Below are 72,089 nucleotides of genomic sequence, written 5' to 3' on the forward strand. Positions count from 1 at the left end.
CAGCGTGTCCAGTAGTAAGAGTGTAGCTGTTGGCAGGAGACGGGGCAAGTGTCCCGTCAAGCTCTGTTGCAAACCCCCCTTGGGAAAGAGACCCACCGGCCTTGCTCCGTCTCTGGAGCCTGCAGAGCGGCCGTGGGTGCCCGGGATCCGGCCGCCGGGCTGAGGCCTCAAAGGGCACCCATTTAAAGGGCGCGGCGTTCCCCAAATGCCGGAGTTGGGCGCGGTGGCCCAGCGAGGCGGAGGGCTGCACTGGGGACTCGGGAGCGGCGGGCCTGGTCCCGCCTGGCCCGGCGGCGGAGGAGCCGCGTCCCGCGGGCCCTCGCAGCACCCACCCCTCTCTCTGATCGAGGCATCGCGCTGGCGGACCGGGCGGCTGCTTCACCACGACGGGACGAGGGGGCCAAGGCGCTTCCTCCGCCCGCGGCGCCCCCAGTGGACGCGAGAGGGGCGGAGACCAGCCCGGCGGCGCGCGCACCCCACCCACTCCCGCGACCACGCGGAGGGGGCGGGGAAGCGTGTGCACGCTCTCACGCGGCCGGCCCGCGCCTGCGCGGCTCCGCCCCACCACGCCCCTTTCGCTCCGCCCCGCCCCCTTACCTCTTGTTCCACCGCTAGGGGTAGCGGCGGGGGTTGCGGCCTGAGTGCGCGGCTTCGCGGAGGGCGCCGAGTGCCACGGAGAGGGGCCGCCGAGCCGGCAGAGGGTGGGGAAGCCGCGGCGGCGGCGGAGGGCGGCGCCGAAGGAGGGCGGCGCGTGGCTGACTCATCCCTCTGGAAGAGCAGCCTGACGGACACATCCTCCCGCCGAGCCCGCCCGCCCGCTTCTCCTCAGCCGGGAGGCGCCCGCCCGCCCCGGGAGCTGCGGAGCCCCGCCACCTCAGAGAAAGTTTTCTCCTTGGAGGGGCCGGAACCGCCGCGGGTCTTTGGGAAGGCAAGGGGCGGCCGGAAGAGGAGGCGACCGCCGCGGGGCCCGGAGAGTGTGCATGGTGCCCGGCGCCTCGGCCGCCCGTCTGCAGGAGCTCGGGGCGGGGTCGGGCTGAGCCCAGCTCCTTCTCCCCGCGGGCCCGCCCCAGCGCCCTCCCGGCCCGCCGCGGGGGTCCCGGCTCCTCAGCCCGCCATGTCCCGGCTGCTGCCGCTGCTGAGGGGCCGGCCCCCGAGCAGCCTGCGGCGCGGCCCGGCCGCCGCGCCGCGCCCGCCGTCCTGGTGCTGCTGCGGGCGGGGGCTGCTGCCGCTGGCGGCCCCGGGCTCCCGGGGGCTGGGCACCCACCCCAAGAAGGAGCCCATGGAGGCGCTGAACACGGCGCAGGGCGCGCGCGACTTCATCTACAGCCTGCACTCCACCGAGCGGAGCTGCCTGCTCAAGGAGCTGCACCGCTTCGAGTCCATCGCCATCGCCCAAGGTGAGGGGCGCCCGGGGGGCGGCGGGGGGAGGGGAGGGGGCCGGCCCCGCCCGAGTGGTCCCCGGGGCAGATCGGAGCACCCAGGGCCGCGGCCCGAACGACAGCCCCCGGGAGGCCAGCCGACCTTGTTTTGACTGGGCTCAGCCTTGCCCCGCGCCCCCCTCCCCGAACCCCACGGCTTCCCTGCGCGGCAGGTGGCACAGCCGCCTGGCCCCGAAAGCGTCCCCACCCCGAGAGGCCGGAGGAAACTTTCCTGCCCGGTGATCGCTGGCGGGTGCCGTGGTGTCCCTAAGAAGGGGTGCTGCTGCCTCCGACAGGGGGGCCGCGGACGCTCCCCGGGCCCGTCTGGTGGGGTTCGGGGTTCGGGGTCCATGCCTGCATCCAGGGCCACGTTTGGGAATGGGGAAGAAGGGGCCGACCTCGCCGGGGGGGACGTCCCAGCGCCCCTCGTTGACCCAACGAATGAAGTCAAGAAGAAGGCGTCTTTTCCTGTGGCTTTAACCATCAATGCAGAGAGACCTCTGCTCAGAAGTTACTGGGAAGGACGGGCCAAGCTCTTCTGAAGTGTTAAACTAAGGGGTGTTTTTAAAACGTGCGCCGCAGGTCTGAAGTGAGGTGAACCGGCCAAGAACTTGAGAAATTCCACCACAGTCCGGCGACTTAAAGGATTCGGCCTTGAGTTGTATGTCTTTGTCATCTGAATAGTGTGATCCAGATGAAACTGGTTGATGACATTGGGAGACATCTGAAAGTTTTACAAGTTACTCGACCTTCTGTGGCGAGTGACACTTGATCTGTGAGAGGCACTTGAAGGTGCACCTGAACTTTCCTTTAGATTCTAAAGGAAACCCCAGTTTTATAGCTTGACTTAGTGCCACTTCTTCAGAAACTTATTAGCTGTGCCTTGTAACCACTACCCACCCCCCCCAGTTCAGGGAATTTGACTGATGATTGATAGTAATAGATGGGTCCAGCCCTTATCTGCCCACAATATTTTTACAGAAAAAAATACAGCATCTCAGTAAATTCACTTATTGACTCCATTAGAACATAACAATGCTATATGAAGTCATCCTGGAATACTTAACATATTTGCAAGCTATATATAGTGTGCAGTTTTAAAATATTCAATTCCAAATACGTGCTCCTTGGAAAACAATGTAGCCAGTCATATTCTGGGGACATAAACTTTTGGAATCTTTCTCCATGTGTGAGATTGTAAAACAGACATTTGACCTTCTCTAAGTAATTTCTTGGAAATTCTGCATTGCCAACAATGTTAGATGATTCTTTGGATACCATTTTCCAGCAATTTTTAGAAAAGCATTGGCTATAATACAACTGGATACATTTTAACTCATTCATTACTGTTTTGATGAAGTGGTTAAGAGTTGGGCTGCGATCCTCATGGTTGGCAGTTTGAAACCACCAGATAGTGTTGATGGACAATGACTTCCACTCTGGAATTAACACTAATTTTGCATAATGACCTAGTCTTTGAGACCTAGCTCTGTGGGAGAAAGACTGTGCTTTCTACTCTTGTAACTGAATACAGTCTAGGAAACCCACGGGGGTGGGGGGTGGGGCGCCCTATGAGCCAGCATTGATTTGATGGCAGTGAGTTTGGTTTTTGGGATATTATTCTTTTAAATATTTTGGAGAGGACCTAAAAATAATCAGTGACTGAATTTTACGAGTTTAGTTAGCAGCAAGTAAATTGGATAGTTGTGTGAGTTATAGGAAGGAAGTTAGCAATTTAGCAACTTAAATTGCTTTCTTTGTTCAAGAGAAACAGACAAGGATACAGGAAACGTTCATAGCCGTTGCATACTCCGATTTATAAGCTGAAAAACTTCAAAGCTGCATTGGTTACTAAATGATTTCCTTTGCTTTGGGATCCAATGGCACTTTGAGATGCACCTGCTTTAATTTTTAGAGCAGCCTTAGTGTTCGCTTACCTCTGTACACAATCAACATATACTATTCACTGACTCTTATTGTTGTCTGACACTTCACATGTATGGCAGTTTGGAAAATAATTCCCAGGCAGTCTGGAATCCATGCTGGCCCAGTTTCCTCCAAGGAAGGGACTGGGTTGCATGAGGGAGGATACCTTTTCTTGTTCTTCTCCCAAAACATCTTGGCCGTGGAGGGACAAGGTGGCTGGGATGATTCATAGTCGCAGGCATGCAGGGCAGTTCACATGAGGCTGCTGGTGGGAAGGGGAACGAGGAAAGGTGCTGGTGGGAAGGGGAACGAGGAAAGGAGGCCCTGCAGAGCTGTGGGGTCAGGACAGATAGGAAGAGCTAGCACTACCATCACCTCCAGCCCCCGAGAGCTCCGAGGTGGTGGGGAATGAGGGCCTACTGTGCCACATCGATCCTGAGTGTATCTCGGGTAGATGATGACTGGTGAGAGGTTGGTGGGGGTATCATTAGTGTTGATGGATGGTGACTCCAACTCTGGGGTTAACACTAATTTTGCATAATGACCTAGTCTTTGAGACCTAACCATGTTGATAAGTGAGGAGTAAGTGTACCGTTACTAAGATGATACATGGATACCTCTTAATCATTGCTTAGGGATGACTTTACTGTGTTGAGTATGCATCACAAGTCATATTCAGTCACACAAATAAAACATTTCCTTGTTTTTTTTATTGATGCTTTTTAGAAGGATGTCTTAAAATACTTGACTCATGTACTATGAGTGTGTGTGCTAACTGCACCTTTTAATTAAATAAGTTCTTATTTAAACAAGCTCTTTCTAATTATAGGAAGCTTTATATATATATTCCTGAAAAGGATAATTTTATGACCCAGCAAAATGTTTCAGTTTAGCTGTGTAATCTACGGGTCAAATGTGGTGTAGTGGCCTTATCTTTTTCACGTGTTTATCAAGCGCGTATGTGATACAGTCTGTGACAAGATAAAGCTTTCGAATCAGTGTGTAATAGATAAGGGAGACTTTGTGGAGTGTCTTATCATAGTTAAATAATAAATTGTGATTCAAAAATTATAAACTGATCTTCCCAATATTAAAAATGTTTTTGTTGCATTCTCGACTTACCTGTTCAACCTGATCTATCTACTTCCAGAGACAAGCTATATTCTGCTGACAGTGGGTTGTTGGTTAATTGTTACTACACACAGGACTGGCAGGCTGACATTATTATAGTTGCCTATTTGCTTCCCTATTTTTGCAGTTTCTCTTTTCTACTTAGGAAGATCCCAGGTAGCACTGTCAGGTAAGTGTTGAACTGCTAATCACAACCACAAGGTTGGCAGTTCAAACCCACTAGCTGTTTCTCAGGAAAAATATGAGACTAACTGGTTCCTTAAAGATTCACAGCATTGAAACCCTATACAGTGTCAAAAGGAGTTGAAATCAACTCAATGACAGTGGATTTTTGTCTTGTTTTATTTCTACCTATAATTCTTTTTTTAAACTTTCATAATACGGCGATTTGTATTTGGAAGGATTGGCAGTGCTCATTGTATTAGTTATTTGTTTCTGCATAACAAATTACCCCAAAACGTTGTAGCTTAAAGATGCATTATCTCACATTTCTAAAGATGAGGAATCTGGGACATCTTTATGGGAGATTTCTGGCTTAGAGCCTCTCAGGAAGTGGCAATCAAGTGTTTAGCTGGAGCCGCATCTTCTGAACCTTCAACTGGAGGATCCACTTCTAAGACTCACTCTAAAGTCCTAGCTCCTTGTCATGTGTATCTCTGCAGGACCACCTGAGTGTTCCCAAGACATGGTAACTTGCTTCATTCAGAATGAGTCATGAAGGAGAGAAGGGGGAACAAGGCAGAGGAAAACCAACATTAGAAAAGGTGAACCCATAGTCTTGTCATGTAGTCTCAGAAGTGACAAGACATTCCATTTCTTCTGCTTGGGTTCAGTATGGAAGGTGGGTGTGCAAGGGTACTGTTAGTGTAGTGGTTACTCATTGGGCTGCAAAATCTGCATGGTTGGCAGTTCGAAACCACCAGCAGGAAGGCTGGGCTTTCTACTCCTGCAAACAGTTCCACTCTCAGACACTAAGTCAGCATTGACTTGATGGCAGGGTGTTTTGATGTTGTTGTATGCAAGGATGTTAGGAGCCTTTGCAAAGGTATGGAGCAAGTGTTAAACTGCTAACCTCAAGGTCAGGAGTTCAAATCCTCCAGCTGTACCTCTGGAGAAAGATGTTTCTCCTGTTGAAATGAGTAGGAATTGACTTACTGGCACTGGGTTTATTATTTTTTTTCATGCAAGGATGTGAACACCAGGAGGTGGGAATTATTGAAGATCATCTTGGAGGCCAGTTAACATAACTTTTTAAAGGTGTTATCATTAATATTCATTGGAAAGTTTAGGGAGAGAAGGGCTGACAAAGGAACCTTAGTGGTGCATTGGTTAAGCCTTGGCTACTAACCACAGTGTGTGTGGTTCACACCTGTCCAGTGGCTCTACCCGAGACCTGGTGATGTGCTATTTCAATGTGGAGTGGCCTTTAGGACAGAGTAGAACATGCTTGAAAACCTTCATGAAAGCAAACTGCCACATCTTTCTCCTGCCCATAAAGCTTATAGTTCAGATCATAGTTATTGGACTGTTCTCCTTGTCACTTAGGTTGTTATAAGTTGGAATCAGTGAGGTGAGGTGGTGAGGCTGGAGTGATACCCCCCAAAACCTCACTGCCATCAAGTTGATTCAGATACACAGCGACCCTGTATCGGGTTTCTGAGACTGTAAATCTTTATGGGAACAGAGAGCTTCATCTCTATCTATATTCATATATATATTAGCCATTTAATTAAACATTCTAAAGTTGTAATATCCCTCCTTTTCTTTTTTTGAGGATTTGTCATTTAACATAAGCCTTTGGTAAAATGAAAGGCCAGAATATAGGAAGCTGTTACTAAAATAGGTATTTAGTTACTTAAAATACTTAATTGTAAGTAGGATTTGGCATAAGTCTTGGTCCACTAGAGATCTAGATCTTTGATAAGAGAATTTAGATTTTTCTCAGCCTACTGATTATATGAAACAACAGCAATTCTGGTATAGGTTGGGTATAATCTCAGCTTTTCCTTGAAGGGAATAAGAAAGTGGGTGAGAAAAGTATGCCACACTCCAAATTAAGATATATGAGTAGAGATATTTCAGTGCCTTGGTTAAAATAGTAAAAGAGGATTGGGTCCAGCCAAAGTAAAAAGACAATGTTTTAGTCCGGGTTGACTAGAGAAACAAATCCAGAGACTCTCATTTGTGTATAAGAGAGAACCTTAAAGAGCAATTTTACAATAAGAAAACATCCCAGCCCAGTCCAGATCAAGTCCATAAGTCTGATATTACCCCATATATCAATACCAGTCCATAAATTCCTCTTTAGACTTACTCAACACATGCAATGATGCCACATGCAGGAAGATCACAGGCCAGTGGTTGGAAAGTCTTGTGGATCTAGTGGTGGTGGAAGCATCTCAGGGCTGGCATGGGTCTCCATGTGGCTCCTCCAGTTCCAGGCTCAGGCTACATCAGTGTAGCTCCATGTGGCTTGTCAGCAGAAAGTTGAAGCGGAGAGTATCTCCCGCCTCCATGGAGGATTATAGGAGTTCCCAGAATCCTCAGGAGAAGGCCATGCCCACAGGGAGGCCTCATTGGCTATGACCTAATTGACAGGCTAGACTCCACCCCTTCGCAAGTTGACAGGAGATTAACTGCCACAGACTCATGTGAGGACATGAAGTGTGAATTGAAAGCAGACAAAGTTAGAGATTTGTAATAAGCTGAGGACTTATATACATTGTGCGCAGAAGAGTTAATGAAGTTTTCCTATAGTCCATACTTTTACCCGTATAGAAAGATTCCAATTACAGGTTTACGTTCCAACAAGTTTTCTTCTGAAGACTTCAGAATTACTGGGTGAAACAGATAACATAGTTTTTCTTCCAGCATTAAATGAGTATGTGCTATTTAAATATGGCTTATTCATCACTTACATATAGACGTGTCCAGAATTATGTATGATCTAGACAACATTATTTTATGTTAGATTAAGAATTTAGTCAGGACTCAGCTGGGGTGATTCATGTATTTCACAAGTCTCTTTGGAGATCACTTGGTAAACTTCAGCTGGGCTGGTCAGAGAGTACAAGATGGCCAACCTCACATATCTGGCACATTAATAGGATGACTAAAAGACTGAGCTCAGGACTGCTGACCAAGAAGATGCAGGTAGCCTAACCTGCATGACAGTCCAAGGGTGATTGTGGGTTAGGGCTCCCAGAAAAAAAAATATTCTAAAGAGAGGGATAAAAGGCTTTGTATTAGTTTCCTATTGCTGCTATAAAAAATTATCACAAACTTAATGACTTAAACAGTACAGATCTCATTCTCTTACAGTTCTCAAGGTCAGAAGTCCAAAATGAGTTTTATGCAGTTGAAAATCAAAGTGTCAGCAGAAGGGTCCTTCTGGAAGCCCTAGAGCCTCTTTCAGCTTGAAGAGACAGCTAGCATTCCTTGGCTCCTGGCCTTATCCCTCTAATCTCTGCTTCTTTCATCATAGCACCTTCGCCCTTATGAGGCTATCTTCCTTTTCTTTTAAGTACTTTTATGACTAGATTTCCACCACTTGTTTGTCAGAGTTTGTCATCCTGTGGTGGCTTGTGTGATGCTGGAAGATCTGTCACTAGTATTTCAAGTGCCAGCAGGGCCATGCAAAGTGTGAACGGGTTTCAGGAGAGCTTCCAGACTAAGAACAACTAAAAGGAATACTGTCCACTTTGGAGAATTGGCCACTGAAACCCTTACATATCACAACATTGACAAGTACTGAAAGCTTAATGATTAGAAGCAGAACATTGTCAGAGATAGTATCAGAAGATGAGCCTCTCATGTGAGAACACAAAAAATCTGACCAAAGAAGAACTGCTTTCTCAAAGGCGAGTCAATCATAGTGGTGTAGCTGGAGTAAAGCCTTCTGGCCCTTCATTCTCTGCTGGGGCACAACCTAAAATGAGAAGACAGCTGGAAAAATAATACTAATAATCAAACTTTGGAATTAAGAAGTGTGAAGCTAGGGCAATTGGAAGCTATCAAAAATGAAATGGAATATATAAAGATCGATATCCTAGGTGTTGGTGGTGAGCTGAAATGAACTGGTATTGACCGTTTTGAATCAGAAAATAGCTAACAAAAGATTTACAAGAAAAAATTTCCAACTTGTAAATATTTCATTGACAAATATTTGCTGTTTTATCTGTCTTATTGCAGATAGTATGTTAGATAGTGCCTTAGAGAGCTAGTTGTACAAGATAGCCTTGTGAAGTGCCTTTTTTTGGTGAGAGGAAAGATATGAGAAGAAAACAAGCAAGTAAATAAAATATGTATCTCATAAGAGGAGTAAACACACTACTATGGTGGTTACTTAGGGCAAGGTTATCTGGGAAGCTATTTATATTGAGAATTCACGATTGAGAAAAAGCTCGTCATGTAGAGAAGAACATTTTGAGAAGATAGGAAAAAGCAAATGCAAAGATTCTGACAAGGCAAATTTAAGTGGAAGTTAAGAATTGTATGAACACCTAATAAAATGATTTTTTTTATGGGTGGGAAAAAATGACCTGGGCAGGTAGACAAAAGCCAAATTAGTCAGGGCTCTTTTAGATAAACCTTAAGAAGACCATTTGTGAGTTTTAAGCATTTTAGTTGCCATTGGAGAATAGATTGCTGGCTTCAGTGAGCCTGCTGGGAGACCATTTAGGAACTTGTTGGTAGTGTAGGGTGATGGTGGCTTAGACTATATACATATGGAAAATGAGAGATATAGATGATTTGAGATGTTTTTTTTTTGAGAGTGAACTGTTGACTTGTGGCTTAATTCATTGCCATGAGTCCCTTCTGACTGTTAGAAACTCTGTAAGATAAGGTAGAAGGTAGATAGAGTGAGTTTCCCACACTCACTCTTTATGGGATGCTTTCTAAACCTCATTTCTCCTGTAGAGTGGTTGGTGGTTTCACACTGCTGACCTTACAGTTAGCAGCCCAGCTCCTAACCACTAAGCCACCAGGGCTTGCTCAATGATGGCTTAGTAAGGGGCATTCTCTAGGGGGGAAAGTAATTGGTGACTGCTAGGTTTTGAACTCTCGTGACTGAATGAATAACTGAGAGGGAGGGAACTTAACTGCCATTGAGTTGATACTGATTCATATCGTCTCTATAGGACAGGATAGAACTGCCCCTGTGAGTTTCTAAGACTGTTTATGGGAGTAGAAAGCCCAGTCTTCTTCCCTTGGAGGAATTGGTAGTTCGAACTGTTGATACTGCAGCCCACCGAGTACCAGAGCTACTCCAAGAGGGAGAAGACTGGGGAAATAATTGTTTTTTGAGGGATGGGAATGAACAAGTTCCATTTTTAGACATGCGATGTTTAAGATACCTTTGAGAATATAATGGAGATGTTAGACAATAGGTTCTTAAACATCTGGAGTTTATGTTTTTAAGTAAGAAGAGATAGTGTAGCTTACAGTGATAACACAGGGTGATGGTACTGTGGGGGGTTTAGAATATATTGAAGTGCTTGTGAGGGATACTTAATCTGGAGGGGGAAGAGTGGAGGGAAGGGCAATGTTCACTGCAGAAAGTTGAGGTCTAGAGCTCAGTAAGAAGTAGCCAGATCAGGGATAGGGGTGTGAATTGAGGCAAAATATGATGAATGGTGTTACCATCCCATTTACATTTTAGAAAGATCATTTTACATACTGTGTAAAGGTTGAACAGTACAAGAATGAGATTAGAAAGTTACAAAAACTGCAGAAATCAAATCAAAAGATCATAGAGGGCTGAGCTGCTGAACTGTGCTAGTGGACATACAAATGGAGCTAGTGACTCAAGAGATTGTTTAGGAGTTAAATAAAAGAGCTTACATGAATAATAAGATATTTGGCTGATTGAATATAGAGACATGCAGTACAAAAAAACCAAGGGTGATGCCAGATTTCTGGTTTGGTAATTGACTCCAAAACCCCTTACAGCCATCAAGTTGATTCCAACATGTAGCTCTGTAAAGTAGCAGACAACCTCAACTCTTCCTTACAGTGGATGGTGGGTTTGAACCACCAATCTTAGGGTTAATAGTCTAATGCTTACCACCAACAGCTTTTGGAATGGGGAAGAGTTCATTATTAACTTCTTGAGTACATGTGAGAGAATCATATAAATATATCCAATAATTAATTGGGTATATGGCCGTAAAGTTCTAGAGTAAGATACAAGACTGATTGTGCAAGGGCTAAGTGTACGGCTGTGTACTGGAAAGGTTGGCAGTTTGAACCCGTGATCTGCCTCTTGAAAAAGCCTTGGTAATTTGCTCCCATACAGATTACAGTCTAGGAAACCCCATGAGACAGTTGTATTGTCTTACAGGGTCACTATGAGTAAGAATTGACTTAATGACACACTACAACATCCTATATAGTTAGTAACTAAGGCTAGGAAGAGTTAAGTTTTAGGATCTTGAACTGAGAAACACCAATGTTTATTCAAAAGCAAAAGAAAAAATGTCAGAGACAGCAAAAATTAGTGGGAATAATGTGTCTTAGAAGCTAAGAAGAGTGCATTTCAAGACAAATGAGTAATCTGCTTCAGATAAGAGAGACTTGGGGGTGGGCCAGGGCTTAGGGGTGGGTCCATTGGATTCACTAACAAGGAGAGGATTAGATTTTGTTAGAAGTAGTTTTATAAACTGGGGAGAAAAGCCAGATTTTAGTCAGCCAGAGAGGGAGCATATTTGGATCCTGAAGGGAAGTATTAAGCATTGATTTTTTTAAAATCTGAGATCATCTTTACTTAATAGCACTTAATTCTACACTTATTTTAAATACATGTTACTAGTATTTTCAATTTTTGGTATATGCATTTTTTTAAAGAGACAATTCTGTATAGAATTTCTCTTCCTCAGAAGCAATATTTTCATGCTATAGATTGAATTTCCAAGTGACCATTACAGATGACATAAAAAATTAACTCACATATGTCAAAATAAAATTAATCAATGACTAGAAAAATGTGTCTTATATTAAAACTTCACCCAAACGTTTACAAACTGTATTATGGTGGCCCCATGGTTAAGTGCTTGACTGTTAACCAAAATGCCGGCAGTTTGAATTCACCAGCCCCTCTGCAGGAGCAAGATAAAGCAGTCTGCCTCCACACAGATTTTTAGACGTGGAAACCCTACTGGCAATTCTAGTCTGCCCTGTAGGATTTTTGTGAGTCAGAATCAACTTGACAACTGTGGATTTTCTTTTCATTTTATTGTGGTAATAAGTATATCCATTTTAAATGTACAATTCAGGGACATTTAATTACAATTATGTAGTAAATTAATTTGATTCGGTGTGTAGTAAAGCTATGACCACCATTTCCAAATAGTTTTCATCACATCAAACAGAAACTAAGTACCCTTAGGCATTAACTCCCATCCTCTCCCTTACCCTGAGCCACTAATCCACTTTTACCACTTACCACTAATCACTTTGTCTTCACGTATTTACCCTTCTAGACATTTTGCTTAACTCAGATCATACAGTGTGACCTATTTCACTTAGCATAGTTTTTAATGGTTCATGTCATAGCATGTATCAGAGTGTCATTTCTCTTTGTGGGTAAATGATATTTGATTGTACATACAATAGAGATAAGAGATGAAGTCTTAGCATCCTCACTTCTAAGGAACTGTTTCTCTTTCAAGACAGATTTATTTGTTCTTCTGGAAGTCCATCACACTTTCAGTATTCTTCACCAGCTCCATAATTAAAATGCATCAATTCTTCTCTGGTCTTGCTTCATTGCTTTCACAGACGATTGACGGTACCATGGTGTGAGTCATTGCTATTCCCAGGACCTTACAGTAATTAAATAGTGATTATAGGAATATACGTGTTTATTTGTATAGTGTATACCACTTATATCTATTATTTGTATTTTATAAGTTTACACCAATTTCTTCAGTTCTAATTGAGTACATAGCATACCTTCTACTTTTTTTCATATCTATATTTCTTAGTAGGCACCAAGCTCCCACGGGGAATCTTTCTATTCTTGACCCAAAAAAAAGTACTGCTCTCTAGTTGATAGCAACTTATTTCAGCCCTATATTTCCTTTCCACTTCCCTTATATGTCAGATTTGTACCATCACCAGTACCTTTGATCCTCTTCTGTAGATGCCCTTCTCAACCCAACCTGGCTCTAGCAGCTTGAGCCCCAACCACCTGCCCGGTGGAAGTCTTTTTCACTCTTCTTGAGCTCCCAACACTCTGTGCCTCAGCCCAGGTCTAACCCTGCTTGAGCACATAATCCCCTTTCTGTGCTACTTTCTTCTGGACTATTTTCTGTCTAGATGCTGCCTACCTTGCTTGACCTCATCTTATGAGTTTTGGACTCAATTATATGGAAAGAGAAAAGGAATCATTCTCCCTCCATTTATTTAAATCCTTTTATTGCTTTAAGGCCAAACTCACATCCTATATTTTCTTAGAGGCCTTTTCCCATTTTTTTTAAGATCATAGGTCTCCTAGAAACTTATATTGCTTCCCCCGCCTTTAGTAATTTCATGCATATTTGTACATCCCACTGAGCTCAGGTGTTATTTTTTTGCAAGGTTTTTCTTACGGTTTGCTTTAAAAAATAATCAAGGACTTTTATTTATTTACCCCCAGTGCTGAGTACAAAAACAGTTTTTAAATACTTACTAGTGGTTATATGTTAAAATTCCTGGATTTTTAGTCATAAAGTTTAGTCAGTGAACCCTTCTTCATAAGAAATTCTTTGGCTGGTAATTGAGTGGTAGTAAATTTGAGTAATTTAAGTGAAGTACATGTTACTTCTCAGGGAAAATATCTTTGTTTTTCTTCAGTTTACATGTGTAGGAAAAATAATGTATGTACACTTGAATATGCTAGTCTTTGTTTTCTGGATTAATTCCAAGTTAATTAAATAATTCAATTTTTTGTTATTATATACAGTCTATTGTGTAAGGTTCCAAAATGTTGAATTTTAGCCACCACATTTTAGTTAACATCAGCCTCCCAAAACACAGTTCAAATTTCATTTACTGTACAGTATATTAACTATGAATAATTGTAAAAAGCACAAACTTCATTAGTCTGAAATCATAGGTATGCATCATGATCAGTGAAGAATCATACCATGTCTTTAAAAATCCCTCACTGAGTTTGTGCTACACATCTATTACTCAGTTTGTGTAGACAGCAAAACTTGTGTTGCCTCCTTGCCTCCCACAGACAAATCTATATAACATCTTCTATAAGTGGGAAATTGAAGGAGGGTATTGACCAAAAATATGAAAGTATATAATGAAAAAAGTTACAATGATATGTTAGACAGGGTTCTCTAGAGAAACAAAACCAGATGCTAATAATTATATATCTATATTTATATAGATATATAACATAAGAAATAAACAATCTATAAAGCAGTACAAATGGCTCAGTGCAGCTCACTCCCATGAGACTGCTGTGAGACACTGGCAGTCCTTCAAGTCTTGAGGGCCGGGTAGTCCGCTGTAGAGCAATTCAGGCTCTCTGGGCACAGGCAGCAAACAGCAAGGCAGGTAGGTCACCAACAGTCAGCTAGATGACAGGGTCTGACAGCCCCCAGCTCAAGAGATGTATATTCCAGTAGTGTGGCGAAGCAGGTCTTGAAGGAACCTCAAATTACAGCAACACAGTCCATGGGTTAGGTGTCCCACAGGTAGTGTAGCTTGCAAATTGAGGCACAGAACAAGAAGGCAACCGCACACTGGTCGGATAATGAAAGAGCAAGAGACAAGAAAAGCACGGCTCGCAGAGCCATTTATCTCTCTGCCCTTCAATTAATCCCACATGTGTTCATTGGCCATGTTGGGACAATAAATGTTAACTATCTCAAATGATAATGTGAAATTTTAATTAACCCTAAGTGAAGTTATAGAGGAAGTAGCTGAGTATGAGGACACTGCTGTTAAACTGCTGCCTTTGAGAGACTATACAGGCTAGTGAAATAAACTTCTTGACACAGGTGAGTTAAATGAGGAAGTGGTAATGAAAACAATGAAGATGTTTCAGAAGTGATTCTGACAAAAACAACATTAAAGGAACGCTAAGAAATACTGCATATCATTGAAAGTGCAGAGGATAAAAATGTAAGCTTTCCCAACTATAGAAAGGAGTGTGATAGTTCACCAAATTGAAAAAAATTATTGCTCCATATTGCAACAACTCTTGATATGTTTATAGACAAAATCAAAACTCTTCAATTCTCAGTGTTTTAAATATTAAATTACATTTATTGTACTTCTCCCAACTGGATCAATAAACAGCATGATAAATGGAGAAAAAAGACTGAGGTTGTCAGGGATTTTATTCCAGTTGGATCAACAACCAGTATCATTGGATATAGCAATCAGGAAGTCAAATGACTGCATTGGGAAAATTTGCTGACAAAGACCTTTTCAAAGACCTTAAGCAAAGATACTACTTTGATGACTGAGGCTTAGCAGACCCAAGCCATGATCTCTTAATTTACCTCAGATTCATAGGAAACCTGGACAAAAGAAGAGTTGACATATTTGTTATTAGCGAAGAATATTGAACATACCACAAGCTGCCAGAAGACCGAGGAGCCCTGTGGCACAGTGCATTTGCCTGCTAACCAGAAAGAGAGCAGTTTGGAATCGCCAGCTATTGCACAGGAGATATATGAGACCTTCTGTTCCATAAAATTTTGCAGCCTTGGAAACCCAAAGGGACTGTTTCACTCTGCCCTGTAGGGTCTCTATTAGTCATGAGTTAGAGTGAACTACATGGCATTGTTTCTTTTTATGTTTTTCCTGGAGTGTAACGAATCAGTCTTAAAAGAAACACAGTTGGAATGCTACTTAAAAGAAAGGTGTGTGTGTGGTAGTTACATAGTCTGGTGCCAGTTTGTTACTTGAGAGGATTAAGAGTGAAGGGGTGGAGTCTAGTCTGTCAATCAGGTTATAGCCAATGAGGCCTCTGTGTGGGCCTGGTCTTCCCTTGCGGATTCTGGGAGTTCCTGGATTTCCTCCTTGGAGGTGGGAGACACACTCTTTCTCTGCTCACTCCTTGAGAGATCTATTGACAAAACACATGGTACTACATGGATAGAGCTTGTGCCCTGGGTATTGCAGGAGCCATGTGGAGACCCCTGACAGTGCTGAGATACTTCTACCACCACTGGATTCACAAGACTTTGCACCCACTGGCCTGTGATCTTTCTGCATTTGGTGTCATTGCATGTGTTTCATGAGTTTGAAGAGGACTTTGTAGATTGGTATCAGACATATAAGCTAATATCGGATTTAGGAACTTGAGCTGGACTGGACTGGGATGTTTTCTCTATTCAACTGCTCTTGTATATAAAACTCTTCCCTATACATAAGAGTGTCCATGAATTTGTTTCTCTAGTTTACCCAGACTAATAGAAGTCGTGAGATTTTGTCTTACTTATATTGGACATGTCCTCAAGGAAGACCAATCGCCAGAGAAGGACATTGTTTCTGGTAAATTGGAGGTTCAGCAAAAATAGGGAGACTCTCAATGAAATGGATTGACACAACACAATAGAATCAAATAAGAGCTCAATCGTATTAAGGTCATGGATGGCATAAGACTGGGTAATGTGTCTTTCTGTCATAGGTTGCCCTGAGTCAGAACCTATCAACAGTTAGAACTAATAATAATAATAAAGGGTCTGTTATTTATATACTATGCATTGTAACTGGCAGTAATAGAATTTGTCATGCTTTGTCAAACATTTTAACAACCACAGAACAGTTGTGTTTTGTTTTGCCGATTATAAGGTCCCTCTGCATGGTTCCAGCTCGTACAATCCTTGTGGCTCCACACTATAGTGCAAAATTAGGATGCTTGTATAATAACATAGGCCTTCAAATTTCATCGACCGTACGTTTATTTATACACATTTTATTTACTTCATTGCTTGAATACATTTTGACTTTTAAAAATGTTTAGCATGCAGATATCCCAAACCTGAGATTGCCATTGTGAAGCATGCGAAGGAGGTATCCCCAGCCCAGAGCGCTGATGGTTCTGGTACAGTACAGTCTTCCAGTAGTGATGGTTTGTTGGATGTTTCATGCAAGTAGTAAAGCATCTGTGTGACCAAGATGGCCTGCTTATTTGAAATCGAATGCTTTGGTTATGCTGATAGTCTTTTTGTGCATCAGAATTTTAGATTGTCTATAGGATACTGATCTTTATTGTCTAATCGTTGGCTGTGCAGATATGTTGGAGTAATAATTACATGTTTGACTAACTGAACAATTAAATTTCTGATATTAACAAAAAATAAAGCCCCACCATAAATTTGTTTGTTTAAATATTTAAATAGTATGTTTTAAAAATTGTTGCAGTACCTCAGCAAGTGAGGAATAAGAAACATCACTGAATTTTTCTAGATGAACAGGAAAGGAATAAAATGGAAATAAATTATATTTAAACAGTATAACAGTATAATACTAACTAGCATCTGTAAACATTCCATTTTTGAATAGTTTGAAAGCCTTATATTGGCCATCTTAATGCAATTCATAAATACTTTTTTTAAAGATTCACTCTCCATACATTTTGATGGGATAGTTTGATATCTATTTTACCTGGTGTACTGTTAGAGAGAGAGAGAGAGAGAGAGAGAGAGACCGCACCCACGAGCTTACTCACATATATGAGTAAGTGAACAACTTTGATATGGGGAGAAGGAGAGAGAGAGGTGTGAAAATTACAGCTAGAATATCTGTGCCCATATTTCATTCATTTTTGATTACTGTTTAACTTAGATACATTTCTTAAGAGACATACCATAATATAAGGGATCAATAATGTTTTATGGACCACTGGAAATTTGTAGAAAATGAGGGTTTAAATACAACCAGTTTCCTTTGGCTGGATATCTATATGTAAAGGGGAAAAGCACAACAAACAAAGGACTTCAGAGAAATATAGAGGCATAATGTATGTGTGTCTGGCTCTATATTTTGTTATTTGAGTCAAAGTAAGAATATTTTTCAATAAACAATGAACAAGTTAGTACATTAATGTGTTTATAAGGGTGTGGTGATTAATTTGGTACAATATAATAAACTCACAAGCCAACAAAATCAAATCCATTGTCATTGAATTGATTCTGACTTCTTGTCCATATGACCCAATAGGATAGACTGGGACTTTCCTCGAAGGGTCTGCAAAGCTGTAAGCATAGAAGCAAGCAGACTGCCATCGTATCTTTCTCCTTAGGAGCTTCTGGTGGGTTCAACCTATTGTCCTTTCAGTTAGTAGCCTAGCACTTGCCCACTAACACCAGGGTTCTTTCAGTTTCATCATACTACTGGCCAATTCCTGTTCCCAGCTGTTACACCATTAGGAACTGAAGCTTCTCTGTAAGTAAACCAGAAGCCAGGCTAGCTTTCAGTGAAGCTACAGTTCCCATATTAAATGCCGTACTAGGACAGCTTAGTTCTTATAAGATGGAAGAGGACATTTCTTTTCTACATAATTTTCTGTATTGCAGTCACCACTTTTATGCTAAATAAAATGAGAAAATCGCACCCAGACTCTTATTGGTTTTATTGAAAGCATATATTGTATTAAAAAATATAAAAATCCTTTTATAATTATATAATTTTAAATGACCTGTGAATTGACTTTTATTAATTTTAAAAGCTCATTTTCATTGCTATTGCTATTTATAATTAACAAGTTTTCATCTTACAGTTTTGAATGTTAGGTTTTAAAAAGTATATTGCTTAACCCTTTAGTTTCTTTTCTAGCCATGTTCTTGTGTAGCTTTATCTTCCTTTTTAATGCCTGCTTGACTAGATGGTATTTCACAAGACTTGCTTAAATTATCTTGCATGCAGCATGGTTTGCATTTAGTTTATATATTTTAATGTGTTATATATTTATTATAAATTTCTCCCTTGAACTTTTATTCTATTAAAAATCTAAGCAGTTATTCATAATAGTCAGAATTATGGGCACTTGAGACCGTTAGACCCTAAATTGACCTTGCAGTTTGGGCAGTCAGATGTACCAGCTACTCTGAGGAAGAGAAATCAGGCAGCCCACTTCTGTAAAGATTTAAAGCCTGGGAAACCCTAAGGAGCAGCTCTACTCTCTACTATGTGGTCTCTATGAGTCAGAATTAACTTGATGGCAGTGAGTTTGATTTTTAGTTTAGTTTTAGTTTTGTTTTTACTTAAATCCCTTAATCTTATATTGTTAAAAAAAGAAAAATTTAGAAAATTAGTATCTTTTTAATAAATATCCTTGGACCATCTAGTTGGACTACACCTTTAGATCAAATTGATCCACAGTATGAATTCTTGTCTATAAATTATCAGTTAATTCTGCTGCACTGGTTGAGGAAGAAAGTAGAATTCCCTACCATTTTACCATTGTTTACGCTACCATTTATGCAGATGGGGAAGTAGTTATTGCTATGCGATTTAAATTTATATTAAAAATATATACATAATGATGACACTTAAACTGATTTGGATTTTATGTGAATACATTTTGTGTAATTTTGACATCTGTAATAAATAGCTTATTTTTAAAAATCATTTTATTCTTATCACAGTCCATACATACATCCATTGTGTCGAGAACATATGTACATTTGTTGCCCTCATCATTCAATAAATAATAAATTTTATGTTGCTCTTTGTGACTTTAAATTCTACCTTTTTATATATGTATATGTCTGTGTATGCGTATATATATATTTTTATATGTGTATCTCAAAAGATGTGTTACACCTATCCCTAAAGATAACATTTAAAGGAATGACATATAGGTGAAATAAACCATATTTTTCAATAAAATTCAATCTTATATATACTTGTGAAAGTTGAACCCTGAATAGGTAAGATGGAAAATAATTGAGACCTTTGAATTATGGAGTTGGCAAAGAATATTGAATATACTGTGGACTTCCAGAAGAATGAACAAATCTGTTTTGGAAGAAGTACAATCAAAATGCTCCTTGGAAGTGAGGATGGTGAAACCATCGCACTTATTTTGGATCAGGAAAGACCAGTCTCTGGGGAAGGACTCCGTGTTTGGTAAACTACAGGGCAAAGGATGAAGAAGATGCACAACCAGACGAACTGACAGTGGCTGCAACAATGTGTCCAAACAGGGCAAGGCTTCTGAGTGTTCATTTTATTGTGCCTAGGGTCCCTGTGCTGTGAATCGGAGCCCACAGGGGAGCACCTAATGAGCACAGCATTCAATAGTATAGGTTTCAAAAGTAGGAAATACTCAATGGGGAATAATCTTAGGGGAGATTATTTAAGGATCAGCAAACAATTCAGAGAAGTCATTACAATAAGTTGCTTTAAAAGTATTTTTCCTATTTTTAAGCTATCTAGGTATATTTGAATTTCCATTTCCCCCTTCTAGCTATGTATTATTTAGATGTATTTTGAAGTCCTGTAGGGTTGCCATTTTTTTAAGGAATGGTAGCTATCTGATGAAGTCATTTCTAGTGTTTCGTTTCCATAATTGATTAATATAGTTTCATTTAAATAGATGGAGGCACTTTAAAAAATGACTTAGCCAGGGCCAATGGGTTCAAGATGGGGTTGCAAATAGAGCTCAGTTTTGTTTCTAGCCTGGTAATCTATGTTGTATCAATTGATAGTATCTGTATGGATGGCTGCCGTCCATTGAGGTAATTTCTGAATAAACTCTGGTATTCTCTCACTGTATAGATCTGCTGGTGCTTTCTTCATTGTGTTACATGGGGGTGAAATCATGCCATATTACCTAATTCTTGTCCCACACCCTTCTTTTTCTTTTTAGAAAAATTGGAAGCTCCACCACCTACCCCAGGACAGCTGAGATATGGTAATGGTTTATAATTGTTGAATATTTGTGCATTCACTCTTGGACTGGAAATAACTTGTATTCATCAGTAGAACACAGGAGTCAGTAAATTAGAGCTCTCCAGATAAGTGGATTGTCCTATTCTTTATGCTGAAGTACAAAGGTTATAAACATGTTTCAAGATGTTATCACAGTATTATGAAATATCTCACATCTTCAAAACTATATATTGTTAAAATGTCATCTAGAAATAGAATTAGGAGCCCTGGTACCATAGTGGTTAAGGGCTGGGCTGCTAACCACAAGGTCTGCAACTAGAAACCATCAGATGAGGCTTTGTACTCCTGCAGAGTTGCAGTCTGGGAAACTCACAGGCAGGTCCTCCCTGTCCTATGGGGTTGCAATGAGTCGGCATCGACTAGATTGCAGTGAATTTGGTTTGAGATAGAAACAGAATTATGAAGCAGTTTTCTTAATTCTCCTTATACAGGGTACATTTAGTTTAGGCTGAAGTTGAGTCTCTACAGAACTAGAATTTCTACTCGAAAAGCTAGCTAGAACAGTTCTGGTAGAGAAAATAGTGCCAGCTAATTATTTGCAATAATGAAGCCTATGAAGTTCATTTCACAGCAGCAGGAAGGAGAACCCGCTGCTGACTTGTTCTTTTTACTCACTCTAGAACGAAAGGGAAACTTATTTAAGGTGAACACTGAACTAACAAAACATGTTGGGATTTTATTATAAAGAGAAAGGAAGGAAAGACCTAGTTAACAGTGAATTTGAGTAGGTTGTAAATTAACATTAAATAGTAGATGTGATTTGCTAATGACAGCTGACTTATAGAGGAATATTTCCCAAAGGAAATTGGGAGAAATCATAAAAAATTAAGATTAAATTACATACGAGAGAGCAAGCATATCATGGAAACAACAACAAAAAGTTACAATAGCCATGTTTTTCCTTTCATGTAGTAGAAGAAAATATACATTAAAAAATTAATACCTTTTCTCAAATGCTGAAACAATTTAAGAATCCTTTAAATTTTCTTTTCCTCAGGCAATCTCTGACTTTCCTAGCCTAGATTAATGTAATCTCTCTGTAGCACTATATATACACTGTTAGCATTGTTTTTTTTAAATTTAAAAAGCTGTTTTTATTGAAATAATAGCATTGTATTTTTTAACTTGTAGTGAAATTTACTATTTTTGTGGCTATGTTTATATGACTAAACTCCTTGAGGGCTATTGTGTTAGGTAGGGTTCTCTAGAGGAACAAAACCAGGACACTTTTGAATATATGTATAAAGAGGATAGGTTTATACAGCGAAGGAATATAACAGCTAATTAGCTAATCAGTCCACACAGGCAGTACAGAGGGTTCCGTTCAACTTACTTCTGTGGAACAGTTAATATACTGGAAGTCCTTCAACTCAGTGGGCTGCTGGGTCCATGGTCAAGGAAGCAGACAGCAATGTCCTCCCTTGGGCAAGGCAAGCAGAGTCTGCCCTCAGGCAGCACGCAGCAGGGTGAGTCACCAATAGTCAGTAACTGGGGAGCTTAGCGAAGCAGATCCAGATGGGATATAGAACTCAAGCAATGCAAGGCTACAGGATCCACCAGCTTCTAGCTCAAGCAGTCTGTGGTACCAGCATCATGGTGAAGCAGATCTGGAAGGAGACTCAAGCTCTAGCAACATGATCCATGGGTTAGCTTGGCCCAAGTTCATGACCTAGCCCAAGGGGACTAGAGTTGTTGAGAATTTGTGACAGTGCCCATGACCCAAAGGTGAGGTAACCAATGGGCATTTTGGTGAGGCAGCCCACAGTGAATTGACCAGAACCCGACCAGATGAAGATCACATGTTTGAACCTGTGTGTTGGTGCCTACTGCTGCTCAATTTATGGGTTACCTGTCTTGATTTGACTTTGCTTATGGATGCGGACTCACAAGGTTCCAATTCGAATGAAGATTCTTCACATCAAAGAATGTGATTTTCTCCTCAGAGCACTGGGTTGGTTTAAGTGGGCAGTATAGAAATTGAATACTTAAAATTGGACGGATAAAGGCATGAAGTGGCTGGCTTACAAACTTTCATAGGTGGGGGAATATATTCATAGGATTATAGGACGAAGGTGTTAGGTCTTCACGTAACTGCAGTTGTTAGGCATAGAATAATGTTGTGTTGTCCACTTATAGAATGTTATGTTTAAATGAGACTTTGGCACATATTGAATTGTATGCATTTTAGTTTTATCCTGTTAGGTACAGATGATTTTATTGTTTTTGTTTAAAAAACTGCATATGGCTAAAGAGATGTGTAAAGTGCCAAGTTGACAAGGGGTGGTCTGTGGCAGTTACCTAATTTCCCATGAACTGGAGTGATGGGGACGAGTCTAGCCTGTCAGTCAGGTTGCAGCTTGATGATCTTAATTTGGAGGTACAGTGGAGATAAATAGCTCCTTGCAGGCCAGACCCAGTCTCTCTCTGCCCTCCCTTTCTTGCTGTTGAGACACCCAGACAGCTGGAGGAGACACATGGAAACCCATGGCAACGTTGAGATACTTCCACTACATTGGATCCAGGATCCAATGGCCTAAGATCTTCCTGCATTCTGTATCATTGCATGTGCTGTGTGAGTTTAAAGAGGAATTTATGGACTAATATCAGACAAATGGACTAAGATCAGACTTATGGACTTGATCTGGACTGGGTGGTGAGGTTTTCTCAATATACAATTGCTCTTTTATATAAAGTCCTTTCTTTTTTTTAAACCTTTTATTAGGGACTCATACAACTCTTATCACAATCCATACATGTACATACATCAGTTGTATAAAGCACATCTGTACATTCTTTGCCCTCATCATTTTCAAATCATTTGCTCTTCACTTAAGCCCTTTGCATCAAGTCCTCTTTTTTCCCCTCCCTCATGAGCCCTTGATAATGTGTAAATTGTTATTTTGTCATATCTTGCCCTATCCAGCATCTCCCTTCACCCTCTTTTCTGTTGTCCATCCCCCAGGGAGGAGGTCACATGTAGATCCTTGTAATTGGTTCCCCCTTTCCAACCCACTCACCCTCTACCCTCCCAGTATCACCCCTCACACCCCTGATCCTGAAGGTATCATCCACTCTGGATTCCCTGTGCCTCCAGCTCCTATCTGCACCAGTGTACAACCTGTGCTCTATCCAGACTTGCAGGGTAGAATTCGGATCATGATAGTGGAGGGGGAGGGTGGGAGGAAGCATTTAGGAACTGGAGGAAAGCTGTATTCTTCAGCGGTGCTACGTCGCACCCTGTAAAGTCCTTTCTTGTACACATATGCTTGTCTATGAATTTGTTTCTCTAGTCAGCCTGGATTACCGCAACCTGTGGGGTCTAACAACCCTTTCACAGGGGTCACCTGATTCATAACAGTAGCAAAATTACAGTTATGAAATAGCAACGAAAATAACTTTATGGTTCAGGGGTCACCACAACATGAGAAACTGTATTAAAGGGTTTCAGCATAAGGAAGGTTGAGAACCACTGTTCTATGGTCCTACTTATTCAATGTCCAGCATTCATATGCATATGATGCAATAGAGAATACCATGGCTTGAGTTGTGTAGTTGTATGCCCTTTGATCCTCAAATTAACATCCTTGCTCTTCAAAACTCTAATGAGGTCTTGTGCAGCAGATTTACATAAGGCAATACATCTTTTGTTCTCTTAACTGCTCTTTATATGAGCATTGATTGTGGATCCAAGTAAGACCACATCCTGGACAACTTCAACCTTTTCTCCATTTATCATGATGTTACCTGTTGATCGAGTTGTCAGAATGTTGGTCTTCCTTACATTGAGTTGTAATCTGTACTGAAGGCTACAGTTCTTGAACTTCATCAGCAAGTGCTTCATTTCCTTCACACTTTGAGCATTCAAGGTGTGTTATCTGCATATTGCAGGTTGTTAATAAACCTTCCTTCAATCCTGATGCCACACTCGTCTTCATTTGATTCTCTGATGATTTTCCCAGCAGGGCGTGACTTTAGGCATATTCCATTCTGGGGTAGACTATCTCTTCGTCTGTGAACCTCTGATATGTAGAATACAAGTTAGCTGCTTTCAAAGTGCAATGATAGAATAGGCACAAGGTAGATTATTTCTCTTATATTTGGATGAAATTGGAGGGAAAGAAGAGGTAATGGGCACCAAGTAAGTCTAAACTCCCAGCAAAAGAAATTGGATTAACTCTCAAGGCTTAAAAAGAATCCTCTTTTCTCTGACGGTTACAGTAGAGGCCTCCAACTCTGGGCTTTAGATCCACCTTTCAGGCCCTCTGGAATGCCAGCAGTGCTCTCCTGGCTTTAGATAGCCTAATTCTTCGAGTTTGTCTTGAGGAGCAGACCCACATCCTCGGTCCTGGAAGACCCTATTCTTCTGCCCCATGAGCATGGCAGACCTGCCCCCCTTTAGTTTTGGGCATTAGTTCCATTCCCTGTCTTTAATGGCAGCTCCACATTCCAGAAGTGAATTGACAAAGATTTCATTTTTCTTGCATTTTACTACAATCGGCAAAGAATAACTATGCAGCCCGTTTAGGATCTTTCTTAGGCATCTCATCAGCCAATATCCAAGTTCATCACTTACAAGTTCCATATTCCACTAAATGAACATAATTTAGACAGTCTTTTTGACACTGCATAAAAAGTATCACCTGTTCTCCATTACTCAGTCATGTACATATTCATCATTTTCCTTTGAAACCTCACCAGAAACACATTTGTAATCCACATTTCTAGCAACATTCTGTTGTTACCATATATTCTTTAAGAACATAGAAGCTTTCTCTAACCCTCTTCCTTACCTTCTCTGTCCTCATCAGGATTGCCTTTGTTGTTTATAATTCTACACTTCAAGACAATCTAGGTTTTTACTCTTGAGCCCCTTACAACTCTTTAAACCTCTATTCATTACCTAATCCCAAACCACTTCTAACTGTGCAACATCCCACTCTTCTAGGACCAAATGCTGCCAGTTATCTAGTGCTGTCCTAACAAAAGCCTCAAATGAATTACTTTATTAAATGGAAAATTGTTTTCTCACAATTTAGGAAGCTAGGAATTCAAAGTCAGACCACTGGATCTAGGTGAAGCCTTGCTCTCTCTGTTGGTTCTGGAGGAAAATCCACGTCCCTTCAGGTTCTGCCTCCTAATTCTTTGGCGATCTCTGTGTGTCTTGGCATTTGTTTTACTCCATCTGTCTTTATTGTTTAATTTCTTTTATATCTTAAAAGGGATTGACTTAAAAATCCACCCTATACTAATTCTGCATCTGAAGATATAACCTACACCACCCTGCCTCCTTAATATAACAAAGACAGCCCATCCTAAAATGGCATTTTTACTGCAGGCATAGTGGTTAGACTACCACACAGAGGAGGATCCTTCAAAAAGCTTGTGGAAAAATAACATTATCTTTTCATTCTACTTTTCCACGGATCTTTTGAAGCCCCTTTATATTTTTGAGGACTGAATTAAATCCATAACACAAAGAAATCTGAAATGATTAAGGATATACGTGTATACTACAGTCATATTTTCTTATACTTTACAAATAGTGTTTGTTTTATAAATTACATGTTTGTGAAACCCTACATCAAACATGTCTATTGGTGCCAGTTTCCTCACTTTGTGCCTGTGTCACATTTGCTCATTCTCACATATCTCAAAATTCTTCATAATGGTATTGCACATGTCATAAGGCTACACACAACCAAAATATCAGATCCATTATTGCCACTGAGTCAATAATGATGCATGGCAACCTTGTAGTAGGGACTGAAGAAAAGTGCAATGTAGTTACTATATATACTGTGTATAAGCCTAGTTTATCAGCACAAAAAAATGTGCTGAAAAACAGGTTTGGCGTATACACTGGTCAGTGGTACCCCAGACGGCTCCACTTCGCAGAAGCACTGGTAGTGATTCACTTACGCTGGCAGATGAACTGGTAAGGATGCGTCTGTGGCTGCACTCCGTCTCTCCTTTCTGGTCTCTGTTAATTCACATCCTGCATTTCCCACCCTGGGCTTATACTCGAGTCAATCAGTTTTTCTGGTTTCCCAGGTAATAATTAGGTACCTTGGCTTATACTCGTGTCGGCGTATATTCGAGTACATACTGTAATTGCACTGGAAAACAGAAATAGTCATATGGCTCGCCTTAATACGCTAGTTGCTTTATTGTAGTGGTCTGGAACCAAACCTGTAGACACTGTTTCTAAGATCAGCCTGGATTTTACTTTGATTTTAATCTTTGAGAGTAGAAGTGTGATTTTTGTTGTTACTGTTGCCTTTTTTTTTCTAAGCTGCTGGTAGTTAGCCTTCCATGCTTGGTGTAGAATTCACCGAAGTAATATTAAACTTTCATAACTCCTGGTTATATGGTTTTTGTGGATTTACTTAAATTAATAGGGGAGAGAAAAAACCTGAGGAAAGGGACTTTTTTGGGTGGGACATAGTATAAAACCTGAACAATTTTTATGTTTATCTAAAAATAAGTCCTCAGTTCCACTAATGTTGATGGTACCTTGGCAGTTTTACAGATTAATTAGAATAAAGTTTTCTAACTACGGCCGCCTTTTAGTCTATTTCAAAGTTTTCTTCCTTTGTAGGTCAGTGGTGCTCAACTTTTAATTGATATCTATTGAGTATCTAGTATGTGCTACGAATTTAGAGTGTGCTGAAAATGGATACAAGGATAAAAAGTGAGGCCTTGCATGTAAAAATGTATAGGTATTCTTCCTAGTTGCACATCTATTATTTCAGATCATTCAGGCTATGTACTAGCTAGATGAATTAAAGAATGTTCTTGGGAAGGGAGCTAAGTTATGTATTTTATTTGAATAAAATATTAATTACTTGTCTATAGTTATGGATAATGATGCTAGCAGGGGTAAAGTCTGCTCATAGATCAGAGAACCACAGTTATCTAATGTTGGTTTTTGAGTAAACGTGACCAGATAGCTTCCCTAAAATTTGATTCAAGGGATATTTCATTATTTCTAAATCTGATACTGGTTTTGTGTTGCCGGTGTTTAGGTACGTGAGAAAAATAGTTTGATGTCAGTAGTAAATTCGTAAAACAGTATTTATATATATTTGCTAATTTGTTCAGCCATCAGCAATGTGTGTTATGCGTTGCCAGTAAGAAAACATAATCGTGTGTACGTGCTATCTGTTATTGCCCTGACCCCAGTGTAGCTTCTACCACGTACTTATACTTCTCGTTATAGCAGGATTACACAAATTCCAAACCCTATCAAACCTATTTAGGAGACTTTGACCAGATGGGGTTGGTTTTGTTGTTATTTTAAAGTTGAGGAAGTCTTAAACTACGTTTTGCTGTTTTTGTTGTTTTCCAGTATTCATCCACAATGCGATACCTTTCGTAGGGTTTGGCTTTTTGGATAATGCAATTATGATTGCCGCAGTAAGTTCCTTTTTTCACTTTTGAGTTAATAAAAAATTAATGTGATAAAAAATTTTCCTAAGGTTTTGCATATTGTAGCCATGAAGTTTTAATTAACATCAAAATAAGGCTAATTTCTACTGTATTTCATATGAACTAGGGTATAATTATACTTAAAGGTCTTATACAATATTGATCATTACAACTTTGGGTAGAGCACTTAATCTATCAGAAAAACATTGATTTGGGTCTATATATTCTGTTCTAGTTTTTACATTCTTTGAAAAAAAGTATATAAATTTTTTCTGCTGTTCTTTAATTGTATAGGCAGTTCTTGACATGTAGGTAGATTTTCTATGATTTCTTTGTTCAGTTTTCTCAGGCAATTTAAGCCCTTTAACCTAAAAATGTTTTAAGTTTCAACTCAGATGCTTGTGGACATAGGCCCCTTTCTGCTTTGTTCTATGGTAGTGTTAAAAATAAAAACCAGACCTATCCCCTCCCTTTGCCCTCCTGGTGATCATTTTACTCTAAATATTTCCATAGAAGTATTTCGTTTGGTCTCATGAACTGAACTTTCTTAATGTCACATAGTACCTCTTGTAAAGGGATATCAGTATTGAGTCTAGATCTAAAATCAAAACTCGGTCCATGATTAAAATGCAGATCTCTTAGAACTACTTAGTACTCTATTCATTTCTCTCTTGTCCAAATAAAATGAGTTAATCACAATCTAGTTATTAGGCAAGTAATCAACTTTCAGTACATATCTTATAAATAATTTATATGAGATATTTCCTTTCTGATGTTAGCAATAACTGGATTGAAAATCTATTATTTATATCAATTGTAGTAGGGAAAAGTACCCATGACTTATTTCTGGACATTGAGATAAAATTGCTCTCAGTTGAGGGTTTTTTTTTAATAATATTCAAAGCACTTTATAACTAGAAACTTTTCTGCCTTAGGTTATCTCTACTAACTTTTTCCTGATTCTAACTTGAAAAATTTCTATAAATGAGAACAATAGTTTAGTAGAATATATAGGATTTGTTAGTACTAACAATAGAGGATTTGTTAGTACTCTTTCAGACCAGATTTCTAAAGATAACCATAGATTAAACCATTATCCCTAAAGCATGACTTTAGAGTGCTAGTTATTTTGACTCTCACATTTTTCTAGTGTGAAGAATCATATTGACCAATTGATATATCTGTGAATGTGATAACCTTATTTAATGGCTAGAGCTTAGTCATTGCCTGGAAATGGAACTACTGGAATTAGAGTTAGCGATATTATTTAAGTATGTAAATAAAATCTCATTGCAATAAAAACTCAGTATCAAATAATTTACAACTTGATGTGTTCCTGAACAAATTGTCCCAATTATTTTTTGTATTTTATATGATTTCTCTTAATATTTTAGATTCTCCTTACTGACAGTCAGTACTCCTACTTTCTTCTTATTATATGCCCCACCTGTTTTTGAAATCTTATTGGACAGATAAACTCTGAAATGCTATCCTTGCTTCAGGGAAGCTGAGATGATGTATTTTGCATAGAACGAGTTGCAGACAGATTTTGAGGAGACCAGAACAAGCAGAATGGGCTAATCATTTCTTTGAAATAAATGTCTAAACCAGCAGATATCTGTGTTTTAATACAAATACCTAAAACTCACAAACAAAAACATATCCCTTTCTTGTACAGACAAACAGGATGTAAAATCCAGTTGTTATACCGTTCACTGTTTGAAATTAACGCTTCCTGTGTCACAGCGGTAGCATAACTGAGAATGGACTTTTTTTGTAGGTTTTTTCGGCCCCAAATAGTTGACTACAAATTTGTTCAACTCAACATTTAAATTCAGGTTCAGGGCCTTCTTACCAGCTTTTGTGTACAATTACTGAAATAAATGTTGTGAACCATTGGCTTCAATACATGATTAAAAATAACAGGTGGGGCAAAAATATTTTCCTGTGATAATTGCAAATGAATTCAGAGACAGTGGAATTTTTCAGAAAAGATTTGTAATATATATATGTATATGTATACTATTGTGACAAAATGCCTGTATAACCCTAGAATCTACAGTAATTATTGTTATCATAAGGATGTAGTTCACCATTTTATTGTGTGTGCTAAATGTATATAAAACAAGACATTTGCCACTTCACCTTTTAAAAATATGGATTGCATCCTACATGATAAGACAACTGTAATAGTCTAGAAGGAACCCTTGTGGCCTGTGTGTTGGACTGCTGCCCTCAAGGCCAGCAGTTCTAAGCCACCAGCTAGCTACTCCATGGGAAAATAGATGAAGCTCTGTATTCCAATACAGAGATCCAGTCTCAGAAGCCCACAGAGATATTGCTACCTGTCCTATAGGGTCGCTGTGAGTTGGAATTGACTAAGCCACATAAAACTTTAAGACAACTCGTATTCAAGATATTTCTACCTCACCTTTTAACATAAAGTTGGGTGTAACTATGAGAGTTAAAGAAATCGATAGTTTGATGTCCTCAAACTGTCTTTGACTTTATGTAAGGCCTTTCTTGTTGGCACTGGTCTGAAGCTTCTTAAATTCAACCAAATGATTAAGTACATAGGTACTTTTTACATACACGTTTTACACACAGACTCTTTTTGAGTAATTCCCATAGGCTTACTCGAGGCTGTATTTACTGTTTGTGTAATTAAAGATGATAGAATTTTTCCATGAACTTTTTGAAGCCCTTACATATTGAAGTGCGGTAGCTACCACAGACCTCTCTGTAAGTGTTCCAGTTCTTTTGTATCTTTTTCTCTGTGCTTGGTTTTTTGTTTTGTTTGTTTGGTTTTTCATATTCCTTCTTCAAAAGTCCATTTCTTTAGATAGTTTCACACTCTTGTAATTTTATGTTCCTGGTAGACATTTTTGCATACAGGTATATAGTCTGTATTAAGCACATATTATATAATAAAGGGATGGGTCCAAAAATGCTAGAGAGAAAACATTGATAAAACATAATTCATCTGTTGCTTCAATTTTGTAAAGACTTGATGGCTAATAAAATTATTTCTAAAGTTCTAAATCCTGGATAGGATATTACATTTTTTCTCTCTGCACGTACAATTTGTGATTTTAAAATTTGTTAGAAATTAAGCACTGGCATTCAAAAAAATTTCTTGAAAACTATGCCCATGTATGGCACTGTCTTGCCCAAGGAATGGAACCGGGTTAGGCAAAATAGACTATAGGATTCCTATAGTCTACTTAATCATTAAACCAGAATAGCATAATCTTTTCACCTTAGTTTCATCACCTTTAATGTACAAGTGAAAATAACTAGTCTCTCTGTCCTTCAGAGGAATAATGATATAGATGTAGAGGGTCTTAATCTATTTCAACAAATAAAATTAATTAAGTGGAAATAAAATGGAATCTAATTTTTACTATAAATCTGTATCAAATGCTGTTGCTGCTTATAAATGTTACGTAACCTCACTACACTATAGAGAACAAAATGTTAGAATTATAATTTAAGAAGTATGATATTCTTTTTCCCCTAGAAATTGGTTTAGTCAGTCTTTTTAATTTTTAATAGAGTAAGTATTATAAATGTATCATTCATAATTCACAATTATATGCATTGATATATGTATTCAAAAGCTTTAAAGGCCCTTTGGTAGGAAAATATGAGTGCTAGATTCTTAATGTTGAATTGTATTGCTATTTGTGTTGCTGTTTTTTATTTTTATGAAAGTCTTATTTTAATGAATAAAATAGTACTGATGTTAAGTAAATTACTGTAATATGTTTACATATTTCTAAATATATAAAGCATGTAGTTTAGCTACAATGTTATTGGTTTAACTTTTACCTGCTTTTATGAGTTTGTCATTCTTTTGTAGTCACTTAAGCTTTAACATTTAAGATTAACTTTTTTGAATCATTTTTCAGGGAACCCAAATTGAGATGTCTATTGGAATTATTTTGGGAATTTCAACTATGGCAGGTATTTAATAATAATGATTTTATAGTTCTGTTGTCTATATTAATACAATATTTTAGTAGGTTAGGTTAAGAAGAGAATAAGGTGTTATAGGTTTATCAAATGAGATATCTAATCATCTATCCCCTTAACCTCCCTGGCGGTAATCGCTAGTGTGGCTCAGCATAAATGTTAACTGTCAGAAGTGGTAACCCTGAGCCACACTTGGGATTACACTGCAGAGAAGTCCCTTTTGTGCTCCCTGGTCCAGCCATGTCCTCCTCTGTGATCGCAGAGCAAATTGACTTCAGTGTGGCTGCATGAGAGTGGCACTGGGTGGGAAATTCAAAACCGCAAGTCTAAAAGACACACACACACACACACACACACAATGATACAGTGTAAACTGTGAGGATTACATTGTGTCAAAGCAAATCGCCTCAGATTTGTCCCTAGATCAGTCTCCAGTTCCCTGCCTGCCCTTTTACTGTCATTTGGAAATTTTTTGCCTAGAAAATTTTTGTCCATGGCATCAAAAAAGTGTCACTTTAGCACAAAAGGAGTTTTAGACCAGATAAATGTCAGCGACAGTGACTTGGAATTACAGAATTGTGAATTAAAAAGTTTATCATGCCTGGAATGTCTACTAGAAAGAAGAAAATGAGTAATTTCTTAAGAATTACAGGCCTACAATATAAAAGAACAAATTTTATGCAAAACAATGTACTGCTTTGGGTAAAAAATTACTGACATAATTAGACCATCAGGGAGGTTAATACTATTCATCCTCTTGGTTTGGTGTTTGTAGTGCTTTTTTTCTGAGACCTGTAGGTACTTTATCATTGTTAATAGGCAACAATATTCTGCTGCATTGACTATTTTGAAATAATTATTTTAAAAATATGTTACCCCGAAAGCCTCTCTACCCTGTGACCGTGGGTCTCTCTTAAATATTTAGCTTCCAAAACCCACTGCTCGGGAGTTGATTCCAACTTAATAGGGACCCAATGAGGGTTCCTGAGACTTTGCAAAATTTTCCGGAAGCAGACAGCCTCATCTTTCTCCTGAGGAGCAGTTGGATGGTTTGAACCACTGACCTTGACGTTAGCAGGCTAAAGCATTCTGCCTGAGTACTACCAGAACTCCTCAGTGTGGTCAAAAAATTCAAGAAGGAAATACAAGATTGAAAATCTAATTTGATTTCATCTCCTTTCCCCATTACCATTCTTGAAAAAAAAAGAATTCCCTCCAATTTTTATTTTATTTGTAAGTAAACTAAAATCATGGGCATTTTGGTTTTGCTGTTTACCTGGGTTATCAGGTAGGGCTTAGGCTTCCTTTTTGAACCTCAGTTTCCTTAAAATGGCATAATGTAGCTGACATTTACTTGAGGTAACAAATAATGCGTGCCTAGTGCCTGACATTTAGAAACTTGCTGCATCTCAAACGATGCCCATCTTACAAAGGAGTTCTGTTGTTGCTTTAATGAGTATTTTTTTAATGTTATATAAAGTTCACATAGAAAATTATGTTCCCATTTGGCACTTGGACACAAGGTGTTCAGTGATATTAGCTGACACAGTGGCTTCAACAATGGGCTCAGGCACTGTCAACCATTGTTGGCTGGTGCAGGACTGACTGAGCAGTGTTTCCTTGTTCTGTTGTCGGGTGCTGGGAGTTGGGAGTGACTCCGTGGCACCCGTCAACAGCACACATTGTTCAGGGACGTTAGTTAGAGTTTTCATAATATGTAAACATTCTCATTCATTGTATTCTAATTGTTCTGCCCAAATCTAAAGGAAATTTGTGAATGGCTCTGTGTTGTGTTTATTGTACAAAGGGAACATGAGGGAAGTAAATTTAGAGAGCATTACTTGTTATCTTTACTGAATTTCAGATTTACATTTGATTTTTTATTTCAATTTGCAAATATTCAAATTCCTTTAAACAAATATGATCTGAAAAATAAGACTCAAAATGTGATGTTGTGGTTGTTTTACTGTTTAAACCAAAATGGAACTGGCAGCACAGACAAAAGAATACCCCAAAACTATTGCTTAATGTAAGCAGAATTGTTTCTTTTATGCAATATTGATATTCAAAGCTATTTAATGAGTGACTTTGACTATGGTGTTATAGTTTGAGAAATATGATAATTCTTCCAGACTAGTGCTTTTTTGATCACATATAATGTAATCATTTTTTTTGGCTTTTCTAATGACTCACTTATTAATTTTCAATCTTTAAGCTGCTGCTTTGGGGAATCTCGTGTCGGATTTAGCTGGACTTGGGTAGGTTTGTTCATCTGTTCATTTGTGCATATGTACCTTAACCCTCTCCCTCCTGTTATAATTTAGAAGCATGGCAGAAAGGAGGGTATGTGTGTTTTTCCTTGTGTTTTAAAATTAAAATTTAATATTCTAAATCATTAGTACTAAATTTGTGTTGTGACTCAGAATTGCTCACAGAGCTCGTGAAACTGTAGGTGCTTCATTGGGTCCCCGACAAACAGAATTGGTTTCTGTGGTTATGGGCCCCTAATTACACAATAGTCTTTCCAAGTCATTCTCTGACATATACATCCCTTCAACCTACTATAGTCCAATTAATTCCAATGCAAATAAAATTGAACTTTGATTTACGCAAATGCTAGTATTGTGTGGCCGTCCTCGGGGTTTAAAGCAAGCATCCCCATCATCACACCACTGCACTCCTCTCCTACCAAGCTCAGAGATTAGTAAGTGACTCACGTCTGAAGATACTGAGGGGCATGTTTCTTTAGAGTTGAACTGTCAAACAGAATAATGTCCAAAATGTGTGGAAGTGTGGCCCGTTTTGCGGGTTCATTTCCTTTATTCCATGTGGCAGGGATGATGAAGCAACTTGATGTCTAGTTCCTCAGTAAAGACCCAGCTTTTTCCCTTTTCTCAGTTTACATCTTCTCTTCTAAGTGAAAGATGACCTGTTTTTTCTCCCCCAGTTTAGGGAAGGCCTGCATTGGATAAATTTGCCCCGATTAGCATTAGTTATGTATTGTGTTTCAAAACCCTGCTTTCTTATTCTGTCATTGGCTTTGCGTCTACCTTCTTTGACTCATTAGAGTGGCAGATTCTGAGATTTAGATTTAGGCTTGGTAAGAATCTTCTTAGCTCCATAATCTCGGCGAGGCAACTCTGGTTAATTCTCTCTATTAGATTATCCATGAGAGTTTGTAACCAAAGCTACTGTTTAAAATTAAATTTCCTTGTTTTGGGGCCTAGACAGAAATTTTATATTCCTGTAATATCTGGCATAAATCTATCACAATTAAATACTGCATTTTTTTAGTTCCCCACATTAAAGGATAATAATGATAATATTAAGGCTACTGTGATATCTTTCTAATATATGTAATAGAATCAAGTGAAATAATAGATTTTTGAGTAATTTATTTTTAGATTCTATTATAAAACTTATTTTTGCTTAGAGATGAAAATTTTGTTGGGCATTTATATGTTTAAGAACTATTCTGCTTTTTAATATCACATTTTAATGATTCTGAGATTTACTTAAAATAATTCCAACATGTCTGATATACATATTAATCTTATAATTGATTATTTGCAAAGTTTACTTGGCAATGTTTTCATAGTTTTATAGTTCAGAGAATACAGTTATGCTCAATAAGTTGACCTAGAATTACTAAAAAAAGCTGACATTTCTCTGAAAATTCTAGGTGGTTTCTCATTAGTATAATAAATTTTTGAAACTTTTACTTTAAGATGCCAATTATGAACTTATATCACATGTTAAAGTACTTTGCATTTGGAAAAGTACAGAAATTGTAAATACTAGTATATTATTTTTCTGTCCCTTGACTTTATAGTAATAATAGAGAACAGTTAATAATAATCTATTTAGTAAATACTCAGGAAAAAGATGAGGCTTTCTGCTTCCATAATGATTTAGAAAGTTCTACTCTGTCCTATAGGGTTACTATGAGACAGAATTGATTTAATAACATAGGTTTGGTTGAGCCAGCAATAAATATATTAATAAAAATATTTTTAAATGGGATCTATTGACATAATAAACAATGAAGCTTGAGTAAAACATTTGAGACCGTTTGTAGAGTGTCAATTACTGGCATAAAATGATCTTGTTTCTGTTGGTAGTAATTAGTCTTTTACTATCTGAGAACATTTGTGTGTCCCTTTAAAATCCTGTACCCTGCCTTCTTGTTCTTGTAAAGACTTGCAGGCTATGTGGAAGCCTTGGCATCCCGGTTAGGCCTTTCAATCCCTGATCTTACACCAAAGCAAGTTGACATGTGGCAAACCCGAGTCAGTGCACATTTGGTAAGTACTTTGTGTGGTTTAAGATAATGAATCTGGGTGGCTAGGCAAGTCCCCCTATGATTCAGTTCTGTGATACATTTATGACTAAAATTGATCCGAGTGATGTTTTTAACAAAAATAATTTACGCTTTGGCAGTTATAGAGGAAAATTAATATTTTTAATTGACTTTTACTTTTGTAGATGTATTGATTAAAAATAATCCTCATGTAGTTAAGTTAATGTAAAGGAGTTTTTATTCTGTGCTAAAGACTGAAGGGCATAAAATGAATAATTAACCAGACATGTAAATATTATAATTGTGACATTTGCAGTAATAGAAGTGTGTGCACCCAAGTAAATGAGTGAACATTCTGTAGAAAATTATTTTGGTGGGGAGATTTCTTGGGAATTACTGGTTCTACATCGATTTTAAAATTAGGCCACATGTACTAAGTGAACAAGAACATTCTAGATATATTGACTGGCCATCACAACGGTGTGACAAAACAGTGTATTGAGAAAGAGACAGACATTGGACATTGGTGGAATCGAATATGTACAAGTTGCTGGTAGATAGGAAAGACATTGTGTGTGCTAGGTGAAGGAGCTAGAACCTCACACCTAGATGATGGGAAGCTAGCAAGGAGTTTTTTAAAGGAGGAAATGAGATTGACAGAAGCTACCATCAGCTTAGTCAAAGAAAGCAGAGAAAGAACTATTAGGTAGGGAAAAATAATGAGTTCTCTTTTGGCCTTGGTGAATTTGAGATGCTATCACATGATCATACCTAGTAGGTATTTGGGTTCAAGGTCAAGAACCAGAGAGGTCTGTATTAAACATGATGGATATCATTATCCATTCAGTTGGTAGATAATAGTTCTTTACCCTGTGGGTACAGTGGCTTAAATGTTGTGCTGCTAAGTGTGAGGTTGGTGGTTCAAACTCATCAACCACTCCATTGGAAACTATGCGGCTGTTACTATGAAGGTGCAGTGTCTCCAATCTGGAGGAACATTTTGCTCGTCCGATCGTTCCTGAGTCAGAGTCAGTTCCATGGCAGTGGGTTTACATGTTAAGAGCCCCGGTGGCCCAGTGGTTAAACGCTCGGCTGCTAATCAAAAGGCCGCTTGTAGGCGAAAGATGTGTCTGTCTGCTTCCATAAAGGATACAGCCTTGGAAACTCGGGATCGACTTAACAGGAACAGCTTTGGTGTTTTGGTTTTATATGTTCTGAAGACACCAGTTAGCAAAAGACCTTCTGTGTCCTGCCGTATCATTCCCTGCCAAGCAGGGGGAAGACAGACAGTAAAGAAACCTCATGTTAAGATGGTAGAAAAAGAAGAGAAACTAAATGAAGGAAATAGTAAAGATTAGAGAGGAACTTAATGAAGTAGAAAAATAATAAAGAACATCAATGAAGCCAAAGTCGCTTCTCTGAAAAGATACAGCTTTTAGCTGAGTTGATCAAGAAAAAAAAAGAAGACTCAAATGATTAGAATAAATAATGAAAGAGGAGGTTGTCCACAGACCTTCTACATTCCCTGTGGTGGTTAGGTGCCGTCCAGCCGGTTCTGACTCATGGGATCGTCTAGAAGGAAACACTGCTGGTTCTACACTATCCTCACAATTGTTCTTATGTTTGAGTACATTGTTGCACCCACTGTATCAGTCTGTTGTCCATGGTCTTCCTCTTTTTTCGCTGCCCCTCTACATTACCAAACAGGATGTCCTCTCCTGACAACATGTCCAAAGTATGTAAGACCAAATCTTGCCATCTTGACTCTAAGGAGCATTCTGGCCGTACTTCCTCCATGACAGATGTTTTGTTCTTTGGCAGTTTGATTCAGATGCATCAGTTCTTCCTTAGTTTTCCTTATCCCTTGAAGGATGCACACCACCAAAACTGACCCAAGAAGAATAGATGATCTGATGGCCCTCTAATAACTAAAGTCATTGTGTTAGTAACCAAAAACTACCTATAAAGAAAACCAGGCAAAAACCAAATTCAACTGGTTGATGAATTTTACTGAACATTTAAAGAATATCAATTATTCACAAATTCTTCCCAAAGAATGGAAAAATGTGTCAATCCAGCTCATTGAGGTGATTCTCTTTTTGCATGATGTCCATTACGAGGGACTGGTCTCTTCTGATAACATATGCAAAACATGTGACTGTCCTCTCTGCTAAGGGGAGTACTCTGGATGTATTTCTGAGACAGACTTGTTAATTCTTATAGCAGACCATCTTTCATATCTTTCTCCTGGGAAGGGGCTGTTGGCCTCAGACCACTGACCCTGTGTTTAGCAGCTAAGAATATGATTATTAGAATAATAATAAATATAATCATAGCAAATATTATATTAAGACCACTGCTTTAAGTTGTTAAAATACGAGTACAATATTAAAACCATTTTTTACTTGACTACTTAATTTTTTTTCCTTAATGCTATGTTAATAGCAATTTGAAGGGAAAAAAATTTCTAGTTGCTTTTCAGAACTTGAAGTATTACTTATTGTAGAACATTTTGGCAGATTATTTTTATAGTTGCATAATTAGGATAAGAAATACAGCCAATACAGCCACAATTAAATTTGATTGTATATAGTAATTGTATTATTTTTGTAGGTATTCAGGAATAAAATAACTTTATTTTTATGTTTCTTTTGTTTCTTAGGGCAAAGCTGTTGGAGTGGCTATTGGCTGCATATTAGGGATGTTTCCGTTGTTTTTCTTTGGCGGAGGTGAAGAAGATGAAAAACTGGAGAAAAATAAACCCTCTTAGAATACCTATAAAATGATTTAAACTAATGTACCTCAATTATTAAGTATGCTGTCACGACATTTAGGAATTAAGACAATAGCAGTGTATAGATATGGGAACAAATAATTCAGCATGTATTTTGGAAAACACTAACTTATTGTGGCTTGGTCTCCTTAGGACATCATCTTTTGACAAAATGGTCTAGCGTTATTTTATGTAAGTTGCTGGAAGAGCTTTTTTATCACCAACAGCCAACATTTTATCTTTCCCTTTTCCCTTTATATATCCAACTATTATTTAAATATCAGCCACTGATGTACTGTACTGTATGTATTTGATACTTCATATGTATAGATACATGAAAGCATTTTTGTTGTTGTTATTCCCTGATAGTTGGTTAAAATTAACCTTAAGATTTTTCCAAATTATTTAAGATGTTTATTATCCGCTCAAGATTTCTTTTATTTGCTTTTTGGTAACTTCAGTTTCGCACTGTTCCCACGGTACACATAATCCAATCATTTTATTCATTTCCTAATTCTCATGTCCATTCAAAGTGGACACAATTTAATAAGTACTTTAACTGTTACTTATTTTAAGTTCCTGACCTTAACTGTCTTAACAGCCAAAGTTTGAGAAGAATGATCATGTGTGGTTTCCCTGCTACATAAAACCATATATGTTAACAAGTGTACTTATTTCTAGTTCATTTTGTTTATCATTAATTTCCCAGCTTTGAATAATTACCATGGTGAGTTGTAACTTTGCAGGTAGAGAAAACTATTATTTTCGGAATCTTTGTAATGGAGACTGTGACATTAGGTGAACTGAACTAAAATATTTTCCAGGACTCTTGAAAATTAAAAGGGCAATTTTTTATATGCAAATAGAACATGGGAGTTCTCGAGAAGGTTTATGTTAAAGGCGATGACCCTGAGAGCTGTGTGGAAGGTTAAGGGGACACGAGCGATATGAGAGCGGTTGCTTCCCCGAGATGAATTGCGGATCTGAATCCTCCGTGCTCATAGCCAGGATGCCTGGCTATCTTCCTAGTGGATTGATTTCTAGATAACTTCTTTTAAGGTGAAAATGAAATATTTTCTACTTTCAATTTTTTTTTTGGTGGTTTAATAGACAAAAGTTCCAGAGGAGGAATCCCCTCTTCTTTTTTTCTGGTCTTTGTACTTTTGTGGGTTTTAAAGCATATTCTAGGTTCAAGTTACTTGTTTCTCTAGCAGTCTGCCTTCAATATTGCTATGTATGTGTCATTAATTTTAATATTCTTAAAGTTAATCCGTAAAGTTTTTTTAGCATGTGGTGTGTGACACTTGCTAAAAATTTTACTCTTGCTTATAAGAGTAATTAAACACATCATGGAAGAGAGAGATTACATGTATTATTATTAAATTGAAACTAAAGTTGCCGTTTGGCCATTGAACTTATTTGTGCTGCACAGAAGAGAGCCGTGTGCTGGCTGCATGTCCAGCAGTCTTCTCATGCAGTTTTGTTTGTGCGTATTTACTCAGAGCTCCTGTTTTCAAAGGAGTTTTTTCCACGCAGCAACGTGTCACACATTCTCTCTGTGCATTTCAAAATGGCTTAGTGCTGCCTTTTCATCATGGCCTTAGAAGGTGGAAAAGAAGACGAGTTCTATTCATACAATATAAAAATAAAATATCATTCTTATAAATTTGACAGTTTTGTTTGATCACATCAGAATTCTAGAACTTGAAATCTTTAACACAATTGTGGTTTGTATCTCTCACATGATTCCATACACATATATAAAACATTTTAACATAAATGGCTAAGTGCTTTTATATGGACTTGTTTACTACTAGCCTTTTGAGTTTTAAGAAGATATTTTATTGTGGCCAGTTTTTCTCTTATCCCAAGCCCCATAATTCAGAAATCTTGTTCATTGAGTTTAGAAAGGGCTTTTATTAAAAGGATTCTTTCTGCTTTTGAACCTAATGCAGCCCTACAGGATTTGTCAGTTAAACACCTTCAGAATTAGTGAAGGCATGAAAACACATCAAAGAGCATTTTACTTCATGGGCAAAATGAAAACGTGAATCATTCAGGTCATTTTTTTTAATGGAGACCTTTCGTCATTGAAGATGCACATTATGCAAGAAATTACTTTATGCTGGTGTGTTACTGTGCACAGAATCATTTCCGAAGAGTCATTCTCTAATAATGGTGATGACTTCATAGAATGATCATGTGATGCTACTTGTCACAATTCTCAAGTTGAAACTGGAACCCTGTTTCTCATGTTAGTGCTCTCTCTATGGGAGCATTCGAGCTGTGGTTACAGGCAAGATGAGCTGCTTGAGTACAGTTTGAAATTCATGTCCATGTATTATGATTTACTGACTTGTTGATGCATGTAAATTGAGTGCATTTTGTTTCCACTGTATGTTAAATGGTGACCAATGTTTTTACAAAGACAAATTGAACAACAACAGAAAATCTTTTAAGAAATTTGGAATGTGGTCTTGATTTTGAAATTAGATTCATTTCCTTAATTGCAGAGGGTCCTGGTTATCCCATCACTATAGGAAATAGGATCAATTGGCACAAAATTGTTAAAAGGGTTGTGGAAATGTTCCTGAGATGACCTGGAGTTACTGACCATCTTCTGGAGCTCACGTTCGAGATCTGACATTTCAGAGTATTAGTGAGAGTGACCCCGACAATGGGATCATTAGCAGGATGTTCGGACATCTGCAACAGCTTGGGAAAGCGCAGTCTAAATCACCTGATGGGCATGTACCACGGAGATTCGGAGTTCCTTAAATACTTGCACCTCATATGTTTTAGTCCTTTCTCTGTGCCATGAATTTGGAAGGTAATGGAAACATACCTACATAACAAAAGTTTGTGTAAACCATTTGAAAGGAAGTATTTTTTTTAATTTTAGAAATACAGCTTTTTTGCTATCATAGAGCAGTATATACTCCATGACTTAGCATCATCTTCGTGGACACTATTACTAAATTGCAGTGCAGCATCTTGGAAATCTGGTGTTCTGCATGGATTTTGTTTACATTTTCCTCCCCTATTTTGCTGCATTCCCTTCTGCCAACTGCTCTGTCTCCCTAATAGGCTGCTGCCCAACTCTATGGACTTAGGAACAAGAGAACATGTCCAACCATAAGTTATTTGGGAAATAGCAGAAACCAGGCTAATGGGCCATGAGTGTTATCTGTACATTAATATAATAACTAAAGTTAATGCCCTTTTATTAAGCCCCTACTTATAGTTATGTACTATAGTGCTTTATATCATCTAGTTACATTACTTATTAACTTGATGCTGTTATTACCCCCACTTTAAGCTGGATAAGTTGAGGTTTGGAGAGGTTAATTGTGACATAGCGTCAGAGCTTGGGTGGAACTTTGAGTGTAAAGACCATGATTGTTTTTAACCACTGCACAATTTTTATCCATTGCACAAATTTGTAACATTTGTTCTCTGCTTAGATTCCTCTCTACCTCCAGATGCTCAGTCACTTTCTCATCTATAGTCCATAGAAATGTTTATAATCTGAAGAGTCACTTAGTAAATCCTGTGTGTTTGCATAACTGCATACTACGTGCTAGTAACTTGAACTCTGTAACACACTCAGGATGCAGCAGTGACAACCAGAGCATCTTTACCCCTGTGGAGCTTGTTCTTCGTGGGGTTAAGAGGGGAAATATTTGCACACAGAAGCAAAGATCCATTCAGAGTTGACCAAACAAAGCAGGTTGGTGACCATCTCGCAATGCTTTCAATGTCCTAAGCCAAAGCTTTTCAAATAGTTTTGTCCCTCAAACTCCCCTTTGCTGTCGGGAAAGACATTGAGACCCTCAAAGAACTTTTGTTTATGAGGGTTACTACATAAATATTTGCTATCTTTGAAATGGAAATTGAGGAATTGTCAAAATAGATAGAAATAACATTCTTTTTACTGTTACTAATGTCTCTTATGAGAAATGAGCATTTTCCAAAGTAAGCATAGCATTGTCTTTGGCTCAATGTCTGATGCAGTAGAAGATGCTTGGTTTCTTAAATCAGTTTCTGAATTCAGTCGGGATGGCCAACTGGGTTAATGGGCTGCTAACCAGAAGGTGGCTGACTAGCACCCACCAGCCATCCTTAGAACGGTAAAGCGGTCTGCTTGCCTAATGGCTTTTGCGGCCTTGGAAATCCCATGAGACAGTTCTACTCCATCCTATGTTAATAAGTATTGAGGTCAACTCAGTGGCAGTTAGTTTGAGTCTATTAGGTTTTTTTGATGTGCAAGAGGAAAAAATTGTGGGAAAATGGAATGAAAAGATACTAGACTTTTTCCACGACCTTTTTGAGCCCCGCCCCCCCCCCCAGTATATATGCAAACATGCTAGCCTCACCTAGGTAGGTAGTTAGAAAAAGGATGAATATTTTCATAAGGCCTTTTAAGGTGATTGTGGGTCTTATCTTTGGACACCACCAAAATAGAAATGAGACACTTTCTAAAAGGTTAGTTGCAATGTAGAATCTGAAACCTGTCCGATGAGATTCTATATTCAGTTACATTAAAATCTATTAGTCTACTTGCTGTTGGATCTTTTCCTTGCATGATTTCACACTCGAGTATTTGGGAAATAAAGGTTTACCAATCTAATGCAGGTCTTCCAAATGTTAACATATTCCATTATGTGAAATTTAACTTAAAGATCACTTTAACATCGATCCTAGCCAATTAAAGATCACTTTAACACCGATCCTAGCCGATCTTGAGAAGCTGTCAAGCTCCAGGGGCAGATGCAAGGTTTTCAGCATACTGCTTTTCACCTGAAAGCTTTAAGTTTTATCATAGGCAACAAATATTGTCAGTGTTTTTCCTTGAAGTGACAGTTCATTGAGTTCATTTTCAAAAAATGGGGCAGCAAATAGCACCAGTCTGAATAGCCTGGTGACAGACAGTTCTCTTAAGTGCTTTCCTCCCGGACATCGTTCCAGAAGGACTCTGCACACTTTTTCAGTCTTCTTCCAGCACATCCAAAAGACATATCCACTCACGAGTCAAGACTTGCTGTTGACTGCTGCATCAAGGGCATTGGGTGAAAGGACCTTTTCTGGCTGAGCTGGGAGTGAGCGATAAGAATGAAGTGACTTTTTTTTGCCTCAATTCATTCTTGAAGTGCTGGTGTTTTCATTGCTTTCGCACCTAAGTGCCATGTCACCCAAATGACAAAAGACTAATAATGGCTTAGCATGTGATGCGAGTAAGTTTCGACCTCACAGACTAGAAATGCTCCAGTGGCTCACGAGTGCCCATACACAGCTCTTCCCAACGGAGAACTGCTGACCTGATCCCTCTAGTAGATGAGGTTTAGATCCAAGCAACAAAACCTCAAAGCAACAGTAGCTGAAGCATAGAAATGCATCCATCCTGTAAGTCTGGTATGGAATAAGGGCTATGTTCCCCAAAGCTGTCAGAGGCTCAGACTTACACATTTAGCTTCATCAAAGTCCCTTGATCTAAGATGACTTTCCTGGGTCCAGTTGTCACATACACATTTTATTGACAGAGAGACGGAAAGTAGGAACATGTGCCACCTGACCTGCTTTACACCTCTGCCACATGAACACACAGCTGAAAGAGACACTTAGAAATGTCTCCATTCTAAATGACTAAGTGTGTAGCCAATAACTGGGAGAAGAGACGTTTGGGACAATTTCCTGTCTCCCAATACTCTAGCTCAAGGATGTGTACCTCCCCTTTCCAGTGTGGAAGATGCTGCTCCGCTGGGAACGTGCCTGCATCTCCCATTATTGGGGCTTAAAGTGGTTCTTTAGTATTTAGTGAATAAATGAAAAGATGAAAATATCAAATCCTATACATTCAGCAGGCAATTCAGAGAAAGAATGGGCAACAGGTAGCAATTTCAAATCCACCACCACCACCCTCAGCCAAACAGCTGGATAAAAGAATGAACTCATTTATTTGAAAGTGGATATGAGTCTATCATGAAAAACGGGAAAGGAGTTGACCTTTGGAGTTGCTTATAGTCAGAGGCATCTGACAATTCTAATTGTAAACTGGAGGATAATTTTGTATTTTCTTTTAAAAGTCATTTTATTGGGGGCTCCTACAGCTCTTCTCACAATCCATACATACGTTGTGTCAAGCACATTTGTACATTGATTACCATCATTTTCAAAACATGTTTTCCCTCCTTCCCTCATGAACCCTTGATCATTTATAAATTATTTCTTCATGTCTTACACTGACCGATGTCTCTCTTCACCCACTTTTCTGTTTGTCCATCCCCCCTGGGAGGGGTTATATGTAGATCATTGTTATCAGTTTCTTGTTTCTCTCCCCCCTTCCCCTCCCCCCTTCCTGGTCTCTGCTCTCATTATTGGTCCTGAGGGGTCTATCTATTCTAGGTTCTCTGTGTTTCCAGCTCTTATCTGTACCCATGTACATGCTCTGGTCTAGCAGGATTTGTATGATAGAATTGGGGCCATGATGGTGGGGTGGAGGGGAGGAGGAAGCATTAAAGAACTGGAGGAAAGTTGTATGTTTCATCTGTGCTATTTTCTAAGATGAAAGTAGACCTGTTAATGTTCCCTGGAGTTGCTTCCGACTCAGCTACTCTACAGGAGAGAGTAACTGCCTCAGAGGGTTTCCAAGCTATAATCTTTGTGGGAGCCAATCTTTCACAGGAGAACTGGTAGATTCAGGTCTCTGACTTTAAGTTAGCAGCTGAGTTCTGACTCACAACACCACCCGAGGCCCTCGACTTACTCCTAAGGACAGACAATCCAACAGAGCTTTTGGTGCAAACAGATGTCTCACAGAAAACAAAAACCCAAACCCAAACCTAGTGCTGTACTCTGAAAGCAGTGACTCCCAGAAAGATGTTTGTGTTTTATCAGCTGTGTCAAAGTATTCCACTGCGTGGATCCTAACAGACTGGATAACACTGAGGAGAGGGGGAAGTCCAGGACACTTAATTGTGCTGCCGTAGAATCTGTACTTAGATCACACCTTTCCAGATTTAAACCATGCGGTAGTCCATTGTCGGATTCTTCGTGGTCCGGGCTCTGCATGAGTAAAGGTGACTGTCCTGCCCTGTCCTTCCCGGAAGCAAAGGAGAAAATAATGGAAGAGAAGAGCCATGTGCACACAGTGAAAAAGTCTAATAATTCATAATTGGAGAAAGATTCAATAGCTGATCAGACATCACAGTAAATCTAAATGAGAGAAAGCTAAAGAAAATGAAAACGTCCTAAAGACAAGCAAAGGGAGAAAAAAACACAAAAGAAACAAGATTGATAGCTGACTTGCCCCACAGAAGCAGAGAAAGCCAAACAAGACAATAAAACTTTTAATGTGCTCTCGGAAAATAACTGCCATGTGGAGGTGAAATGATGTTTTTGGACAAGTTAAAAAGCTATTTATCGTCAGCAGGCTCCCAAACACTAGCCAAAAGAAAGCAGATGACATTATCCCAGGATCCGACAGTGACATTTGTGCTTGAATCGGGCTCCTAATAAGCACGAGGTCAGCAGTTTGAAACCCGCAGCTGTGCCACAAGCAACACCGGGGCTCTACTCCCATAAAGAGTTACAGTCTCGGAAACTCACAGTGGCAGTTATGCCAAGTCCTGTGGGGTCATGATTTGGAATCCACTCAGTGGCAGTGAATTTGGATTTTGTGGGTGTGTCTGTGTGTGTGTGTCACTTATGCTATCGTGTGATGTACTGGATCTTGTGTACAAAATCATTTCCTAGTCTTAAAGATGTGAAGATGTTCAATATTTACTTCAAAACAGTTTAGTGTCTTCCCTTTCCCATTTAGATTAGATTTACAATTCATCTGGAATTGATTCTCATACTCCTATACTGGCTTGAGACAAAGATTAAAAATACATTTTACCAAAGCTATATTAGTGTCATCTATAGAGAAGACATTTTATTCTCTGCATGTGTATCAGGTCAAATTTATGGGGAATCACGAATTATGACCCCACACCAGATATTCATGGAACCTGTAATCATGTTTCATGACATGACAAAAGGAACTTTGCAGATGGAATGAAGGTTATGAACCTAAAGATAGTTCATCTTGGATTATCCACATGAAAAGTAGCCAACTTCACAGAGAAAGTAGAAAAACAGCCAGGAACCATTCAACATGTGAGACAGACTTGGCCTGCTGTTTGGAAGATAGAGGAGGAGGCCAGAAGCCGAGGCATATAGGCGCCCTCAGCAAATGGAATGGCCCTCACTCAATCCCGGCACTGGCAAGGAAGTGAATTCTGCCAACCTGAACGAACATGGACAAGTTCTTCCTAGATCCTTTAGATCCATGGTCCTCAGCCTTCCCAATGCCGCAACCCTTTACTTCAGTTTCTCATGTGGTGGTGACCCCGACCATACAATTGTTGTTACTTCATACCTGTCATTTTGCTACTGTAATAAGTCTCGAGTGACCCCTGTGAAAGGGTTGTTCTAAGGGGTCACGACGCACAGGTTCAGAACCGCTGCTTTAGATTCTAAAGTTTAGAAGGTAATGCAGTGCTGCAGACAACTTGACTTCAGATGCATGAGGCTTTAAAGCAGAGAACCGGCCAAGTCCACCAGGCTTCTGACCTGCTGTGAGTTAATACACGTGTTATTAAAGCCAGTGTTTGTAGTAATTGGGAATCGCCGCCAAGTCGATTTTGACTCACAGCGCACTACCATTGATTCTGTCTCAAACGGACCATATCTGGTTACCCAGCATCTACAGTATGCACAAGGGGACTTCAACACTCGTGGAAAGTAAAACGAAAGCTTCCCAGGAACTTTCTGAAGCCTTCTATTGACCTCCGTTTCCCTGGGTTCTCCATGTAGCTATTTATTGCCTTATTTATGCCCTTGGATCATTCGGAGGGTTTGCCCTTCAGTTATGTGTTGAAGATTACCGTGCCCTTAGAACTTGGCACTCTACATAAAATTTGGAACAGATTCTTGCAACCCAGCTCGCCGCCTCCACCTCACTTTTTACTTCTTTTGTAGTGCTTAGCAGATGTCTCAGGTATCCACCACTGGGCAAAACCCATCCCCAAACATGGCTTAAACCAATAATTCATGACCCCTCACATGTCTGTGGATTGATTGGGCAGTTTTTCTGCTGGTCATGCTTGGACTCATTCATGAGGCTGCAGGCTGCTGGTGAGTTGACAGAAACTGGAGGGATTAATGTGGCTTTGGTCCAGACGGTTGAAAAGCTGGGCCCTCTCCTGGTGTGGTCTCTCAACAATTAGTAGTCTAGCCAAGTCTTCTGTACGTGGAGCTGGATCCCTAAAGAATAAACCTAATCTTACCCCTGGGCCACTCCCATCCCTTCCCCTTGGTCAGGACGAGTGACACAGCCAGCACATGTTCAAGGGGAGGGAGACACTGACGACATGAGGAGTGACAATGTCACCTTGCAAGGACACAATAACTTTTTATTGTGATTTTGGTGAAGGTTTACAGAGCAGATCAAATTTACGTTCAACAATTTATACACACGCCCCCCGCCCCCACACCAACTCGTCCTATTGCAATCCCCTCAATGTAACCTGACATGCCACTTCCTCCGTGTGTTTCCTGCTTCTGTTTCTCCTCATCCTTTCCTAACTGAGCTTTGTACTGGGGTACATGCTGCGTCTTTGATGTTGAAGGGTTGGTATTCTAATGTGGGAGTGAGGCGTGGGGGTCCCACCAGCCATCTGACCTGAACGGCTGGTCTCTTGTGATTTTGAGTTGTTTGACGTTTTCCTCCTGCTCTTTTTCAGAGCAGCGGGCAGTGGAAGCCGGGCACCATCTTGTGCTGGGCTCTGAGTGGTGGAGACTGACATTTGTGTGTCCACAAGTCCACTGGGCTGATTGTCTCCATGTAGCTCTTGTTTGTATTACGTTTCTTTCTTCATGCGTCACGGAAGAGGGATACCATAGTTGCACCTTATATGCCTGCTCAAGAGCTTTGAAGACCACCAAAGCAAAACCAAACTCACTGTCATCGAGTGGATTCTGACTCAGAGCAGCCCCATAGGACACAGCAAGACTGCCCTTGTGGGGTTCTGAGACTCACTTCTTACATGAGTAAAAAAAAATCCCTCATCTTTCTCCCAGGGAGCTGCTGGTATGTTAAAACTGCAGACCTCAAGGTTAGCAGTTCAATGCACAACCCACGATGCCAACAGGGCTCCTTTGAAGACCACAAAGATGTCTTTTAAAAAATCATTTTATTGGTTGATCATACAACTCTTATCACAATCCATACATCCATCCATTGTGTCAAGGACATTTGTACATTGGTTGCCATCATCATTCTCAAAACATTTTTTTTCTACTTAAGCCCTTGGTACACAAGGATGTCTTACTCATTGGAGACCATTATAATGGTGATCCTTTCAGATTATGCCTCATTGTGGGTAGTTTGGGGCACTTAGATCCTTCCTTCCTTCCTTCCTTCCTTCCTTCCTTCCTTCCTTCCTTCCTTCCTTCCTTCCTTCCTTTCTTTCTTATTTTATTCAGGGCTCGTACAACTTCACAATCCATACAAGCACATTTGTACATTTGTTCTCATCATCATTCACAAAACATTTGCTTTCTGCTTGAGCCCTTGGTATCAGCTCATTCCCCCCCCTCCCTCCCTGCTCCCCCTTCCCTCATGAACCCTTTATAATTTACAAATTATTTTGTCATGTCTTACGCTGTCCGATGTCTTCCTTCACCCACTTATCTGTTGTCCATCTCCCAGGGAGGAGGTTATATGTAGATCCTTGTAATCGGTTCCCCCTTTCCAACCCACCCTCCCGGTATCACCACTCTCACTACTGGTCCTGAAGGGATCATCTGTCCTGGATTCCCTGTGTTTCCAATTCCTATCTGTACTAGTGTACATCCTCTGGTCTAGCCAGATTTGTAAGGTAGAATTGGGACCATGATAGTGGGAGAGGGAGGCGGGAGGAAGCATTTAGGAACTAGAAGAAAGTTGTATGTTTCATTCTTGCTACACTGCACCCTGACTGGCTCATCTCCTTCCCTCACCCTTCTGTAAGGGGGTGTCCAGTTTCCTACAGATGAGTCTTGGGTCCCCAATCTGCACTCCCCCTCATTCACACTGATTTGATTTTTGTTCTTTGATGCCTGGTACCTGATCCCTTCAACATCTCGTGATCACACAGGCTGGTGTGCTATTTCCATCTGGACATTGTTGCTTCTCAGTTAGATGGCTGCTTGTTTACCTTCAAGCCTTTAAGATCCCAGATGCTCTATCTTTTGATAGCCGGCCACCATCAGCTTTCTTCACCACATTTGCTTATTCACCCACTTTGTCTTCAGCAATTGTGTCAGGAAGGTGAGCATCATGGAATGCCAGTTTAATAGAACAAAGTATTCTTGCATTGAGGGAGTACTTGAGTGGAGCCTCAATGTCCATCTGCTGCCTTAATACTAAACTTATAAATATATGCACATAGATCTAATTCCCCATCTTCATATATAAATATATTTTCATATGTACATGCCTTATTTTGACCTCTATAAATGACCTTTGCCTCCTAGCTCTTTCCTCTATTTCCTTTGACTTTCCTCTTGTCCCACTATCATGCTCGGCCTTCATTTGTGTTTCAGGAATTCCTCTCGGTTACATTACGTTTGATCACTCTCTACCAAGCCTCCTACACCCTCCTCACCACCGATTTGGATCACTTGTTGTTCCGTTGTCCGTGGGGTTGTTAACACCACTTCCTTTCCCTCCACCTCCCCATCTCCCATGTCCCCCCGGGAACCGTCAGTCCCGTAGTTTTCTCCTCCAGATTGTTCATCCAGTCTATCTTATTTAGACAGACCTGCAGAGATAATAACATGCACAAAAACAAGACAGCAAAAAGCAGCAAAAGAAAGCAAAACAACAAAAAGCCAATGACAAAAACAACAATAACAAAAGAAAAGCCTGTTGTTAGTTCAAAGACTGTTGGTTTTTAGGAGTGTTTTCCGGTCGAGTCTGATGGGGTGAGAAGTCCTGACCCCAAAGTCTATTTTTGGTGATCCCTGGGGACATTGTTGCTCTGTTCCCCTTGCGGTTCTACTGTACGCCCTTAGAGTTTTGCCTTGGTGTGGTGGGGTCAGATTGGGTACAATTCCCACACTGTGTCTCCAGTGTTGACCCCTGTAGGGCTATGGGTCAGTGAGGGATGTTGTGTGGGGCCGGCCATACGGTCTTCTCTGGGCTTTGGTTGCTTTGAGTGGGAATATCATCCTCAAGGGTTGGTGGGCCAGGATGTGCTCCACTCTCTCTTCCTCCCCTTTCATTTGCTTGTGTGTGCTCTGATCAGACATGTCCCACTCCCTGAACTGCAGCTTCAGTACTGTCCTCTGAAATAAATTCTTCTGGGGGGACCTAGATCCTTTCTGTTACATCCTAAGTTCCTTTAAGGCAGGACTTGGTATTTATTTAATAATAACCACAGTTTCATGGCAAAATAGATTACGTCATTACACTCTCCAGTCATCACACGTCTCCCGAGGAGAACTGATTACCTGTTACATAAGTAGACCTTTATCAGTGACAACTTTTTAAATTCCAAGTTATCTTAGGCAGTTGCGCTCGTTAAGATTTAGGCATTTGTAATTTACAGAGTAGACCTGATGCTTGGTGCCAGGCTTTTAATATTGTATTTCCCTTTTGCCGAGAAGGAAAGATGTTAGAAAAACAATGTTTATAAGGTACTTAAAATGCACATCCTGCTTGTATGTATTTCAAGTCTTTTCCATTTCTGAGCAGCTACATTTTGAGAGAAACAGTATGTTGTTCAATGGCACCGCCAGAAGCTTAGTCCAAATTTTTCCATCTTTCCTCGCAAACTCACAGCCAGTGTTTTAACTGTCTGCTATTAACACATTACCCTTTGTGTGCCATCTGATATTTGGCATGTTTTTATAAACAGACAGAAAACGCCAGGCTGGCTCCTGGCCATGCTCAGGTTTCATAATGATATCTTTCTGCAATACTCCCACTCAGACAGCTAATAAATAGTAGCACTGACAGAGATACAGTCTTGCTTGTTTGATTTAGAAATTCAAAATTCAATACAGAAAAATGATTTGCCGCTCACTGGTTCGCTCCAAGTAGGACAGAGGGGTAGCTCCCAAGAAGCATGAGCTGCTGTCCCTTGAGATCTTAAGGTCCTGGTGAGCGACCGTCTCTGCATGCTCCGAGTCCCAGAATTCTGAGATGGGGAGCAGCACATCGAGTCTGCATGGATTTTGTTTCTGTATCCTCCAGTGTCTTGGGCAATATTGTTATTCTGACATCTTTACTCTGCAATAAGATTTTTTTAAACATTTTATTAGGGGCTCATACAACTCATCACAATCCATACATATACATACATCAATCGTATAAAGCACATCTGTACATTCTTTGCGCTAATCATTTTCCAAGCATTTGCTCTCCACTTAAGCCCTTTGCATCAAGTCCTCTTTTTCCCCCTCCCTCCGCGCTTCCCCCTCCCTCATGAGCCCTTGATAATTTATAAATTGTTATTTTGTCATATCTTGCCCTATCCGGAGTCTCCCTTCACCCCCTTCTCTGCTGTCAGTCTCCCAAGGAGGAGGTCCAATGTAAATCCTTGTAATCGGTTCCCCCTTTCCAACCCACTCACCCTCTACTCTCCCAGTATCGCCCCTCACACCCCTGGTCCTGAAGGTATCATCAACCCTGGATTCCCTGTGCCTCCAGCTCCCATATGCGCCAGTGTACAACCTCTGCTCTATCCAGACTTGCAAGGTAGAATTCAGATCATGGTAGTGTTTGGGGGTGGGGGGAAGGAAGCATTTAGGAACTGGAGGAAAGCTGTGTTCTTCATCGGTGTTACGTCGCACCCTGACTGACTCATCTCCTCCCCTAGACTCCTCTGTGAGGGGATCTCCAGTGGCCAACAAATGGACTTTGGGTCTCCACTCTGCACTTCCCCCTTCACTCACTATAGTATATATATATATATTTTTTTGGGGGGGGGAATGATGCCTTATACCTGGTCCCTTTGGCACCTCGTGATCGCACAGGCTGGTGTGCTTCTTCCATGTGGACTTTGTTGCTTCTGAGCTAGATGGCCGCTTGTTCACCTTCAAGCCTTTAAGACCCCAGACACTATCTCTTTTGATAGCCAGGCAACATCAGCTTTCTTCGCCACATTTGCTTATGCACCCGTTTGTCTTTGGCGATCGTATCATGGAGGTGTGCACCCAATGATATGATTTTGTGTTCTTTGATGCCTGATAACTGATCCCTTCGGGACCACATGATCACACAGGCTGCTGTGTTCTTCCATGTGGGCTTTGTTGCTTCTGAGCTAGATGGCCACTTGTTTAGTGCAATAAGAGTCTTAAAACACAGAATTAATCCAATTCAGGATGAGAAAAATTGGTAGGTAGCAAGCACAGAGGGCAGGATGACAGCTGAGTTTAGATGAGCGTTTTTCCTTCCATGGTCCCCTGGCTTCCTGTGTGACCTTCCCTCCATACTGAGATCCTGAGTGACAAAACCAAACCAAACCAAACTCATTGCCACCCCACCAGGGCGGTGCTGACTCACAGCAACCCCACAGGACAGGGCAGAACTGCCTGCCCCTGTGAGTTTCTGAGACTGTGACTCTTTAAAAAAAAAATCGAAAGAATTTTATTGGGGGCTCTTACAGTTCTTATAGCAATCCATGTATCAATTGTATCAAGCATATTTCTACATATGGTGCCATCATCATTTTCTAAACATTTACTTTCTATTTGAGTCCCTGGTATCAGCTCCTCTTTTTCCCCTCCCTCCCTCCCATCCTCATGACCCTTTGATAAATTATACAACCACTGTCTCCCTTCTCCCATGGTTTCTGTTTTTCCTCCTCCTGGGGGCGGCATGTGTGTCTCTGTGTGTGTGTTTATGTGATGATTGTTGCAATCGGTTCCCCCTTCCTCCCCTACCCGCCTACCCTCCTGGTATTTCTGTTCCCACTCTTTACAGGAGCAGAAAGCCCCCTCTTCTCTCTTTCCTGAAAGGCACAGCCTCTTCTGATTAGTTGTTGTGGCCTTGGACTTTATCCTTCTACCATTTAATATGTTATGCCTCTTACATCTTATCTCTTTTCTTTTTAAAAACCAGTACCAGTTTTGAACTTCTAAAGTCTGGATGGGAATATCGTAAACTCACTAAGGGATTGATTGAAACTACTTGCCCATTGTCCAGGCTCTTTTTTAAGCCTTTGGCTTCTGCCTCCGAGGAGCCTGCTTGCTGCTGATAGACATGGCATTTGGTTCCAGGGGACGCTCAGCCCTGCCACAGGAAGCCCTGGGCTTTTCTGAAGCAGTACTAACACTCAGGGTGCCACAAGGATCCTTGGCCTCTAAATCCGCGCTGTTGGCTTTATCAGCCTTTCCCAGGAGGTTCCATAGACATCTACAGGGCCACACACTACTGATGAATTCCCTCGTTGCTATGGGGATAGTTGAATGTCTTGCTTCTAACTTTTTCTTGAGCCCAGTGTTGGATTTTGCTTTAAATAAAAATAGCCCATCTCTGTCTGCTCCCAGAGGGTCCTTTCTCTCCCCTAAAAGTACACCGGGACTAAAGAAAGGAGAACGGACATGACAGTGGTGGGGGTGTTTGAGGGCTACAGCTGTTTTCTTGATCTGTAGTTCGCATACTACAATTCCAGGGTTTGCATATATTACTACAAAGAGTTGCATGCTCATCGACACAATACATTTTAGGACATGTCCTTCCTTTGGGGGCCCACTATTGGGAACACATGCATTTTGAATTTTTGATTCCGCTGCAGCGTTACACGGTGGACATGAAATCTGGGTGCTGCCTCCGGTGCTTGGAAATTCTAAGCGTGAAGTGTAGTCCGACTGCCTTCATCGCGCCCAGTGTTCTGCCTGTGGATCGTGCTGGTGCCTGACACCCATCTCGTCTGGTGCCGCTCGCAATGCATTTGCACTCAAAGAAGCGCCGCTTGGTTTCACCTCTTCTTCCATATCCACGTAGGTGAGCAGTAGTTGTCCCCACCACCCAGGGAAGGGTAGAAAACAAGGACATCAGGGTCCACAGGAAGAAATACCCTCCTGTCCTAAAAGTAATTCATGGATCATTTTAAATAGTTATGTTGGGTGTGGTCCGATAGGTGCAAGATGTAAGCTGTAAGCAGGGGCCTGGGTTTCCAAACACGGTGCAGATGGAGGGGCGTTACCATGGGATATAAAGAGGGTCAGACTTGATATCTTTCCATAAAGTTACAACCAAGTACATACAGTTTACAACCAGGACCAATCCAGGGTTTCTCTCCTTTGGCCTTCCATGGGAGAACAACTCACCAAAGACAAGGAGGCCGGCAGGTTTCAGAATCCCCCGTGCTTCATGGGGTCCCAGTGGGATCCTGGGAATGCTGGGAGCCTAGCCGAGGGCCTTCCTGCCAGGTTGGCAGCATGGAGGGAGCACGAGGAGGGGATGTAGCATTGGTGACTCGTCATACGCTTTGCAGGACTGGGGTCGAGACTGTTAGAACTGGTGTAGGGCTTAGGATCCTGCAGGCCACCTCCACGTTACAGATGAGGAGCCTGGCCAAGGAGTGGGCCCAAGGGTCCCGCTCTGCAGCGTTCGTAGAAATGCACTTGAGGGGCCTCCTCGACAGAGACCTGATTCAGATGACACGGTTTTGGACGTTGAGCCCAAACAGAGTCTTGGAAGGGAGAGCATTTTGAATGGGGGAGATGGGGTGGGGGTGAGGGAGATCGTGAGCCATTCGGGGTCAGAGGGCAGACTAGCATATGGTTTACTTGGTGGCTCTGAATACGCAGGGTCTCCTGATGTCCACATGATTGTGTAGTGCCTGTTCCTTGAAGCTGCCATGAATTTATGACTTGACTTAAATAATGTAAGGCATCAGCAGTGGTACGGGATCAGCGCTAGACCTTGAGAGGTACTGGGAGCTTCTGCGTTGGTGCCCTTGGGAACCCTGAATTGTCCCTGCTTAAGGGACTCAATTAAAACCCGGTGGGAGAGGCAGAGGGGAGGAGGGAGGGAGGGAGGCAGTGGCTGTCACAGCCAGTTCACTGAGTTAATGACTGTCTTAAGTCTAAAAATAGATACTGAAAGGTAGTTTATGATTTCACAGTTAATACTTAAATGAGAACGATGAAAGGTACAAAAAAGTTTTAAAATATGAATGAATAAAATACTAAATAATACGTGGCAAAAACAATAAATCTTATGTAAGCTACGCCACACTGCTTCTTGATTGGCATCCTCACTTGCAACAATGACAAAACAAAATGGAGAAAAAAACCTAAATAGAAAAGAAAATATTAAAAACAGAAATAACTTTAAATGGGTCAAAAGGGAGATCTAATGGTAGAGGCATTACATTTTAAGTAACTCCATTGACCACAGTGGACATTACAATGCTCTGTCGCATAGCAAGGCGAGTCATTACCCTTGAACTATGGTCAGACGGGACTCACCAGAGGCTTAATCCATGTGTGGACACTGTAAATGGATCCAGAGCTTCCGCTGTCACCCATAATCTCCTGTAAACTGGGTGCTCAGAATATAAGCTCAAATGCTATTCCTTCCTTTTTGTCATTTCTTGTGTGTGTGTGTGTTTCATATGATCTGGGGTATATGAAATCCAGGATAGATGAATCTGTAGAGACAGTAACTGGATTGGTTACCAGCTGGGTTGCTAACTGCAAGATCAGCAGTTCGAAACCACTAGTCAGCTCTTCAGGAGACAGAAGAGGCTTTCTCATCCTGTAAAATGTTACCATCTCGGAAACCCACAGGGGCAGTTCTACTCTGTCCTCTAGAGTTGCTATGAGTCAGAATGGAGGGCAGTGAAGTTGAGTTTTTGAGGAGCACGGCAGGGGAGTTTGGGGGAAATGGGGAGCTAACAAGGAGCATGAGAAGAAAATGTTCTGAAATTGTGGTGATGACCTTACAATTCTTCTTAGCATGACTGAATGATTAAATCGTATGATATGGGAATTATGGACCCACAAAACAACTAAAAATAAAAAAAATTTTAAATCATTATTGTCAGGGTCCAACTCTAGATAGTCTCCTTCATTGGGACCAGGGCGGGGGGTGGGGTGTCCTTCCTTTTAGCAAACACTCGGGTTGCCCCAGTGCAGTTGTTCGGAAGGCTTCAGGTTCTAAACTCCTGACTTGGCTTTCTATAGCAACTCTGGCTTCCTGTCGGCAAATCTGGGCTGTTTCCTTCCAATAAGGAGGAGTGACAGGAACACCAAACCAAAAACCCGAATGTACTGCCATGGCATCTGTGTGGACTCATAGCGACCCGAGAGGGCAGGGTAGAACTGCCACTGTGGGTTTCTGAGACTGTATTCTTTATGGGAGTAGAAAGCCCCTCTTTTTCCCATGAGCGGCTGGTGCTTTCAAACTTTGGATCGCAGCCCAATTCATAACCACTGCCCATGAGCAACAAAGTTCTGTCCTGAAAGTCAAAGGTCCAGACTTGGATAACAGTAAGGGGTTGCTATTACGTATTCCTGTCTCCCCTCGCCCCTCCCCATCCCTTCCTACAAATAGCCATGAGCTCCTTGTTCAGGCAGGGCTAGGAGAATCGCTTCTCAGAGCTGAAAAACTATCCGGGAAGGGAAATGGATGGCGATGAGCTTATCTATCAGCCACATGATGTTCCCCTAACCAATCTGCTCTGGGTGATGAATCCATCATCCCGGGAGGCAAGAGCTGTTTGCTGGGGACATCCCACAGCCTCCTTGAAGGACCTAGACTCCCTAATTATCAGTAGCAGCAGCCACCACCACCCCCCTTGCTGGCCTCTTCCTTAGGATCGGGGCCATGCTAGGTGTTTTATATCCATTTTGTCCTTACTTCCCATGAACACCTTTGTGGTAGGTTGTGTGGAAGAAAACAGAGGTCAGAGACATTTGAATAACTTGTCCGAGGGGCTTGTTGAAGGGGCTTCTTTTTGTTAGACACTGCTGAGCCCATGCTGACTCCTGACAGCCCCGACTTCCTGATGCACATCCTCCTGGCCTGTCCTCCATGACTCCTCTCAGAGGGTTTGAACCCTTGGTTGTTTATAGTTGAGCCCTGAATTGCTAGCCTCATCCAGGGGCTTCCTCAGAGGAAACCATCTGTCTGTCTGAACCCAGCTCCTGGATCAGCAGCCCACCCTGCAGGCCAGCTCCTGAGAATGGGCCCCTCCTAGTGCAGAGGGTGAGCTGAGGCCCCTGGCCCGTGGCTGGGTGGTTGCTGAGTGGAAGGCTGGCCCAGGTCCCAAGACATCTGACTTCCGTTTTCTCTCCGTGACCTCGGCACAGGAAGCAGAGCCCTGGGGGCGGAGTGGCCTGCTCAGTGCCAGCCCAGCAGTTTGAAAGCATCAATCATTCCACTCCTGCAACAGGTTCCAGTCTCAGGAACCCCCAGGGGCGATTCTGTCCTGTTCCCTAGGGTCGCTAAGAGTCAGAATCCACTTGATGACTGTGCCCGAGACACGTGGGAAAGACAAGGAGAGTGGGGAAATGAATGATTGATTCTGGCAGAGAGAGACAGAGGCTTCCGATTTTCTCGACTTGTTCAGATAGTTTGGGAGACCCGTGGCCCTTCCAGAAATTGTGCTGAAACGCAAACAAGCAACGACAAAATCCCAAAGGCTGAATGGCGCTGTTCCATGTGGCCTTAGGACAGACTTTCCCACAAGCTGCGATTTCCCTAAGGAGCCCTGCTGCTGTAGTGGGTTATCCACTAGGTTGCTCACCACAAGGTCAGCAGTTCAAATCTGCCAGCTGCGCAGAGAGAAAAAGTTAAGATCCACAATCTTGGAAGTCAACAGGGCCAGTCCTCTGTCCTCTAGGCTTGTGATGTTTGGGATGGATTCAGTGGGTTTAGTTTAATTTGCTAGTCTGCTAACTTTGGGGTGGGGGTGGGGGTATTGGAAAACAGTCATGTAATTCTTCTTTATTCATTTGGAAGGTTTTCAAGAGCCATCCACCCCACCACTCACCCCAGCACACACACAGCTTTTTTTAAAAAAATCATTTTATTGGAGGCTCGTACAATTCTTATCACAATCCATACATCCATGCATTGTGCCAAGCCCATTTGTACATTTGTTGCCATCATTCTCAAAACATTTGCTTTCTACTTGAGCCCTTAATATCAGCTCCTCATTTTCCCACTCCCTCCCTCATGAACCCTTGATAATTTATAAATTATTATTTTGTCATATCTCATACTGTCTGATGTCTCCCTTCACCCTATCACCACTATCACCACTGGTCCTGAAGGGGTCATCTGTCCGGGATTCTCTGTGTTTCCAGTTGCTATCTGTACCAATGTACATCCTCTGGTCTAGCCAGATTTGTAAGGCAGAATTGGGATCATGATAGTGGGGGGAGGAAACATTTAAGAAGTAGAGGAAAGTTGTATGTTTCATCATTGCTAATTGACTGGCTCGTCTCCTCACCGTGACCCTTGAGTAAGGAGGTGTCCAGTTGCCTACAGGTGGGCTTTGGGTCCCCACTCCGCACTCCCCCTCATTCACAATGATATGCTATTTTTTGTTCTTTGATGCTTCTCAGCTAGATGGCCACTTGTGTATCTTCAAGCCTTTAAGACCTCAGACGCTATATCTTTTGATAGCTGGGCACCATCAGCTTTCTTCACCACATTTGCTTATGCACATATTTATCTTCAGTGAATCATATCAGTAAGGTGGGCACCCACTGATATGATTTTTTGCTCTTTGAAGTCTGATACCTGGTCCCTTCTACACCTCGTGATCACACAGGCTGCTATGCTTCTTCCATGTGGTTGGTGTTGCTTCTGAGCTAGATGGCTGCTTGTTTACCTGCAAGCCTTTAAGATCCCAGATGCTTTATCGTTTGGTTGCCGGGCACCACAGCTTTCTTCACCACATTTGCTTATGCACACATTTGTCTTCAGTGATCATGTCAGCAAGGCACACACAGCTTTTTTTTTTTTTGTAGAGTTGGGTCTTCTTTTTTTTTTAAATTAAGGGCTCATACAACTCTTATCACAATCCATACATATACATACATCAATTGTATAAAGCACATCTGTACATTCTTTTCCCTAATCATTTTCAAAGTATTCGTTCTCCACTTAAGCCCTTTGCATCAGGTCCTCTTTTTGTCCCTCCCTCCCCGCTCCCCCCTCCTTCATGAACCCTTGATAAATTATAAATTATTATTTTGTCATATCTTGCCCTATCCGGAGTCTCCCTTCACCCCTTTTCTGTTGTCTGTCCCCCAGGGAGGAGATCACATGTAGATCCTTGTAATAGGTTACCCCTTTCCAGCCCGCTCACCCTCTACTCTCCCAGTATCGCCCTCACACCCCTGGTCCTGAAGGTATCATCAACCCTGGATTCCCTGTGCCTCCAGCTCCCATATGCGCCAGTGAACAACCTCTGCTCTATCCAGACTTGCAAGGTAGAATTCAGATCATGGTAGTGTTTGGGGGTGGGGGGAAGGAAGCATTTAGGAACTGGAGGAAAGCTGTGTTCTTCATCGGTGTTACGTCGCACCCTGACTGACTCATCTCCTCCCCTAGACTCCTCTGTGAGGGGATTTCCAGTGGCCAACAAATGGGCTTTGGGTCTCCACTCTGCACTTCCCCCTTCATTCACTATTGTAAGAATTTTTTTTGATGATGCCTTATACTTGATCCCTTTGACACCTCGTGATCGCACAGGCTGGTGTGCTTCTTCCATGTGGACTTTGTTGCTTCTGAGCTAGATGGCCGCTTGTTCACCTGCAAGCCTTTAAGACCCCAGACACTATCTCTTTTGACAGCCGGGCACCATCAGCTTTCTTCGCCACATTTGCTTATGCACCCGTTTGTCTTTGGCGATCGTATCATGGAGGTGTGCAGCCAATGATATGATTTTTTTGTTCTTTGATGCCTGATAACTGATCCCTTCAGGACCATGTGATCACACAAACTGGTATATTCTTACATGTGGGCTTTGTTGCTTCTGAGCTAGATGGCTGCTTGTTTATCTTCAAGCCTTTAAGATCCCAGACACTATCTCTTTTGATAGCCAGGTACCATCAGCTTTCTTCACATTTACTTGTTCACCCACTTTGTCTTCAGCAGTTGTGTCGGGAGGGTGAGCATCATAGAATGCCAATTTAATAGAAGAAAGTATTCATGCGTTGAGGGAGTGCTTGAGTAGAGGTCCAAGGTCCTTCCACCACCTTAATGCTAAACCTATAAATATAGACACATAGATCTATTTCCCCATCCTCATATGTATATTTGCATGTACATGTCTTTGTCTAGACCTCTATAAATGTCCTTTGCCTCCTAGCTCTTTCCTCTATTTTCCTGGCCTGGTAGGGAACGATCAAGGGTAAGGTTACGTAAAGAAGAGGTATAGCTGTAACCCAGGTGGTAGTGGGGCAGGAGGAAAGTCAAGGGAAACACACAGCTTTTTGAGACCCATGCAGCCACTGCTGAACCTTCTCACCCTGGAGTCAGGATGAGAGATTCTAGGTGGAAGGTACATTAGTTTTATGAAAGCTCAGATTCCCAGTGTCTTGGGTGAATATGAACATGTAAGCCAGAGGCAGAAGAGACTTAAGCAGGGCCCGGAGCAGCTAAGGCCATGGTTTGATATGACTGAGAACCTCTGTCACAGCAAACTTAATTTTCTCTCATGTCGGCCTGACTGGTGGCGTCGCAGGCAAAACTCTCACGTATGTGGACCTGGCTGTTCGCTTTGCAGACTATTGCTGACATCTGTGCTGTTGGTGGGCTTGAGAATGCGATGGGCTGTCTGTCCGGGGGGAGGTCTGACTGAGTAGAAGCTGGCGTGAGTAGAAGGTTCAGATGCACCTGGCGTGTCTCCTGGCTCTTCCGTGGCGTCGAGGCGGTTGTTGAAAGCCGACGAGACCACGCCGGGGGTGCTGCTCAGAGCAAGTGTGCAGGGGAACTGATCTGCTGACTGTACGATCGTGGAGAACTTTAACGATGAACCTGCACCTCCTGGGTGTCACCCTCACCCTTGTGTTCAGCTACTTAAGAATGAGCATATTGTGCTGGTTCCAGACCGTGGGCACCCACTGAGGAGGACCTTCCACGGTGATAGGCAAGGTCACTTGGAAGTGACATCTCAAAGAGATTTTACTTGAAACTAAGTGTTTATTTTAATGTGTAACATGTTTCTTTAAAAAGTATTGGAAAAGTAAAGAAAAACAAGAGAGAGATAAAAACAAACCAACTCATGCAATTGTCTCGATTCCAACTCTGAACAACACTGGAAGACAGAGTAGAATGGCCTCTGTGGGCTTCTGAGACGGTGCCTCTCTATGGGAGTAGAGAGCCTCATCAGTCTCCTAAGGAGCAGCTGGTGGTGTCGAACTGCTGACCTTGTAGTGAACAGTCCAATTTGTAACCCACAAGCCAGGTAGCAAATCTGTAAGAGGGCTCCTTGGCGAGTGGGAATGCAAATTGGGGCAGCCCCTTTGGAAGACAGTTTGGTAGTTTGCTTAACAAAGCAAAGTCTCACTTGTCATATGGTCCAGCCAATGCACTCCTAGATATGATTTACCCAAGTGTGTTGAAACTTACACCCACACAAAAATACGCACCCACACATGAAGCACCTCTATCCATAATTGAAGGGAAAAAAACATAATTGAAGGGAAAAAACAACAAAAACCAAGATGTCCTTCAGCGGGCAACTGTGCTATTTCCCTAACAATGGATTGTTGTTAGCCATCAATGGAAAGGAACTATCAATCCACAAAAAGACCCAGAGGAACCCTCCCTACCTACTGCTGAGTGACAGAAGCCAGTCTGCGCCAATGTCTCCATGCTGTAGGAAGCCAACAAGACGGCATGCCAGAGGAGACACAGCGCTAGAGACAGTGAAAAGGTCAGCGATTTCCAGGCGCGTGGATGGGGATGCAGGATCCACACTGGCTCATCAGTGATGACGAGCGTGCCACCCTAGTGAACGTGAGGCGCTATAGGAGGCTCTGTGGCAGCGGAGAAAGGAGCAAAGAAGACCTCTTTGCTTGAATTTTCCGTCAATGTAAGACTGTAATCTAAATGCAAATCGAAGAGCATCCATCCCCCCAACACAAAGGAAATCCTAAGGCAGGTAGTTTCGGATCGATATGGCAGATATAAAAGGGACACCCAAGTGGGTAGAGCTTCTTAAATAGAAGTCCGTCACTTGGGCAAAACTTGGGGCCCCATGGGCTTCAGAATTCAGAAAAACTCCGCATCGCGTGACACTCCCAGAGGTAATTGGGATAGCACTCTGAAAATCAAACACATTATTTCTGCAGTAAAACATATGAATATTCACCATCCTTGGGATAAATAAATGCTATAAATAAACTCATATCAATTCAGGTCAAGTCTTGCAGGAAAATGAATCACAGATAAATATTGCTCTTCAGATATTTTTGTACTTTGGGATTATAGATAAGGGTTTAACTGGTAGTCAAGTAGGTCACGAAGAAAAAGAGGACAGTACAGTCCAAGAAAGATAGGCCTGAACTAAACTTTATAGCCTAAAAACAAAACAAAACCCAAACTTGCCCTCTTATCACCTTGTTTGTGAACGAGGCTCCCCCGCAAGAGGATGCTGGTACACAGAAAGGCCGCGGGGCTTTGCCAAGATTTCACAACTTGAGCACAGAGCCAGGACCAGGCCTTGGGTCTTCTGCTTCTGGGCCCATTGCTCTTTCCATCACCTACTCTGTACATCGCCTAATGAGCCCTGAATTCTTGACTATGTCCTCTGGTATACAGAGATAACGTCTCTCCAAGAAAGAATACTGCTTTTGTTAAGTGTCATTGAGTTGGTTTCAGCCCATAGTGACCCTATGCCCAACAAGAACAAAATGCTGCCCAGTCCTGTGTTATCCTCATAATTATGCCAATGATTGAGCCCATTGTTGCACCCACTGTTCCAATCCATGTCATCGAAGGCCTCGACTTTATCAAGCATTATGTCCTTCTCCAGGGACTGGTCTCTCCTGACAACACGTCCAACGTATTTAAGACTGTCTCACCATCCTTGCCTCTAGAGAGCATTCTGGCTGTACTTCTTCTAAAACAGATGTGTTTGTCCTGCTAGCAGTTCATGGTGCTTTCGATATTCTTCCCCAGATCACAGTTCAAATGCATCGATTCTTCTTTATTCAATATCCAACTTTCACGTGCAGCTGAGGCAATGGATAAAACCATGGCTTGGCTCAGGCACACCTTAGTCCTCAATATCTAACACACTTTCTTTTCAATACTCTACAGAAGTTGCGTGCCGCTGTAATTTCCACTAAGAGGATTCTACAGGGGAAGGATGGGGCCAAGGACATAACCTTGACCTCCTAATGTTGACTTTGACAGCATTTGAACAGTTGAACAATATTTCTCTGTGATTCATTTGCCTGAAAGACTTGACCTGAATTGATATGCATTTATGTATAGCACAGATGTGCCTCAGAGCTTTGGGTCGACCTCCAGGCAGTGCATTAAACCTGGACAAATGGCTGTTAGAGTCCCATGATCTGGGAGGGGAGATCATTGCTTGCTACATCCTGAAATTCTAGTACTAGTAACCATTTATTGAACACATGTTATATGCCAGGCATACCTCTCCATAGCACTTTGACATGTGATTTCCACCTTTCTCCCCCAGATGAAGAAGAAACTGGTTCAGGGTCAGGGTCAAGCTAATGCGTGATGGGTCGGAGATAGGTCAGACATGATTCTCTCTGGAGGGTATCTGACTCACTACCCTGCTCAGAGCACGGCCCAGCCCTTGATTTCAGCCAGGAAGGGATGCTTTCTCCTGAGACCCCAGGGTGCTGATTGGGAGGGGCAGATGGACAGGTGAGGCAGGGGAGGGGAGGCACCACAGTGTGCCTTCCAGGGTCTTCCAGAGGATGGCTCAGATGTGTGCAAACCAAACCCAAACTCACTGCCTTGAGTCATTGCCAACTTGTAGTGACCCCAGAGAGCTTCTGAGACTCACTCTATGGGAGTAGAAAGCTTTCTCATGAGGAGTGGCTGGTGGTTTCAAACTGTTGGCCTGAAAGATAGCAGTCCAACTTGTAACCACTATGCCCCCGGGGCTCCTCAGATGGGTGCAAGGGATGCTCTGCAGATGCAAAGGCCCTCTAGGATCTTGGCTGCAGTTCTTTCTCAGTCCTTGTACAGCAGGGGCCCCTGATTTGCATATCGAGTCCCAGAAGTCCCAGTGCCAGTTCATTTAGCCACTTCATTTGGATGGTGTCCCTCCAACAGTAGGGAGGCACATGGAACTAGCATTCAGGAAACCAAGGTAGATACCTCTAAATAGAATTTCAAACGAGGGCTAGGTTTGGGGAAGGAATGGAGGTCAAGGTCAGATCCTGATTACATTGCTTTTTCACTTAGAGGATTCGATGTTGTTCTCCAGGCAGTGGAGAATCACTGAGTGGGCTTGAACTGGGGATCCTCATTGGCTTGCTTCCTCGAGGTCATATCAGCTCCCCTAGGACTGAAAAGGTGGATAGTGTCACCTGAAGGTCAGGTGCAGCAAGTGTGCTCCATCCCAGTCAGAGGTCGAAAGAGAAGTTTTACTTAGAAGGAAAGCGAGTGAGGCGACCACAGCAGCACAAAGCAAATGGTCTTGCGGCGTCCTGCTGGAGATCAGAACACGTAGGGAAGAGGTACCTTTGACTTTGGGATTCGCATGTCAGGGAGTCGCGTCTCAATGTTTTGCTTTAACTCAGGTTTCAAAGGAACTGAGGGAACCAGCTGCTGGTCACGAGAAGCAAAGGGAACAGTCACGTTCTTTAAGTTTTCCACCCGTCTCAGGACGTCTTTATTGACGAACGAGACACCAGGCCTCAACTTTCAGTCACTAGCAAGTAAATAAGAGAAGGCTCTCAGCGTGATCTTGTCCTTTTAGGTGGCATCCTCATCCCACCTGTCTGCTTTCGAGCAATGTAGCGAGCGGTGACAATTCCAGACAGGTGACATTAAGTTCCTTGGGCTGACTGCATTGTGTCAACTCCATGAAGTACGATAACATGAGCTGCAATAGGACATCGACTGAAGAGATGGCTTTCATCCGTGGCAGAAGCGATGGTGACAGTGCAGTACGATCGTAAATATAACAACCCAAACAAGCCATTTTCACATCTTAAGCGCCTACTACGTGCATTCTGGGGAGAAAGATACAGCTCTCTCTGAAAGAGTTACAGCCCCAGAAACTCACAGGGGCAGTTCTGCAGTGTCCTACCAGGTTGTTTAGAGTCAGAATCGCCTTGATGGCAGTGAGTTTTGTTTGGGGTGTGCGTTGGCCCCTGCGTACATATTATCTTTTTGGATCCAGCAAGAATTAAAGTTCTTCAAGGGAAGTCACAGCTCCTAAGACAGAGAGAAGGAATTCTGATTCTTTCCTTTCAAAATCCACTGCCCATTCTCTTTCGGCTTCCAGCTTGCCCTTCACGAAGTTCCATCTGGGCTCAGAGCACAGCGGAAGGAGGTAGAAGTGGAGGCGGGGAGAAATCAAAGTTAAAATCAGACTTTCAGGGATCTGGAAAGCTGAGCAGCCGAACATTCCAAACGTGGTCTCTCCGGATCCCCACTGCTCACAAGCACTCCCCAAGCACTTGACTGGCCGCCTTAATCAAAGTGAGATTATCCACGGAGGGGACCAGCCCTCCCAAGGAGCCAGGAGTCATTCCCGGATTAGTTCTCTTCCCTTGCTTACTGCTCCCTGGTTGTCCTTCCCTGCCTTCCTTCTGTCTGAATTCCAAGGGTGAAAGGTCAGGAGAAAGAGTTCCAGAAACAAGTCACACTGCGGCTAGGATGGCTCAGAAAGCACTTTCAGAGACCCGAAGACATTCCAATGATCGGTCAAGATGCGGTGATGTGGGCTGGGTCCCAAGACAGCCCCCTCCCCAGAGGCAAGGGAGCTCCTGGAATTTGCAATAGGAGTCGAGCATGGACCTTGGAAAACAGTGTCCTTGATGGGTTACACAGAGAGAGACTGGAACTGGGAGAAAGGCTGGGGCATCAAGGATGGTGACCGGCAGGGGACATTCCTGAGAAGGCTCACCCACAGTCTCCTCTGAGCCTTTCCTCACTCATCGATTGCTACATTTTGAATCTCATTTAGGGCATGGGGTTAGATACCCTCCTCCCCACCCCAAACAATCCATGGGAGTTCTTTAGGAAGGAGTGTGGTTAAGTAGAGTTAGATGTGCCCCCATTTCCTCTATTTTTGGGTTCTAGGATATGTCAGAGCAACTTAATGCCCCTCACCCGCCCCCACCATGTAAAAATGAAACCAACACTTAATGAGCATCTGATTATGCCAAGTGACAATATTGGCATGTGTCATGTGTGGCTTCATTCTGGCTCTCAACAGCTTTGCTCCTGAAACGCAGGAAAGGGATACTCCCTGGGAACTTGGATGAAAAGTTTCCCTTTGAGAAAGAGATCTGTGAAATACACTCCCCCCACCCCTTCACTGGGCTTGAACCAAGCACTGAGCTGTGGCTGTTGGACCGAAGAGTCCGTGACCACAGGGTGCTATAATCCAGATCTCCTCAAAGGAGACAAGGCAAGAATCTTCAGAGCCTGCGTGGCTGAGACTTGTTCACACCCACAGAGTAGAACGAGAACTGCAGACTAGGGAAAGCATTTTGCAAGATATTATCTATCTAACCAGAAAACACCACCAACAAAACTCAACAAGAAGTCAATCCTACTGCAAAATGGGCAAAGGACATGCACTTTACCAAAGAAGAATGTCTTACCAATGTTCTACCAAAGAGACAGTTGCAAACATATGAAAAGATGCTTGCAGCCCGGTTTGCAGAAGACTAGAGATGACAACGAAAGCTTAAAATCCATTTGCAGAATCCCCTCGAGGATGAAGCCTCCATTGAATGCCCTCTGACCATAGACCGGGAAGGTGAACAGTCCTGCCCTTGGACTAAGTGACCAGCCTAAGGAGAGGCTCCCGTACGGGATCATCTTTATTTTTCTCTTTGGAGGAGAATAAATACTTCATTTAGAAATGTTAGTCGATCGATATTTATAAAGGGCATCCAAGTTGCCCAGTGTGATTCCAGGAGGGATAGGAATCGTACAGGACGCGGTTTCTTCCAGAATGGTTTTGTACAGCTGTGCGGGTTGTGCACTGCACAGTTCTAGGGTGTTCCACGCGTGCTGTAGTCGATGGAAACGCACGGGGAAGGGAGCTGAACGCGTCTAATAAAGCGTCCTATGATTTTGTAGCAATACTTCATGATTTACCCTCGTCTTTTCTCATTCCTCAGACTCCTCTTCCACCTCGTCCCCGTAGATAATTTTAGAGGAGACTCGAGGCTTATTACGGGGGCACTGTATTTCTGGGTGCACCTGTGGAACACCTCTTGGGCTCTATTTCTGCCTGTAGCAGCCCATCCTTCGACATCGCTGAACATGCCCACATCTTGAAAAGCGTAGAGGTGAACGCGTGAACCAGACCGTAGCATCAGCATGAACGATGTGGACAGTTACACGGAGGGGACACATGCTTAACCCGTGACATGTGTTCACATTGGGTATATCCTATTCCTCCACCATCTGTGTAACAGCAATGAAAACAATGGGCCACCACCCCTGTGAGTTATTGAGTGTTGTTTCTACATGTGACCTGAGTCTGTACAACCCTTGGAGATGGGTTTTTCACTGAAATCCAGGCTCTGATGTCAAACAGAAAGTTGTTGGGCACATCAGAATGTGAATGCTAGTCTGGCCCACTTCTCTGCGTCCAACCACTGGGCTGGGGTTTCCTGGAGCGATGTCTGGAAGGCAGGAGTCAGGGGCAGCTGTGCTGGTGGCTCATCACTTCCCTTTGATGTCAGAGAAGGAACACCAGTGGAAATGGGTCCCAAGGAAGCTCCTGGTCAGGGAGTGCTGGTTGGACAGGGCACATCCCGGCCATGGTGGAGGGGGTGGGAGGATTAATTGATGTCTCTTTTCTGCTTCTACAATCATATTTCTTGGGCAGGGAAATTGGATTCCTCAAGAGGCTGAGAAAGGAACATTGGTAATACAATTTAAAGAGATGATTTGGGGGGCGTTTGGCCTTGCCCGTGCTCAGCAATTGACTAAATCTTGCCTGTTTGCCTGTGATGGATGATTGAAGAACTGAGAATTTCAGCCCATTCCCCACGGAGGGTTTTTCCAGTGTTCAAACAAACCCAGGAATGATTAGTAATTAGCTTTTTCCGCTGGAGTTTCTGCCAAGAGACTGACTTCTGAGGGATACTCAAGACCTCAAAGGCATGCATGTAGGAGTTTCAGACAGAGGTGAACCTTTGAGTATTGGATTTCCAGCTCATAGACACTGTAAACAGAGTATATAGGGTCATTCCTAGCCTCTAGAAGATGTAGTCTATACATTTAAAGAAACGGAGAAGATGAAATAAATGAATCCAGCACCAAGGTTGACAACTCTTTGAGAAGCGAAGGAACTGACTAGCTTTGATGATCTGTAACTCCGATATTTCAGAGCGAGATCAGTTTACAATGGTAAAGAACGCTTCCCCGGTATCCTGGAAAGAGTCTGGACAAGGCGATCGGAACCCTGCTCCTAGCTCCGACTCTCTAGTGATCTGCTTATTTCAGGGTGAGGGAGGTGCTCCCAGATGGGTGGGAATAAGGAATGAACCAGTGAAGTAGACGTGAGATCTTGAGTAACTTCAACAACAACAACAACAAAAAGACCCACGCCCTCTGAGTTGGTAGCTGATTTTGACTCATAGCGACCCCATAGAGCAGAGTAGAACTGCGCTTTTGGCTGCGACTCTGAGGCCGCAACTGTACAGGAATAGAAAGCCTCATCTTTCTCCCTTGGAGCAGCTGGTGAGTTTGAACTGGCCATGTCTAACCTACAGAGAATTACAGTTAAAGGCATAGAGCTGCCTCAGTTTTCTCCTCTCAAACTTGGCTCGTTCTTGGCCTCTGGGCCTCTAGGGAATGTGAGGGAGGAGCAGATGAGAAAATAGAGAACCACATCAGCTAGGACAATCCCTCCCTGCCAAGGTACCAGGCACTAAGCATGCACGCACCTCACCCTCTCTATTCCCAACATGAGTTTCTGGAGCTACAGAAACACTGCTCCAAGGACTGACCAGCCAGCTCCAGTTCCTCTTTCCAGTCTTGTTGGCCTCCCTGTAAAGCAGGCGCTTCATCTGACAGGCCAGCGGCCAGGGCCCTGGTTCACACAACTAGCTAATGGTGAGACCATCGTCATGTCTCCCAGCTCAGTGATCACGCCCCCTCAGGAAACCACACCCCTACTCCCGCACCACAAGAAAAATGACAAAGACCACAACTACCCATGTGCCAAGGCTACAAAGTTTGCTTTCCGGTGTGGACTCTGACTTTCTAACTAGTTTGGAATTTTGAATATGGGTTGACGCGCGACTGAAGTTTCACATTTTCTATAGCTGATACAAAATTTAACTTTACGGACAGGTCTTATCGTCCCTCTTGTAAGGGTCTCTCTTGTTCTCTTTTGAGAGGAGAAGGTGACCCCAGGACAATCGAGGTGCTAAAGGAATCTGCCTGCAGTGCCACGGATGACTCTTGAGCTCTTTTCAACAGTGTGGTAGTTACACAACTTCATGTCAACTTGATAGAGATGAATGAAAGGGAGAGTCTAGCCTGTCAATCAGGTCACAGACTGGTGATCCCTTCTTATGGGTGTGGCCTCCTCTTGAGGATTCTGGGACTTCCTCTCTTCCTCCCTGGAGGCGGGACACACACTCTCTCTGCTACATCTTCATGTTGACAAGCCACATGGAGCCACGCTGATGGCAGCCAGAGCCCTGGAGATGTGTCCACTGCCACTGATCCACAAGACTTTCTACCCACAAGCCTGTGATCTTCCTGCATTTGGCATCATTGCACGTGCTGGCTGAGTCTGAAGAGGAATTCATGGGCTAATATGGAACTTATGGGCTAATATTGAACTTATGGACTTAATTTGGACTGGGCTGAGATGAGGTGCACAATTACCTCTTGATATAAAGTTCTCTCTTGCACATATCTGAGTGTCTCTGTATTTGTTGCTCTAGTTAACTCGGACTAACACAAAGAGCATGCTTAGGCTGTCGAACTAGATTGTACCATGTATTGAACATCTACAATATGTATTGCACCAACTGGTTATGCTTATGCATTCAATTTCCACCAAGCTCTGTGGAGGGAGTTCTTTTCAATTGATGCCGAGTCCTGGCCGTGCCCCATGTATCCGTGTCTAGCTGTACTCTGTGGAGTATTTCCCATGACTCTTTTGAAAGTAGATGGTCAGACCTTCTTCTGAGGGGACTCGAACCTCCAACTGTTTTGTTAGCAGCTGAACACAGTAACCATTTATGGGGCTCCCAGGGACTCCCTTTGAAGTAATCCTATTACTTCCAATATAATAAAAGATGAAACTATTATTTATTGGCCACCTAGTCAGTGCCATGAAGTCGACATGCCTCAATGTCAGTCCTCATAAACCCTTTCCCTTCCTCACCGTCTCCTCCAGGTCAGAAACCCAACCACGGGCCGGGTTCTCATCAAACTCACTGCCATCGAGTCGGTGTTGAATCATAGTGACCCTGAAGGACAGGATGGACCTGCCCCTGTGGGTTCTGAGATTGCAAATCTTTGCAGGAGCACAAGTTCTCGTCATTCTCCTGTGGTTTCGAACTGCGGACCTTGCAGGTAGCAGCACAAGGTGTAAACTGCTGCGTTACCAGGGCCCCCACTCTCCCATACTGGTCCTTAAGGTACCCAAACCCACTGCCTTCGAGTTGATTCTGACTCACAGTGCCCAGAGCAGAACTGCTTCACAGGGCTGCGCATGTCCATGGGAGCAGACTCCCCTCTTCCTTCCCTCTTTCCCCTCCTCCTCCACCAACCTTAACTCCCCAGCACTTAACTCCCCGTGCCTCCGGGACTCCTTCCTTCAGGGACAAATGGTCATTACTTCGGCTTTAATCAAGCACAAACACACTCGGGGACAAGATCCCGTAAGCAGGCCACCTCAAGAGCCCATTCACTTCCCAGGAGCTCCCAAAGGCTCCCCGAAGCCTACCTGTGCCCACCAGAGGGGCCAAGGCCCAGCATCGGCCTCAGACCCAAGGATCCCAATCGCCAGCCTGGGAGGGCGCC

General features: G+C 41.9%; 1 protein-coding gene across 1 annotated transcript; it reads left to right on the forward strand.

Annotated features, from left to right (window-relative positions):
- Positions 1-635: 635 nt before the first annotated feature.
- On the forward strand, positions 636-40,419 carry TMEM65 (transmembrane protein 65). The gene is made up of 7 exons (XM_075549295.1): positions 636-1,397; positions 20,302-20,346; positions 27,733-27,800; positions 31,724-31,778; positions 34,003-34,045; positions 35,986-36,091; positions 38,750-40,419. Exons 1-7 carry the CDS (start codon positions 1,115-1,117, stop codon positions 38,855-38,857), a joined length of 708 nt encoding a protein of 235 aa, XP_075405410.1. The 5' UTR covers positions 636-1,114; the 3' UTR covers positions 38,858-40,419.
- The last annotated feature ends 31,670 nt before the right edge of the window (positions 40,420-72,089 follow it).

This window comes from Tenrec ecaudatus, chromosome 5, assembly GCF_050624435.1.
Source record: "Tenrec ecaudatus isolate mTenEca1 chromosome 5, mTenEca1.hap1, whole genome shotgun sequence".
NCBI lineage: Eukaryota > Metazoa > Chordata > Mammalia > Afrosoricida > Tenrecidae > Tenrec > Tenrec ecaudatus.

Coding starts and splice junctions, on each gene's coding strand:
- TMEM65 (XM_075549295.1), top strand. CDS start 1,115: ATGTCCCGGCTGCTGCCGCTGCTGAGGGGCCGGCCCCCGAGCAGCCTG. Junction 27,801..31,723: donor ATGCAATTATGATTGCCGCA/GTAAGTTCCTTT, acceptor ATCATTTTTCAG/GGAACCCAAATTGAGATGTC. Junction 34,046..35,985: donor TCGGATTTAGCTGGACTTGG/GTAGGTTTGTTC, acceptor GTTCTTGTAAAG/ACTTGCAGGCTATGTGGAAG.